This window comes from Akebia trifoliata, chromosome 3, assembly GCF_017979445.1.
Source record: "Akebia trifoliata isolate Shusen 1 chromosome 3, ASM1797944v1, whole genome shotgun sequence".
NCBI lineage: Eukaryota > Viridiplantae > Streptophyta > Magnoliopsida > Ranunculales > Lardizabalaceae > Akebia > Akebia trifoliata.
In genome coordinates, this window is record NC_141377.1 from 7257840 (window position 1) to 7329928 (window position 72089).

The following is a 72089-nucleotide window of genomic DNA, read 5'->3' on the forward strand; positions in this document are numbered from 1 at the left end:
AAACCAAGGGGTGAGAGAAAATTTTGAGATCTACTATTATAGCTCAATGGAAATTCTGGATATTCAAAATTTAACATCTTTTAAAAAAAAAAAAAAAAATGCAAAACAGAATTTTCACAACTTGACCTTTAGTCACTCTAAAATCTATGACTTAAAATTTCCTCCCTAAGATCCTCAACCTCATAAATAATTAAACCCATTTGTAAAACACACATATTATATCTTGTAAAAGAATCGTTTGTTTTAAAAATCTAGAAAAATAATAAATAAAACAAATATTAAATTTGGAGTTGTTAGGACCTGTGTATTATATAATTTAAGGTTTCATATGGTGTAGATCTCAAGGAGAGCCTGTAATACTTTAGAATAAAAATCTTGTTAATTAATTTTAAAATATGACACTAATTCCAAAGATTAAATAAATTTATTTATAATTATTGACCTAGGTCATACCGGGTATTTGTCAAAATCTGGAATTGCAATATATGATAAAAATATGTTTATCAAAAACATGAAAAATATGTACCAAAATGAAACAGCTCATTAGTAATCTTTTAAGTGAACTTGCCTCATTGCAATTTTTTCACCTACCCCATCCTAGGTGAATGTTCATTATAGAATTTTATTTATTAGTGATTTTTAGAAAATGATTTTATTGTTACATGAGAATAATGCATAAATATAATTGATTTCATTTTTACTTTGATTTTAAATATTGTCCTTCCTCATCATCCTTAGATCCAAACCATGAAATGGTCTTCATAATAGGAAGATCAATAATTTTATATTCTAATCTAGCAAACTTCTTTCAGTATTACCCCAGTGACATCCTACCTAGATAAAAGGGAAAACTAGTTAATGGACCTCGCAGAGGAATTCTTTCTAAATAGTCCCAAAGTTTTCAGCGGTTACTTGGTAGGACATTTAATAAAATTTTCTTTCTAAATAGTCCATGCACCTCATTTCTCACAATTGAATGCCCTAACCGTTCAAACTCATCGTATTTATTCAAAAATTAGATTTTTACACCTCAATTGAGCTTCAGAGATTCCTTTTCGTCAGAAAGGATTTAAGACGGAAGAAAAAATTATTTTCAAGGGTTTTTTCAAATTTTTTGAAGATATACATAAAAAACTAGGGGTTTTTTTCACTTTTTTCTTAGTTTCTGAAAGAAAATCGATGTATAATAGTTCTTTTGGGTTAAAATCATTTAAAGAACTCGTTATCTCAAGTTTTTAGTCAAGCTTTTCATGGATTTTAGTTGAAAAACTCAAAAATTGAAAATGGTTGGGTTTTACTAGTGTTGAGTTCACACCTTTTTATTTAATAAATCGGTGAATTAGACAATAATTAAAAAGGTGTCGAGTTCGACAATAAAAAAAAAATAATAAATAAATAAATAAAGGGAATTTGACACTAAATGAAAAAACGTCAAGTTCGACAATAAAAATTATGAACTCTATGAGGGACCATTAAGAAAGAAAACGTTTACTAAATGTCATGTTAAGCTAACACCCAAAACTTAGGGACTATTTAGAACAAAACTCTTCTACAAGGGTCCTTAAAGTAATTTTCCCTAGGTAAAACCATTGAATCATGAGGCACCATCAAATAAAACAATTTGAAACTGGTTGCTTCAATGCCCTCCCATGTCAACTATTCTTTGGATTCACTAAGAATTTCATTGTTTAAGCTAGAGTTTTAAAATTCATCTAGTTAACTAAAATGTTTCCAAGTGGACTTAACTTGAATGAATTTTGAGGTGAATAGGCCCCCAAAATTAAATGGAATCAAGTCATTAACTCAACTCCACAAAATATTTAATCAACTCGTCTACTTTCTTCATGAGCTCGAAAATACATCTAGACATGTCAAAAAAGTTAATTATTTGGGTACAAGACTTTTGTACAAAATAAAATATGAAAATTTTTATTCATTTTAAAATGTCTTTATTTGACTCATCCAATACAACTCCTAGTTTTTATTCATTGCATCGGATCTTGGTTTTGAATGTCACAAAATGATCAAATCAAAAAGTTTGTTTTTTTTCATTACGGGGCAGAAAAGAGAAAGTGGCGTTGGCCAAAAACAGCATTCATTTAGCATCACTATTTTTTTTGTTTTTGTTTTTTTTTTCCCCCAGCGGGCTGCTTATTCAACCACCCTAACATGTGCTCAACAATTAAATATTTAGTTGCATGCATACCGAATTTCATAATTATTTACTTTTACCAAAGCAGTTATATATATATATATACATGTGGGGGGGAGCAAATGGCCACCTGAACTTTTCAAATATTGTAAATAGCTCTGTATAGTGGATGCCCCTCAATTCTTTAAATGTTTTAGAGATTACCTTCCAAGAGTAGTTGGGATACAGCTATGTTCCAAACTGATCACATGCTCCTCTTGTAAAAGAGTTGTTATTTGTTTTAATTATCTAAAAAATAATAAATAAAACAAATATGAAATTTGGAGTTCATATTTAATAAAATATTTGAAAATGCGTCGATCAGATGACTTTTAATTTAAAAAAATCAGTGATAATTATAGTAATTAAAAAAGCGTCGAGTTCGACAATAAAAATTATGAACTCGATAGTACAAGGGACCATTAAGAAAGAAAATATTTACTAAATGTCATGTCAAGCTAACACCCAAAATTTATAGACTATTTAAAAAGAAACTCTTCTGCTAGGGGCCTTAAAGTAATTTTCCCTAGGTAAAACCATTGAATCATGAGGCACCATCAAATTAAAAAATTTGAAACCAGTTGCTTCAGTGCCCTCCCATGTCAAATATTCTTTAGATTCACTGACAATTTCATTGTTTAAGCTAGAGTTTTAAAATTCATCGAGTTAACTAAATGTTTCCAAGTGGACTTAAACGAATTTTGAGGTGAATAGACCCCCAAAATTAAATGGAATCAAGTCATTAACTCAACTCTAAAAAATATTTAATCAACTTGTCTGCATTTTTCATGAGCTAAAAAATGCATCTAGACATATCAAAAAAGTTAATTATTTGGGTACAAGACTTTTATACAGAATAAAAAATTAAAAAATTTATTCATTTTAAAATATTTTTATTTGACTTATCCAAGACAACTCTTTAATCATTATTTTTTTTTTTGAGAAATGCTAAATGAACGTCGTTTTTGGCCAATGCCCCAGAGGCCCTATGACATGTTGGCTCACAACCCAACAAAAAATAGAAAGAGCTTCTCTCGCTTGCATGTTGCCCACATATTTATTTTTGTAGATTTCAAAACTTAAAAAGGGTCGTTGGGCCCATATTGATTATAACATTGACAATCCAACAACACAACCTCTTAGATTTCATGAAAGTATTCATAGTAAAAACAGAAGAAATTAAAAAAATATTGTTTTTCGAGCTTGATCCAACGTGTTCAAAATGGACGGCCAAACACCCATATTTAAAAATAAAATTCAACAATGAAAAATAACTATTTAAAAGAAGAAAAAAAAAAATCAAAGTTCGTATAATTTTGTCCCCTACAACTCCGTTGCATCGGATCATGTTTTTAATAATGCTTTACTTTTACCAAAGCAGTTATATATATATATATATATATATATAGGGAAATGTTCGGCACCCTACGCTTTACCCTACACTTTACCCTACTTGTTTTGTCCTACATAGGTAAGAAGTTTTGGAACGGGCTGATTTTTGGTGGGGATTATCTCTATGGTTAGAAGATCCTCCTCACCAAAAATCAGCCCATTCCGAAATTTGTAGCCCGATGTTTAGTGTACAAGTTGAAAATTTGTGAACCGTCCATTTTTCGTAAATCATTTTTGATGGGGTTAGAAGTTTTGGAATGAACTGATTTTTGGTGAGGATGATCTCTATATTTTTGGTGAGGATGATCTCCTCACCATAGAGATCAATTTCACCAAAAATCAGCCCATTCCAAAATTTCTAACCCATGTAAGACAAAACATGTAGGGTAAAGCATAGGGTAAAGTGTAGGGTGCTAAACGAGACCCATATATATATATATGGGTCCTGTTCCCCACCCTAAGCTTTACCCTATACTTTAACAAACATGTTTTGTCCTACATGGGTTAGACGTTTTGGAATGGGCTGATTTTTTGTGGGGATGATTTCTATGGTGAGGAGATCATCCTCACCAAAAATCAGCTCATTCCAAAACTTCTAACCCCATCAAAAATGGTTTACAAAAATAGGACGGTCCATGATTTTTCAACTTGTAAACATGGGGCTAAAAATTTCGGAATGGGCTGATTTTTAGTGATGATGATCTTCTAATCATAAATATCATCCTCACCAAAAATCAGCCCATTCCAAAACTTCTAACCCATGTAGGACAAAACACGTTTGTTAAAGTGTAGGGTAAAGCTTAGGGTGGGGAACGGGACCCTATATAGATATATATAATTATGGGGTGGAGTGGGGGCAAATGGCCAACCTGAACTTTTCAAATATTATAAATGCTCATGTACAGTGGTTGCCCATCAATTCTTTAAATATTTTAGAGATTACCTTGGAAGAATAATTGGGATACAGCTCTCTTCCAAACTGATCACATGCTCCTCTTGATCTCAATCTTCTCTAATAAATTACTAACAAATGGCAATAATGCCATTTTTTTAATTTGTAATCAAAACCATCATCTTTTCACAAAAATTAATCTTCAAACTCTTCAATCCTTATGATATGTATATTATTCTTCAATTTCTCCAACCACAAAGCAAACTTATGGAAACTACTTAAATGCCTTTGATCAAACTACCTCTCAATCATCTAGTATTCACATTAGAAATGACATCTATCTGTTAGAACTATGTTAGATTTCTTCAAAATAATATAATAATAAATAAATGGTGCGACATACACTAATAGTTATAGAAAGTAACTAATTTAAATAATATGGTTCACTTGGACCCATAGTTTGGGTCAGGCTGTACAATAAGAAATTTAGGGGGAAAAGACAAATATTCACTCAATATTAACTTCAAATGGGCATAATTTCAATTGATTATTATAATAACAATTGAAAAAATTAATTAATGACAATATCTACTACAATGTCTATAGTAAGCATCTCAATGATTTCTATAGAACAGACACTTACATTCATCAAGAAAGAATTTGATTTACTTTCCTTATTTTTTGAGACAAAGAACTAAAGTCGATCACATAGCAATATTTCTGAGTGTTTATATGCCATGGTTTTGAAACTTATAGGAGCCCATGACAATTTGGTGGATTACAAGAAATTCATTGTGTATCACCAGTGAAATTGATTCGCTCAAGATCCAAAATGAATCACCTAATGATACTTTGAAAATCTTGGTCAAGTTTATGAAAATTTAGCCAAGTCATCCGGTTTTAATTATTTTTGAAACAAAATAATCTATTCTTAATAATTAAATATTTGTAATATATATAAAATATGATTTTTTTTTATTTAGCATCTATTAATTCACCTTAATAGAAAATTAATAATTGTGGGTGAAAATTTTACAACACCCCACCTAAAAGTAGGATATGTGTCTTGACAGGATAGTCAAAATATAATCTACCTTGGAGATCACAAATACTGATCAAAATATGAATCAAGAACCGTAAGCCAATTTCCCTCTTATTAAACTAATGTATGAAGTCTGACTCAGAGAAATTAAAGTTAGTTTCCCTATGATATGTGAAGGTTTCAAATATATTTCGAGTTTTAATTTTATTTGACTTGGTAAGTTAAGATGGAAGGGCAATTTCAGCAAATTTCCAATTAATTGTATTTTGTAATTTCATCTAAAATGGTTTGCTTCCCAAATTTAATTTACTTGTGCAGGCATCAAGATTACTAACAAAAAAAAAAAAAAAGTTCATAATAGCCATAAGCATTGGGTTCCTTTGGCTAAAGTCAATATACCTAAAGTACCCTTATAGGGTATTTTGATCATTGTATATTATAAAAAAGAGAGACTCTAAGGCCGCACCAAATTTTTCTAAGAGCACCCCAATGATATGATGTTAATGAAGATTAGCACACATCTTTAGGTGTTTTTAGTAAAAGTTGGTGTGGCAATATAATTTCTTTATAAAGAAAACAAATTCTTGTAAAAGTCAATTACAAATTCTAATTGGTCGATGAACCTTCCTTTCCATTCAACGAATCTTATAAAAAAATTACGTTTATTTTAAATATCTAAAAATATTATATATATATATATTAAATTTAAAGTTGTTATGTCCTCTATGTATTATATAATAAGGTTGCTTATGGTATGGATCTCAAGGAATCTGGAGCAATTTAAAAGAAAAAACATTTTTAACTAATTTTAAAATATATAAAACTAATCATTTAAATATTAAATAAATCTTATTTATATATTTGAAAGAAATTAAACAAAAGCACACACACACACACACACATAGCATGGTTTCCCTCACTTAATAACATCCATTGTAGCATAGTTCCTACTCGGATATATGGCTAAGAGACAAACAAACTACCAATATTTCGCATCACCCAATTATACATTACAAATATTCAAATATGTTTTGTACCCTTTTAGACCAAACAAGGGAAAGCTATAGGAACTATGATGAACACAAATAAAAAGAAATTTAAAATAAAAATAAAAAATACATGACACTTTGCACAACATGCGAGCCTGGACATACTTGAAATAGAATGGACTGAATGAACTGATCTTAAAGTAATAAAGCCTCATAAAGCATCGATATTCTCCAACATGTATGCTAGGACTCTGTCTATTAAAAAAGCATGCACACGGCACAACCTGCAGAAGGATCCATGGGACTAGATAACTAATTAATCAAAATAAACGATCGTCATAATTAAGGAAAAAAAAGAAGAAATTTATTCAACCAATACTGTAAAATTAAAAATTAAAACTATAAAACAAAAAATGTACTTACATGACATGTTGTTCAAACAAGTTCTGGAATTTCACAATCTTCACTGATTGTATGAGTAACATCTACATTTTGTTCCACTGGCTCGATACGCTGAGTGTCTTTGGCAAGATCAGCAGTTATAAAGCTAGTAATGCCAGTTCCATCTGGAAATGACCAATGAATTTTATGCTCTAACGGTTCAAGTTTGCAAAGGAATTTCAAGACAAATCCTGCTCTTTCTTCACGTTCTATAATGGGACCCTCGAGAACATATTTGAATATGGCAAGTGGGAGTTGAGGGAGGAAAAAGTGCAATATGTCCACAAATATGTGTTCCATGTGAACATATAACTCGTTGATTGACGTGTATGTTCTCTGAGGCTCCTGTCCGATGACAAACTCATAGAAGATGTCTATAACGTCGGTTGGATTTAGATATTTATCAATGAAACACCAAGTTTCACCAGATGTCACTTTTAATTCTTTAATAATCCCAAGTGCACAACGTATGTCCAATTGAAGTTGCAATCGACAACCTCCATCCATAGATTTCTTAAACGATGGTGAATAACATTTTTTAACCGTGGGTTTGATGAATCTCGTATGAAACCAATGGCATGCATTGTCCCTGTTCATCCACAATTCTCTTGCCGTTGCACATCTGCTCTTGCAATCCGTGTCTTTGGCATTCACTTTCTCATCAATGAAACAAATGATTTCGAAGGCTTCATCTAAGCTTTGAACTAGAGAAGAAACAAGGGTACACTACGTCATATTGCGGGATAAACGACTGTCTTGAACAGTCGTTTTTGACAAAAACGACTGCCCTTGCAGTCGTTTGCGCAGTCGTTTTAAAAGGAGTCGCGATTAAAATGCGACTGCTGAAGAAAGTCGGTAAAAACGACGGCTTTTGACCGTTAAAAAGACCGTCGAAAAAAACGACGGCTTTAGCCCGTTAAAATGACCGTCGAAAAAAACGACGGCTTTTGCTCGTCATAACATATAATTTGGAACGGCTTACAACCGTTCCAAATCTAAAAGCACTACCAAAAAAAAATATACATTAGACATCGATTGAAATCCGATGTCTATAAGACTGATGTCCTAAGTCTGAGACTTTGGACATCGGTTACAAACCGATATCTAAACTTTTGAAGAAAGAAAGAGATGCCCATACGGATGGGATTTGACAAAAAATGTGGAAGCAATATTTTAGATCACGGATAAAACTTACCAAAGTAGCATCATTAGTAGAACATATATCACCACTTCTTGTTCTCTTGCTTCCATTGGGTCGAGCTTTGTGACTGACACACACGGTTAACACCACAGATGTTATTCTCCATTAATCCACTTGAGTGTGCTTAGAAGATCTCTTCTCCTCAAAGTCTCCTTGCTTCAACACACCCAAGATCTTTTCCTTGAAATCAGACCTGTCCCCTCCTGCATCACCATCCTCCACCTCCATCTCCTCATCATCTCTTCCATCCTCAATCTCCATACTCGGGTCCTCATTGGTATCAGCCAAAGCAGTTATGTCCACGGCCATCTCTATCTCCTCCGATGATCCATTCTGAGAAAGTTGCAATGCTTGTAGTCTTTTATTCTTCCGATGATCCATTCTAGGATATGCTTTCCAACCACATCTACTGATATAAATCTTGCAGAATTGGCAAACCTGTAGAGGCTCATTTTCATCAGTGAAGCCAAGCATCTCATTCACCAAGATCTGACATTCTACAGGACCACCAAAAGCTAAGCACTTCTCCACAACATTAGAAGCAAACTTCTGCTGGCTCATTTGAACTATCTGCCCAGTTAATTTCTTGGTTATGGAAGAGCGTTCGTGTGGCTTGTCATGCTCTATTACATGCTGTTACCAATACAAGCAATAAATCAATTGAAAGAACATGTGAACTATATTATTTTAAGCACACGAAGCTGCAAAGTCAACAGTTTACAAGTATAGATGGTGTGGGGAAGGGCTTAGACCCATAGCTCAGTTGGTTTGCCACATTGCAAAGCAACTTTGAGGTCGTGGGTTCAAGTCCAGCTTACCCATCCCAAAATATATATATATATATATATATATATATATATATATATATATATATATATATATATATGGAGGGGAGAATGAATGAGATCAGTGATATTGTGAGCAGAACTGCTGCATTCTAGAAGGTTGGGGAGCATACAGATCAACTGTATGTGCATGTGTTTCTTCTAGTCTGAAAACGTGATTGAAGCACCCAATAGACTAATTGGTATTATGATATCTTTGCTTTTGTCTTAATTTTTGTTATACCACTGTTTTCCATCTAATTTCATAGTGTGACTCAGGTTTATGTTCCAATAGTCGCTGCAGTCATGCGTGTTGCATTTATTATCACGTACAAAGTTTAAAATATTCTCTTGAGGCGATGTCTTGGGCAGGAAAAAACAAGACTTTAATTCCCACAGATGTTATTCTCAACTTAAAAAGCTTCTGAAAACATAACAAACCTGAACAACATAATTCCCATACTGGTCTTGTGCCAACAGGCAAACAGATTGCAATATCTCATCCATCATGATACGCTGGGTGTTTTGGTCATGGCAATGCTCCAGTACTCTCTGTGACATTAAATTAATACTATTTCAGCATCAAAGGTAGGTTAATCTATATACAAAGAAATGAGAATCGAAGATAGGCAAATCACTTCTAACCTGTATGACACAACAGCCATATGGATGGGTGGATAACGTCACTACTTGGTCGCAGATATGTAAGATCATTATCCAAAACCTCAATTTTGACGTCGCCAAAACCTCAATATGACATAGTGCTCGTGGAACTTTAAATAAGAAGGAAACTTTACACATGCTGTGATAAATAAATATAATGAAGAGTCCATGGACTCTTTTTTGAGGGTTTTATCATTTAGGTGGGGCTGGTTTGTTAGGATGAAAGAAATACATAACTGTTCCGGTAGTAGAACATCAATTAAACTCGGCTGCAAGATGGATCGATCAAGATAAGAGGAAGAACAATGGTCTCGAGATGCTTACGGAGGAACATTCAGCAACGAAATGGAGAGCTTGACAGGCACATAAAGCACCCCATTGAGATTCAAGAACCTCATCTAGGAGACATATATTTACAGATGGAAAGCAGACATATTAATACAGAAGCCAACATGGTTACTAATGTGGAGCTCACAAACATGTTAATATATTCACAAACACTTTGTGAATGTGGAAAGTGTACTGGCATTGGCCGTTACCATCCTGAGAACAAGTCTTCCATTTAATCTATATAAGCTTTGTAAAGTCAAAAGTAAGAGGTGGGAGTAGGGAAAAAAAATATCACCTAGAAACAGAGATTAAGAGCATCATCTCCTTGTGAATTCCTGAGGCTCGAGAATCCACAAAGTCCCCAGTTGTTGATGAATTGGACCATGATTCATATGGACAATAAGTTTGAGAAGCCTACAAAGCAATCATTCCCACAACTTAGAAGAAGTTCTGGCTGAAGAAGATTGCAGTGAAGCCCCACAAGTTTTGTTGTTCGAGGGCATATCCACCCTGCAAAAAGCATAGGAGAATAATAGAACCCAATTCAGTATAAATACTTGTATTTTATAATAATAACTGTGCTATAATAATAAAATAAAGTGCCAAGTAAACAAAAAAAAAAAAAAGAGATTACTCACAAGTACAAATAATAAAATGGTTCAACTTCAAGAAAACCCCAACAAATTGGTTTGCTCTGTTCCCAAGCCCTATCATCACTGTGTTGCAGCAAGAGATAAATATTTGTACATTAAGGATATTCATCACCTACAAATAAAAAACCACGACACAAAAATGGAAAATATTCATATCTCATCAATTCGATCTCTATTTATTTCAAATCCCTTGGAAATGAAATTATACAATTGGAAATTGTTGCAGGTGTTAGTACTCTGTTATGAAGGAAGTAAGAGCATCGTAATAGAAGAAGTGGGAATCTGATTAACCTAAGATATCTAAAATTGTGGTTTCTTAAGTTAGAGAAGCTTCCAGAGAGTATAGGCAATCTTCGAAACCTCCAAAATTTGGATATAGATTGTTATTCGCTCAAAAAAGTACCAAGTGGAATTCGGAATCTATTACAATTAAGGCACCTTAAAATAAACAGATACAATTATGGGGAGGAATGAACCTTAGCCCTTATAGGGATAGGGCAATTGACAAACCTCCAGACCTTGAGTGGTTTATACGTCGGTGATGGCATTGCCAGTGAGTTAAGTAACTTTACCCAAATCAGAGAGCTTTGAATTCTTCAGTTAACGGAAGAAGATGCAAGTGAGTTATATGCTTCTATAATGAAGATGACTGGACTTCTCTCCTTATCTCTATCAGCATCAGCTTCGAACAACTATTGTTTCAGCCAAGAAGAGTTGCTACCTTCTTTTGAACCATTCTCGCCTCCGCCTCTCCTTCAAAAGCTTTGTCTAGTAGGGTGCTTACAGGAAATGCCTGATTGCTTCAGCTCCATGAAAAACCTCACTCGATTAGTTTTAAGCTATTCTAATCTATTGGAGACCCAGTTTCTGTCCTTGAGTCTCTTCCTAACTTGTAATTTCAACAGCTTGGCCTTAATCATTGCCACCATCTCCACTTTTTACTTTCAATGGGAAACTATAACCAAATATGCAACCAGATTTGGATTTAGTCAATAAAAAGAAGGATAAATATTACATAAGAATAATGTAATTGCCATCATCACTTATCATGGGTTAAGAACGCTAAGGATAGTGAAAGAAATAGTAATAAAAATAAGCAATACAATTGCTTGTTGTAATGAAAGGGGACTTTCGACCAACATTTAGAACACCCAGAGGAGCCCTAGCCTGCCATAAATATTACACATAAGAATGTAAGATTGTCCCAAATGAAAAGGAATGTCTGTGGGACTAGCATTTCCACATAATCCGTATAAAATTTAACTTGAGACTCAAGACAAGCACATAAATAAATACTACTAAAAATGTGTCAAACTAAATAAGGAACCAAAGTACAGATATATTCTAACATCAACGACTGCAAACTACTAACAATATTGAACCAAGCAAGATAAATCTTAGGTCAGAAAATACAGTGTAAATCAAAACAAAAGCATTCTCCCGGAAGTTGATTGTATCTTTCCTGACACCCATGCACCATTTGATAGTTGACACCAAACCTAAAGTTTCTGAAACAAAACATTTCAGCTCTATGAATCATGTACTTGACGATCACCTTATGGCAGGGGCAGCTTTACAGTGAGGGCACTTGCCCCACAAGAATTTTTAAAAACTATAACAATCAATACAAGTTACAAGATGAAAATAAACAACGTTCCTACAATAAGAACCTGCACCATGTATAAATGCCATGTGGCACATTCAGGCCAACCGGTACCATGGATAAATGCCTCAGCTCTCAGTGGGCCTACACAAAATCAGTCCGATTGGTGATTTCAAGATGTTGATTCGAATACCCAAAACGCATGGTCAAATCAAATGACTGAAGACCACCTACGAGAATGATAAAATTCAAGGGCTAGAAATCACCATTCAGGCCATTGTTTGCTGTCTAGGGTCACCAAAGGGTAAGTCCAATATCCACTAGTAAGTTGGGCACAAAAGAGTGTTTGCCATGGCATTAAGGGATGCAAGTGTCAAACTTATGACACGGACATTCATATAAAAGTTGAACTCCCAATCATGTCCGACTAGTTGAGAATCTCATCTACTCACCATTTTGTTGAGAGAGTTAGGCCCCCAATTGTCTAGTGCTGGCTTCCATTGAATTACTACAGTAATCTTCCCCTTTTCTCCACACGATATGTAACTCGTCAAGAATTTTCTTCAAATTCTTCTTTATTTCCTTCTTTTTCTTTTATTTTTTCTTTTTTTTTTCCCTTTTTTTTTTTTTTTTGCTAAGCTACACGCTATCCATTTTCAATTTACAATCATTTCTCTATTTCTTGTGTTGCCTGCAAAAATAAAGAAAGATACTTAACAATCTCACACACCATACAACCACTAACAAGATATAAATAAACCAGAACAAAAAGGTGAAATAAAGAAACATTAAATGCTACAGGTAAACACAACACCAATGTGGAGATAAAGTGCATGCTTAACACCTTTAGGGCTTTGGATTCATGCCTGGGTCTATACATAGGAAAGCTGCATGAAAATTATTTAAATTTAGCTATATTCTCCACCAATTGGGGTGGAACAGAGGGTATAAGAATGCCATCTGAACCAAGCCCAAAAAAGTGGAAAATGAGCCCCAAGCTCCCAACAAATCATTCCACTGGCAATCCTGCAGAAATAAAAAGAATGTATATACAGATGAGAGATTTAAATTTAGATTACTGAAAATATGTTTAAGAAAGTTACACGAACCAATGTTGTCAGAATCAAATCGGATTTTAAAGTCACAAGGAGTATGATTCAGATCAAATTGGAATTCAAATAAACGAAGCATACGATCCACAAAGTTTTTTCTCTATAAGTTAAACAAATGTGAACCAAGCCTAATTAAATTACTCCTGAATCAATCATATAATGACAAGGTTTTGAATAAATACTCAAATATTAACAAAACAATATACCTTGCAGCCTCTATAAGGACAATATATGAACAAAAGATGTATTCTCGAGAAAATCAAAATCATGTATCAACATGTAAGCAGTCTAAATAGGAAGGGGGGAAAGAACTATTAGCATAACCCTTGCCATCAACGGCATCACTTCAGTCTCAAATTAAACAAGCTTTGATTTCTCATCAACAATCTAAATTATAAACTTTTGAGTTTGCATGGATGGACATGCATGTATTGTCCTTACACCTCTGTGTTAGACTGTTAGGTTATCCAAAAAAACAGAATACACTAATTTTTTTATTTTGTATTATTTAGGGTCAAGAAAAACAAAAACGAATTGAACACTTCAATGTTATTAAATCCTAAGATTGTGTGAATAGAACACTTCAATATGAAGTATGAATTTCTATTAAAATTGTGTGACTAGAACACAAAAAACAATTGGCCCACTTTAGTGAATTGTATGAATTAAAATTGTAGGATTTTTTTTACTTTTTAGATTATAGTATTTAGGTTCTAAGAAAAACAAAAATGAATTTTATTCAGACCATCAAAAATGAATTGTATGTTTGGGTCAAGTTAATCTCCATTTTGAATAGAACACTTGATATCTAAAATGATCTTTACCTTAATTATCTTCGAACATCAAATTTTGATGCAAGGTGAATCTAAGATTGTCTCCCATCACTATGCAAAGGGGGGGAACCAGATACCGAGGAAATTGGAAGATGCCTCTTGACAAATGGATGGTCCAAGAGCTTAGAAGCAGAGGGCCGATCGTTTGGGTTAACTTGTAAGCATTGGTGGATGAAGTCCCGTGCATCACTTGAAAGGGTATTAGGGACTGGTGGTGGGATACCCCTGCCAATCCTAAATAATGATGGCATCTGTCATACAAGAGAAATCTTAAGAGAAAAAACTACTAAAGCTTGAAACCAATACCACATACTTGGGATAAAAACCCCTTCACATTTAAACCTACAAAAAATAAAAAATAAAAATAAAAAGAGGTTGGAAACAATATCCAAAGTGGGTGCATGCAAAATTTGTATGGAAGATTGAAAGGGTGAAATATTTGCCTAAATATTATCAGATATGTGGCACTTGAAGAATTTGGCACTCTTGACACTTGAAGTTCTGAATCATCAGATTGCCAAATAGTGCAAGGGCAGAGATAAAGCAAGTTAAAAAAAATAAACTTAGAAAAGACCAATTGCGTACACATTCCAAAGGAGTGTAAGGAAGTCGACGAGTTAACATCTCTAAGATAGTGCAACCAAGGCTCCATATATCTGCTGCAAGCCCATAGCCATGGCTCTTCTGATTAATAACTTGAGGAACAGATTTGATAATTAGAGAGACAGCTATATCATCCTCATCTGGACAGATTCCATTACAATGAGGTATCTTTATTGGCTGATATTTAACACCATGCTTTGAGATACAGATATATGTTCGATTGACCTGACACAATTGCCAGCACTTGATGCATAATGTAACACTATCATAAAGACAATGCAAACCTCAGGGGCCATCCAGAATGCAGTGCCTTTGCAAGATTTCACATCGTTTAGTTTGGTTGCCTGAGAAGGTGCAAACCAGCAATGTAAGATAAAGAAGTTTACAAATAAGAAACATGGAAGAGATAGCAAGCTGAGAAGAAAGAAACCTTTGCCAATCCAAAATCTGCAAGTTTTACAGATCCATTTGCATCCACCAATATATTAGCACATTTGATATCCCTTGAAAATGAGAAGCAAAAAAGAAGATTACTTAGAGAAAAAAGAATAAAGTTTTTAATGATGTTCCTATATCATCAAACACTGGAAAACTGGCAACACACTTATACATCCAAGTCATCATATGTAAACAATCCTGAATGCTAAAAAAAAGTTCATGATTTAGATGCAAGCGAATGAAAGAAAATATTTATCGAATGCAATCCATTTGATTGGCCTAGGTAAAAAAAAAATTGTTTAGCGTTGCAAATGCGTAAGCCTGTTTATAGTGAGATCAGTAACTCAAAAGGTGCAGACAGATCACAAACCCAAGATCTGTTTCTCAACAACTAGGCCGTCACCTACCCAAACAAGTAGGTTTATTCTTAAATGTCTAGTATTGCCATCTCAAGTCAATGTAGGATACCAGGACATGAATCCGAGTAAAAGTTACATGAATGAAAACTAATGGTTCCTTGAACTATATCCAACCTTTCCACAAGGAAAAGCCTAGGTAGAGAAGACCATATTTCCTTAGGTAGTCGTAATCATATAGAGCAAGAAATATTGCATAAAATCAAATCCGACGGAAATGAACCTGAACCAATCACAATAACTAACTCTATATCACATAAAACTAGGTAAATCCTCATACGCTAGCAATTCAAATCATTCAAAAAAAATTATAAGAATAAACTATATGACATAAAAAAAATTTCTCCAATATTTTCGTTTTTTGTTTAGGAGTTAAATCTGTGGACATAAACAAGAAACAATAGAAGGTGACAGTAGTTGGGTATGTTGAGGCAAACAAGGTCTTGAAGAAGGTTAAATCAACAAGACACAACAGTATTTGCTCTAACAAGGAAGAAAACATTTAAAACCCTAAATTAATTATGGAAAATCTGATATTCAATCAAAAACTTTAACATACCTGAAGATTCGATCACAAACCAAGCAAAGGGAAAGAGATCGAACAAAGCCCTAAAGCTTTCGATCAAACGCCGATCGATTTCTTTCAAAAAAAAAAAATCCGATCAATTTACTTTCCAAAATGAAAAAGACTCTGATCGATTCTCAGAGAGAGAGAGTCGAGTGTGAGCGAGAGAGAGATATGCTAGATCGAAATCGAGACAGAGTCGACTAAGAGAGAGAGATAAATTTGAGAAAAGCGACGGATTCAAGAGAAAGCGCGAAGACAAACAAAGTCGAGAGAGAAGAGCAGTAGAGTGAGAGTGAGAGGAGAGACAGAGACAAGTAGAGAGAGAGAAGAGCAGTAGAGTGAGCGTGAGAGCAGTCGAGCGGGAGAGATATAGAGGAGAGCAGTCGAGTGAGAGAAGAGAGAAGAAGTTCGACAGAGATCGAGCTTCTGTAAACGAAGGTCTCGAAACAATTTTTCTTAAGAGTGACTATTGGCACCCCAATTTTTACTTATTAACGTCAGTTTCGTTGAAACGACGGTTAAACGACAGCTAAAAACTGTCGCAAAAAACGACAGCCTTTAGCAGTCGTTTTTAGCGCAATTTTGGCGTCGCAAAAACCCCAATATGACGTAGTGGTATCTGGTAGAGCAACGATAGCAACTCTTGCAATGATTACCAATAAAAGACAAGAGAATTTGTTCTCATGTGAACTGGACATCGTATTGGTAGTTGACTCTTCAGATGGAGTAGTTTGGGAAAGCAATTGGATTAGATGAGTGGGATAATCCTTTTCATGTTTCTCCATCAATCTCTTTATCTCTTTTTCACCGTTTCTTTGTATCCACTCTTGCACATCCATATGGATTATTTCATTGTTTCTTTGTTTACCAAAACAAACTTTGGAGATTGCCATCAAACACGCCATTAACACCAAAGATAAGAGATAAGCCAAGACAAACAATGCCGTGTTCAATATGAATAATATCCACAGGCCATTCGTTGCGATCGTTTGTAAGATAAACATGAGGCTCATTCTAAAGATTTTGAAGAATGCTAGACTGCGGAGCTTTATCAAAGACGATGAAACCCAGGAAGAAGGGAAGAAGTAAACATCAGAAAATTTTATTTCTTCATAGATTTTGAATCTAAACCACCATCTCAATACACTTGCTATACTTCCTATTAAGACAGTGAAAATTTGAGTTGAAACCACCATCCACATTGACCATTTATAAGCAGAAACTCCACATTGAAACTCTACCTCCTTAAGAACAAGTGATCGAAATGCGGCTTGCGAGAGAACAAGTGTGCAAAGTGTGGACAACATGCCCATACTGAACACGAAAAGTTCATTGCCGATTACAATCTCAGCATCTTTTTTATAGTGGGATACATAAAACAATTTCAATCTATGTACCATATTCTTACTCTCTGAATTTAGAGGGTCACACTTTTTAAGTTGATCATCAGTGTCAGAATATGAGGAAATATCGAGAGGGTGATTAAATTTGAACATGACCCACAACACTCCGAGCAATAATAGCATGCAGGACATAATTATGACATGTTCTACAAGGAATGAGAAGATCACACCAGTGACAATCTGTATACAAACATTGATAATCACAGTTACTACGAAAATGCTCACGGAGATGATATTAGATAAGCGTTCAGAATCACTCTGAGTTAGGAGTGAAGATGAGAAAAAACTCATCGAAATGCATATTAAGACAGTGCCAGTAAGTTTGGACAGTTGATCTTGAGCAGAAGGCATTGAACTAGTGAGATCTACAGGAAGCTTTGTAGCTATGGCGAGAAGAGTGAGTGTAACTGAGTTGAGTGAGAAGAATCGACAAGGAATCCATGGCTTCCTATTATGCAACCCATTTAATAGATCACAAATCATAAACAGAAAACATACCGAAGTGGCGGCCGCTGTATATAAGCCAATCAAAGGAATTGGTGAAGAATACATTTTTTCATCAGATGTTGCATTGAAACATGAATGGATCGCCATTTTCCCTTCTTTGATGGATCAAACAAGCAAGCCTTCTTCTTCTCCTCAAATTTCAATAACATATACACCTAAGCATTCAATGTTTTTTTCTCCCTTTTCCCACTTCAGTTTCTAACTTGAGGAAAATTTCTTATTTTACCCCTACTTTTTAAAGGATGGATTGAAAATTCTTCATAGTCCACGCTTGTTGACAAAGAATTTAAGCTACCCTTTTAGGGTATTTTGGTCTATGGTCATCGTATGTTAGAAAAAATTCTGGCAAACTATCCTAATTGGCGGACGAACTTTCCTCTCCATTCAATTATTATCTTGTAAAAGAGTTTTCGTTTGTTTTAATCATCTAAGAAAATAATAAATAAAACATATATTAAATTCAGAGTTGTTATGACGTTTATGTATTATATAACTTAAGGTTTCATATGGTGTAGATCTCAAGGAGGGCTTGTAATACTGTAGAATAAAAAATCTTGTTAATTAATTTTAAGATATGACACTAATTCCAAAGATTAAATAAATTATATTTATAATTATTGGACTAGGTCATACGATATATGATAAAAATATGTTATCAAAAACATGAAAAAGATGTTTAGTAATCTTTTAAGCTTACTTGCCTCATTGCATTTTTTTCACCTACCCCATCCTTGGTGAATGGTCGTTAAAAGAATTAGATTTATTAGTGATTTCTAGAAAACGATTTAATTATTACCTGAGAATGATGCGTAAATATAATTGATTTAATTTTTTTTACTTTGATTTTAATTATTGTCCTTACTCATCATCCTTAGATCTAAACCATTAAATGGTTTTCATACGAGGAATATCAATAATTTTGATATTTTAATCTAGCAACCTCCTTTCATTATCACCCCATTGACATCCTCCCTAGATAAAAGGGAAAATTAGTTAAAGGACCCTCACAAAGGGAATTCTTTTTAAATAATCCCTAAGTTTTTAGCAGTTGCTTGGCATGATATTTAATAAACTTTTTCTTTCTCATCTCCCACATTTCTCATAATTGAATGCCCTAACCATTCAAACGCATCATATTCATCCAAAAATTGGATTTTGACACCTCAATTGAAGACTCTATTTCGTCAGAATGGATTTTCTAACTTGAGGACAATTTTCTATTTTACCCCTACTTTTTAAGGATGACTAGAAAATTCTGCCAAAACATCCTAATTGGCGGACGAACTTTCCCCTCCATTGAATAAATAAAACAAATATTAAATTTTGAGTTGTTATGACCTTTGTGTATTATATGATTTAAGGTTTCTAATGGTGTAGATCTCAAAGAGAGCCTGTAATACTTTAGCATAAAAAATCTTGTTAATTAATTAAGCCAACTTGCCTCATTGCAATTTCACCTACCCCATTCTGGGTGAATGTTCGTTAAAAGAATTAGATTTATTAGTGATTTCTAGAAAAAGATTTGATTGTTACATGAGAATGATGCATAAGTATAGTTGATTTAATTTTTTACTTTGATTTTAATTATTGTCCTTACTCGTCATCCTTAGATCCAAATCGTTAAATGGTCTTCATATGAGGAAGATAAATATTTTGATATTCTAATCTAGCAAACCTCCTTTCATTATTACCCCACTGACGTCCTACCTTAGATGAAAGGGAAAACTAGTTAAAGGACTCTCGGAGAGGGAATTCATTCTAAATAGTCCCTAAGTTTGCATGATTACTTGGCAGGACATTTAATAAAATTTTCTTTCTAAATGGTTCATGCACCTCATTTCTCATATTTCTCACGATTGAATGCCTTAACCGTTCAAACTCATCGTATTCATCAAAAATTGGATTTTTACACCTCAATCAAGTTTCGGAGATTCTATTTCGTCAGAAAGGATTTAAGAAAGAAGAAAAAAACTATTTTCAAGGGTTTTTTCAAATTTTTTGAAGATGTACGTAAAAAACTTGGGGTTTTTTTGACTTTTTTCTTAGTTTTTGAATGAAAATCGATATATAATGGTTCTTTTGGATTGAAATCATTTAAACAAGTCGTTATCTCAAGTTTTTAGTCAATCTTTTCATGTATTTTAGTCGAAAAAACTTAAAAATTGAAATTGGGAGGGTTTTACCTGTGTTGAGTTCACCACTTTTTATTTAATAAAATTGGTGAACTAGACAGTAATTAAAAAAGCGTCGAGTTCGACAATAAAAATTATGAACTCGATAGTATGAGGGACCATTAAGAAGGAAAATATTTACTAAATGTCATGTCAAGCTAACACCCAAAACTTATGGACCATTTAGAAAGAAACTCTTCCGCAAGGGTCCTTATAGTAATTTTCCCTAGGTAAAACCATTGAATCATGAGGCACCATCAAATTAAAAAATTTGAAAATGGTTGGTTCAGTGCCCTCCCATGTCAAATATTCTTTGGATTCACTAACAATTTCATTGTTTAAGTTAGAGTTTTAAAATTCATCGGGTTAACTAAAATGTTTCCAAGTGGACTTAAATGAATTTTGAGGTGAATAGGCCCCAAAAATTAAATTGAATCAAGTCATTTACTCAACTCCACAAAATATTTAATCAACTTGTCTACTTTCTTCATGAGCTCAAAAATGCATCTAGACATGTCAAAAAAGTTATTTCTTTGGGTACAAGCTTTTGTATAGAATAAAAAATTAAAAATTTATTCATTTAAAAATGTTTTTATTTGACTCATCCAAGACAACTTGTTAATCAATTTTTTTTGTTGTTTTTTATTTTATTCTATTTTATTATTATTTTTTTTTTTTGAGAAATGCTAAATGAACGTCGTTTTTGACTAACGCCCCAGAGGCCCTATGACATGTCGGTTCACAAACCAACAAACATTTGCCATGTGTCGCAATGACATCAGCAATAGAGAGAGCTTCTCTCTGTTGCACGTTGCCCACATATTTATTTCAAACCTTAAAAAGGGTCGTTGGGCCCACATTGACAATCCAACAACACAGTCTTTTAGATTTCATGAAAATATTCATAGTAAGAAAATAAGAAATTAAAAAAATATTGTTTTTCAAACTTGATCCAACGTGTTTAAAATGGATGGCCAAGCACCCATATTTAAAAATAAAATTCAACGGTAAAAAATAACTATTTAAAAGAAGAAAAAAAAAATGAAAGTTCATATGATTTTGTCCCCTACAACTCCATTGCATCGGATCATGATTTTGAATGTCACAAGGTGATCAAATCAGAAACTTAGTTTTTTTTCACTACGGGCAGAAAAGAAAAAGGGATATTGACCAAAAACAGCATTGATTTAGCATCACTATTTTTTTTTTTTTTCTCTGGCGGGCTGCTCAATCGACCACTCAAGCATGTGTGCAACAATTAAATATTTAGTCGCATGCATATTGAATTTCTTAATGCTTTACTTTTACCAAAGCAGTTATATATATATATATATATGGGGGCGGTTCAAGGGCCATATGAGAAAACATATGAAAAAACTTTCGTTTTTCAAAATAAGAGTTAGAGGTTTTGGATTGAGCTGATTTTTTGCAAGGATGGTCACTATGATGAAAAGATCATCCTCACAAAAAATCAGCTCAATCAGAAACTTCTAAATCCATCAAAAGTGATTTACAAATTAGTGATAAAAATTGGTAAAAAAACGGTCCACATTCTAAATCACATTTAATGGGATTAGAAGTTTCAGATTGGGCTGATTTTTTTTTTTTTTTTGGATGATCTTCCCATCATAGAGATCATCCTCACAAAAAATCAGCTCAATCCAAAATTTCTAACCCATATTTTAAATTTTGGATTGAATTTCTTAATGCTTTACTTTTACCAAAGCAGTTATATATATATATATATATGGGGGCGGTTCAAGGGCCATATGAGAAAACATATGAAAAAACTTTCGTTTTTCAAAATAAGAGTTAGAGGTTTTGGATTGAGCTGATTTTTTGCAAGGATGGTCACTATGATGAAAAGATCATCCTCACAAAAAATCAGCTCAATCAGAAACTTCTAAATCCATCAAAAGTGATTTACAAATTAGTGATAAAAATTGGTAAAAAATCAACGGTCCACATTCTAAATCACATTTAATGGGATTAGAAGTTTCAGATTGGGCTGATTTTTTTTTTTTTTTTTGGATGATCTTCCCATCATAGAGATCATCCTCACAAAAAATCAGCTCAATCCAAAATTTCTAACCCATATTTTAAAATTTTATTAAAAACGAAAGTTTTTACATATGTTTTCTCATATGGCCCTTGAACCTGACCCCATATATACATATATATATATATATATATATAATATATATATATATATATATATATATATATATATATATATATATATGGGGTGGAGTGGGGGCAAATGGCCAAATATTTAAATATTTAAATATTTTAGAAATTACCTTCCAAGAATAGTTGGTATACAGCTATGTTCCAAACTGATCACATGCTTCTCTTGATCTCAATCTTCTCTAATAAATTACTAACAAATGGCAATAATGCCATTTTTTTAATTTGTAACCAAAACCACGATCTTTTCACAAAAATTAATCATCTTCAAACTCTTCAATCCTTATGATATGTATATTATTTTTCAATTTCTCCAACCACAAAACAAACTTATGGAAACTACTTAAATGCCTTTGATCAAACTACCCCTCAATCATCTAGTATTTACATTAGAAATAACATCTATTTGTTGAACTATGTTAGATTTCTTCAAATAATATAATAATAAATAAATGGTGCCACATACACTAATAGTTATAGAAAGTAACTAATTTAAATAATATGGTTCACTTGGACCCATAGTTTGGGTCAGGCTGTACAATAAGAAATTTAGGGGGGAAAAGACAAATATTCACTCAATATTAACTTCAAATGGGCATAATTTCAATTGATTATTATAATAACAATTGAAAAAATTAATTAATGACAATATCTACTACATTGTCTATAATAAGCATCTCAATGATTTCTATAGAACAAACACTTACATTCATCAAGAAAGAATTTGGTTTACTTTCCTTATTTTTTGAGGCAAAGAACTAAAGTGGATCACATAGCAATATTTCCTGAGAGTTCATATGCCATGATTTTGAAACTTATAGGAGCCCATGACAATTTGGTGGATTACAAGAAATTCATCGTGTATTACTGGTGAAATTGACTCACTCAAGATCCAAAATGATTCACCTAATGATATTTTGAAAATCTTGGTCAAGTTTATGAAAATTTAGCCAAGTCATCCCGTTTTAATTATTTTTGAAATAAAATAATCTATTTTTAATAATTAAATATTTATGATATATATATATATAAAATATGATTTTAATCTTGGTCAAGTTTATGAAAATTTAGCCAAGTCATCCCGTTTTAATTATTTTTGAAATAAAATAATCTATTTTTAATAATTAAATATTTATGATACATATAAAATATGATTTTTTTATTTATTTAGCATCTATTAATTTACCTTAGTAGAAAATTAATAATTGTGGGTGAAAATTTTTAAACACCCCACCCAAAAGTAGGATATGTGTCTTGACAGGATAGTCAAAATATAATCTACCTTAGAGATCACAAATACTTGATCCAAATATGAATCAAGAACCGTAAGCCAATTTACCTCTTATCAAACTAATGTACAAAGTCTCACTGAGAAAAATTAAAGTCAGTTTCCCTATGATATGTAAAGGTTTTAAATATATGGAAGGGCAATTTCAGCAAATTTCCAATTAAGCGTATTTTGTAATTTCATCTAAAATGGTTTGCTTCCCAAATTTAATTTATTTGTGCAGGAGTTCCTTTGGATAAATTTAATATACCCAAAGTACCCTTATAGGGTATTTTGATCATTGTATATTATAAAAAGAGAGAATCTATGGCCGCACCAAATTTTTCTAAGAGCACCCCAATGATATGATATTAATGAAGATTAGCACACAACTTTAGGTGCTTTTAGTAAAAGTTGGTGTGGCAATAGAATTTCTCTATAAAGAAAACAAAGTCTTGTAAAAGTCAATTACACATTCTAATTGGTCGAGGAACCTTCCTTTCCATTCAACGAATCTTATAAAAAACTTACGTTTACTTTAAATATCAAAAAATATTTAAAATATTTAATATATATATATATATATATATATATATATATATATATATATATGGAAATGTTCAGCACCCATCCATTTACCCAACAATTTGCCTAATATGTTTTGTCCTACATGGGTTAGAAGTTTTGGAATGGGCTGATTTTTGGTGAGGATGATCTCTACGGTCAGAAGATCATCTAACCCCATGTTTACAAGTTGAAAAATCGTGGACCGTCCATTTTTTGTAAACCATTTGTGATGGGGTTATAAATTTTGAAATGGGCTGATTTTTTATGATGATGATCTCCTCACTATAGAGATCATCCTCACCAAAAATCAGCCTATTCTAAAACTTCTAACCCATGTAGGACAAAACATGTTGGGCAAATTGTTGGGTAAATGGTTAGGTGTCGAACGGGACCCATATATATATGGGAGCGGTTCAGTGGCCCTAAAGTTTGCAAAACATGGGTTAGAAGATTTGGAAGGGGCTAATTTTTTGTTACAATGATATGTATGATGAGGAGATCATCCTCACCAAAAATCAGCCTATTCCAAAACTTCTTACCCCATCAAAAGTGATTTACAAAAATTGGACGGTCCATGATTCTTCAATTTGTAAACTAGGGTTAGAAATTTCAAAATGAGCTGATTTTTGGAAAGGATGATCTCTTCACCGTAGAGATCATCCTCACAAAAAAATCAGGTCATTCCAAAGCTTCTAACCCATGTTTTGAAAAATGTTTGGCACAATGTTTAGCAAATTTTAGGGCCGCTGAACCGCTCCCTATATATATATATATATATATATATATATATATATATATATATATATATATATATATATAATTTAAAGTTGTTATGTCCTCTGTATATTATATAATTTAAGGTTGCCTATGGTATGGATCTCAAGGAATCTGGAGTAATTTAAAAGAAAAAAATATTTTTAACTAATTTTAAAATATATAAAACTAATCATTTAAATATTAAATAAATCTTATTTATATATTTGAAAGAAATTAAACAAACCCACACACATATAGCATGGTTTCTCTCACTTAATAACATCCATCGTAGCATAGTTCCTACTCGGATATATGGCTTCCCCCCCGGAACCCCAATAATCAATGGGGAAACCCCACACATTACCAATTAAATAGGTCGTTAATGGATCATCAAAAGATTTGGTTTGAATCCACGACAATCTCTATATATAAGAATAGAAGACATAACCCAACAGTTTCTTGACAATGAAAACAATGATTTCTTGGGGAAAAATCAGGTGATATGATCGTAGAATAATGGGCATGCTATAGCAGAAAAGCTTGTTTAATTTATCAAATAACAATAAATATAGGATTCAGCTTTAGAAATTGTAAGGTACTAGAAGTCATGTGAAGGGAAAAACCAGCCAAAATGGGATAATTGATTCCACTGCATTATATCTAAAATCTGACATTATTTTTGTGAGACAAGACTGACTTAAAGCATCTTCAATTGAATTCTCATGACAAACTTCTTGTTCATTGGATGATCTAACTTCATTTCAACGAAACATAAATGACAGTTTCATATCGAATTATTACATATCTTTTCTTATCAATAGCTTGAGAACTAGTCATATTCAGTTGTGATACACTTTTCATTTGGATAAGCAAGGCAGTTTCATTAACCAACAGAAGGGAAAAATTAGGCAGAAGTGGGAGCTAAAACAATGGTTGAGAAAACTAACAACTTAGCAACCCAAGGAAAAGAGGAAAAACTAAAAAACAAAACCATCATGTTGGTGCAAACACCGAAAATACAATGAAGCTCATACTCTTATCACATGAAATAATATATTCACATCTAAAGGTGAAATTTTTCGAAGAAGTTTCTAAGAATACCCCTTTGAACTCTTCTTAAAGTGGACATCACAAAAGGGAATCTATTCCTACTTCCTTCCCTTCGAAAGCTCTAGTATTCTTCATTCCTTCTATATGAAAGAGACCTATTACTTGGCTTTGAAAGATTTCCTATTTAAATCGAACTCCACCTAAGTTGATGCAAGACCATGAAGATAATCCCTAGGATAATGAATCTAAGACCAGACATAAAGCCTTCCTCTAATCCAGGGTTTCAATTAGATGCTCAATACATATTTCTAAGCTCAATTTCAATGCAAAAATAACCAAAGATGTAGTGCTGATTTGTTGGGCAGCAAGTTAACAAGGTTTTGAGAAGTTTTAGGTTAGAAAAACGGAAGACAGTTAGGTTTCGGGTTGTGGGTTAGGTGTTGGACAGCAAGTAGGGCTTGGAAAAACAAGGTTTAAAGGGGTTTAGGTCCTGTAAAAAAATCAATAATTTGATGTAAATAACATAAAAGTATTTAAATACTAAAAAAATCCCTAAATCAAAGAGATCAAAATATCTAAATTATCCTGTGTTGCGGAAAGAAAGGAATAGCAGGATTTTCGAGGACAATGAGTACTCTTTTCAGGATGTCACCTACTCTGTGTTGGGATTCTTGTTCTTTTGGGAAAAAGTTTTCAAGGAGTTTAAGTGTTTTTTGATGAATTAATTTGTAATTTGGGCCGTGTTTGGTACAAAGAAAATCATTTGCAAATGCGAATGATTTGTTGGAATCTAATTTACAGATGCTTGGTTACATTCTGAAAATTATTTGCATGAACCTCTTAAACTCTTCACAAATTTCAGCAAATAGTTTGCAGCCCAAAAAGTGCTGAAAAATCATTTGCGGTATAAGGCTTTTGCATTTGCAAATGATTTGCATGGTACAAAGCAGGCAGGGACGGACTTAGAGTGGGGGCTATTGCCCCCACAAGAGTTTTCAAATTCTATGGATTAATGTGCCATTACGACAGATTTTAGCAGTGGATAAAGAAATTTATCACTATTGCCCCCAACAAATTTTTTTTTCCCAATCTTAGTTGCCCCCACAATTATTTTTTTCACTCTTAATTGTCCCCACAATTTTTTTTCTAGCGCCCACCCCCCCCCCCCCCCGGCCCAAACACATGAGCAAAATCCTTGCTCTGGCCCTGCAAGTTGGGCCTTTGAGTCTAATTAATTTTTGTTTTCTTTTTCTTGTATCTCTGTGGGTAGGTCACCTCGACCTCCTTTTTTTTTTAATACTTAAAAAAACAACCTAAAACTACCCTTAACGTAAAGATAAAAGATTACAAAAATCCCTAATTTTCATAATTTTATCTCCCTTAGATTTTTGACCTATATAAGCTTTTAATAAAAAGATATAATAAAGTTACCAAACTACCTCACCACCCCCCCCCCCCCCCCCCCCCCCCCCCCCCCAAAAAAAAAAAAAAAAAAAAAAAAACTATACTAAAACCCAAATATAAGATTAAAAAAAAAAAAAAAGTAACTAAAACCTTTAAGTAAAACATAAAATAAAAATCTTAAGTTGAAATTTGTATGGCACACTTTAATGCTATGATATCCTCGTCGGTAATGGTTGTTGCCTTTATTTGTATACATAGGAGGTTCTGTTTTTACAAGAACGCACCTTTTGTCTCTTTCTTTCAGTTTTTTTTTATTCTTCTGGTATTTCTGGCTTGTGGATATGGCTACATATCTTATACTCTTGAGATCACGTGTGTGATCTACGTGATTGTCAATTTTTGGTTTTTGACGTGCTGAACTCCATCAGATACATAATCAACCAAATCAAAAGGAAAAAAAAAAAAATCAACTGTTGCGTTATTGTTGTTGAAATCTTCTATCAAACTCATGCATGTACGCGAAGTTATGTGTTTTTCCAATTTTGAATCTTTATATGGATCTTTTATTCTTATGCCTTCTATTGGTGTTCTACAATCTAGCTTGATGGATGGTAAATTTTATTAAGTTGAAATTCAACTAATACAAATGTCAATGCTTAGGCTAATATGGGTAAAATTAGCCGAATTGCCCCAAGTTAAAATTGACAAAATGATGGACTGTATGGATGTCCCATACATAATTTATTCTATGCTAAGATGTTTGAGGAAGTTTTGGGTGCAATTGTGATGTATCATCAAGATTCAAAATTTATTTATCACAAAATTCTTGCTGCCCGTTTTTTTTTTTTTGGTTATGGTGTTCTTCATGGTGTATGAACTCCCATTCTAAGCACTTGTTATAGAACATTGGGCCCTCAATCTTTGGAATGCCCTTTTCAGTAATGGTAATCATAAATGTATATTCGGGAAATCCATGTGTTGGTTGTTTTCCCTTGAATGATAATTCCACATGGTTTTATCCTTCCAGCTATTTGAAAGCGCCCTCGATCTGCGGGGTGTGCGGATCCGCTTTTGACTTTTGAGGTTTGGGAGTCGTCACCTAGTTAGTACGATCTACGAACCGAATATTGACTCTAAAAGGCAAATAAACTAATCTACGAAAGAGAAATACAGGTCCGGGGATCACGTTACGGAGTTGGAAGGTGTTAGGCACCAACCCCGCCCGGCAAGTGCCGGTCTCTACTTTTTCCCAAAAATCGGTTACATTGCAAAATAGACAAAAAATAACAAATAATTATATAAAAAAAAATATAAAAGAAAGTTACCTTGCCGATTACAACGATTCCCTCAGCACCAGCGAAGAGTATCTACATATGTATTTCCTTGCTATTCGTCCATCACCGGATTTGATTTCTGATCTCCAAGTTGAAGTATCTTCTTCTTAGATCTGTGAGTTTTCTGATTTTTCTTATAGATTTGAAGATGTTTTAGAAGGGTTTTTGGGTGTTTTTTTAGCTAAAGTTGAGATATGGATGTTAGGTAAGGAGTTAGGCTTCAAAATTAGGGTTTCGGGAACGTTGGGGAGGCTTCTTGACCTACTTTTCCTAAGATTTCTGATTTGATACGAAAATAGGGTGTGAGGATCCCTATTTATAGATTTCTTTAAGGGTTTGTTTAGATAGAATTAGTGTTTAATTAGAATTCTTTTATTTAGAGTTGTATTTTAATTAGAATTATTTTAGGTAGAGTTATATTTTAGTTAGAATTCTATTAAATAGAGTTATTATTTAATTAGAACTCTATTAGGGTTTTGACTTTTGGTCTTATTTGATTGACTTTAAGATTTTGACTTTAGTCTTACTTAATTGACTTTTAATATCTTGACTTTAGTCTTACTTGATTGATTTTAATTTTGACTTTAGTCTTACTTGATTGACTTTAATACCTTGAATTTAGTCTTGCTTGATTGACTTTAATTTTTTTGGAGAATTCCCCTCTATTATATCTTTAATTCTTTGGACCCCCAAATGGAGGGGTCCTTTAAGAAATATCTTGGCAACCCTCAATAATTTTGCCTGAGAGCCTGATTGATCGATCTTTTTAGTTTAAATTTTTAAATTAATTTTATTAATGTTTCACTTTAATTATTTAATATTTTATTTATTAATTTCGAAAATTTTAATTATGAAAATTGTGAAATTATCGTTTTGCCCTTGGAGGGGACTTTTCGCGTTTCAAGTCGGTTTTTGATGTTCTAGAATGTTTTAGAATTGATTTTCGTAAGGAATTCAATGGAAATATTGGTTTGTGTCATTTATGAAATTTTTTGTGTGAAATGGTCGTGAACTTTATGAGGGGCATTTTTGTAATTTTATCAAATTTTGTTAAAATTGAAGAAATAATTTATTTGATTTCGATTTGTTGTTTTATGTATTTGAAAAGATTTTCCTAAGCGTAACGTAGGCTCTAGGGATATTTTAAGATTAGGGGTATTTTGGTAATTTGATCATTTTTTAGTGATTTTTATCGTAAAACTTCTTTTTATCTGCAAGATGATGATTTCTATGTTTCTGGGGTCATATTTTCTTAGCGTAGCGTGGTTTTTAAGATTTTGTCTGTTCGAGATACCTCATTCGGTTCTGAAACACATCTGGTGACAAAATAAAGCATTGGAATAAACATCCATCATTGGGAATCGTTGCGATCAGGTTGACGAGTTGATTAATCAGGTGAGTGCAAAAATGGGGTGTCTACAGATGCCCATCTTTGGTAGAGGGTTGAAGCAAACTAGATAACAAAATCTATTTTGGTAGATAGTGCGATATCCGAATGCCAAAGCTAGTGACAGTTCATTTTGCAGCCTGATTTAGCAATTCGTCGGGGCGTTCGGATCCTTGAGCGTAAACCTCTCCCCAAAAAAGGTTGTCAGGTCATCGAGCGAGAACTCTCACTAACAATGTCAAATCCTTGAATTTTAAAGAATTCTCCTCGACTAATGCAAAAGTGCATGTGTGTGCAATGGTGTAATGCTTACTGAGTAAAAATGTGTCAGGTCCTAGAGTTCTTCTCTCGCTAACAATAATGATTCAAAATTGAGATGTGCTTATACAACGAAAGCAATCATGGCAAGGTTGAATAATGAGGCAATTGGAGTCATAACATTGTAGGAACTTCGCTAAATCCTATTTGAAATTCTTTTTTAAAGTTCGAAAAAATTTGAGTCTCGTTTATTGGACTCGAACTTATTGTAGCCACGCTTCTTGGACTAAAGAATTTAAACAATCCTGTTAATTCAATATGATTCAAACAAAGCTGGAGTCTCGTTTCTTGGACTTTGGCTAAAGTTTACAGGAACTTAAACAATCCCATTAAAATTGGAGTCTCATTTCTCGGACTCGAATTAAGGTTAATAGCTACTTCAAAAAACCTATTCATTCTATGATTAAAAAAGTAGGAGTCTCGTTTCTTGGACTCGAACCTAGGTTTGTAGGCACTTCAAAAAAATAACCTATTCATTCTATGATTCAAAAAGTAGGAGTCTCGTTTCTCAGACTCGCACTTAGGTTTGTAGGCACTTCAAAAAGCCTACTTATTCTATGATTCAAAAAGTTGGAGTCTCGTTTCTCGGACTCGAACTTAGATTTATAGGCACTTCAAAAAGCCTATTCATTATATGATTCAAAAAGTTGGAGTCTCGTTTCTCAAACTCAAACTTAGGTTTGTAGGCACTTCAAAATGTCTATTCATTCTATGATTCAAAAAGTTAGAGTCTCGTTTCTCGGACTCGAACTTAGGTTTATAGGCACTTCAAAAAGCCCACTCATTCTATGATTCAAAAAGTTGGAGTCTCGTTTCTCGGACTCGAACTTACTATGTCACGTTTCTCGGACTTAGATTTATAGGAATTTAAACAATCCTATTAATTCATTCTATGATTCAAAAATCGAGCTCAAAGTTTGAAAGATCGGGCCTTTATTGGCTTATCATGCATCTGGATTCATAATTATCATTGGGCTTCGCCGGACTTTTAAGCTTTTGTAAGATTTTCTTTTTATCATGTGATTAAGAACAAAAACTTTAGAATTAAAATGACCTTAAAAAATGCCCCTAGTTTCAAGGTTGACTTTAACTGGGACTTGACTACGAGACTGATGGAATGGATTACGCTTGAAAAATATGGACTCTTATGTATGACAGATAGAAGAACTGACATTCTTTTAAATTTAAGACTCTTAAGGTTATCATATGTGCAATAAGGGATTGATCATTTTCATTCAAATTTCTTTTGAAAAATGCTTCAGCTGGACTTAAAAAAAAATCTTGATAAATATTAGAATAGAAAATCTTTCTCTTCAAAGTGGTTGATGGTTCTACATCTTCCATTAGCGAACGCTTGAACAAGTAAACATACTCTTAAAGATCCTATAATGTTCAAGATGACTTCTGATTTTTTTGACTTCAACATTGTCTTCGTCGGATGTGAGCTCTTGACTGAAAAATGAATATTGTGGCTTGAATGGTTCTGCATTTTCTAGTTTCTACATAAGCTTTCTTCTGACTTTTTCTTCTTGTTGGGACATTTCCTCCCATTTGATGATGTCCTAATTTTTGCCTAGATCGTCTTTTCAGGTTTTCAATCTAGCGGGTTTTGTTTTTCTTTTTCTGATGATGCCTTGATTTTTTCCTAGGACGCCTTTTCAGGCTTTCAACCTAGCAGGCTTTCTTTTTTTATGGTTATGCCCTAAATTTTGCCTAAGTCGCCTTTTTGGGTTTTCGACTTAGTAAGTTTCTCTTTTTTTCTTGATGATCTTAAATAACTAACTCGACAACTTCTTGTTTCCCTACACCTTAACCGAATCAATTAGCATTCAGGATGACTTAATAGGTGGGCTTAAGATATGGTTTAGAAAGAAAAGATATAAGGCTCAACTTCCCAAAATACCCCTAATTTGATATTCTCTATTTTCTATCAATTATTTTGATTTTTTCTAAATGCCCCTAGTTTGGCATTCTTTTTTTATCAATTCTTTTGATTCTTTTCTTTTGAACCTTTCAATAGGGGATTTTCCTTTTAGATGACACTTTTCTTAAGAGAATACACTTATTCTTTGCGTGACCGGGCCTGAAGTAACTTCTCAAGTTGCCTACGTACCCCAAATATTTATTTTTCTTTTGGGATCAGGTCAAAACGTAGTTCATACTAACATTCCCTCCCAAGGTAGGTCGGTGTGATTTAGAAAGAAGAGGCTATTTATTTTTATTTTTTTAAAAGGCTATGAGGGGCTAAAGAAAGTTTTTTTTTTTGGTAAGACAAGGAAATGGTTCGATCAAAGGAGGCCTCCTTTGATGAATGCTGCTCGACTGGGTCAAAGTTTCAGGAATTTGATATTTGGATTGTTCTGTCGAGTAAAATCTTCTTTTGAGAATGAATATTCTTCAGTCTTCTTTTGTGAAATCGAGTATGATTGAGTTTTCTGACTATTCAACTCTTCTAAAACTTCGAGAAAATCTTTTATTCTCTTATGAATAAAACTCTCCTCTTTTGAGTGAGAAACATGGTAGATCCACTTGTAAGTCTTAGCGTCTTTGTCTATGTTTTCAGCTATATCATTTTTGAGTAATAATCTTTGACTTTGAAATCACTCTTGACTTTATATCTTGATCAATATTTTTATACGATCCATCCATATATCCTTATGAGATCATGCAAGAAACATTGTTGAATTTCTCAAGTAAGTTTACTATTCTCTCATGTTCTCCTATGGATAATGTATCACCAATTTGTACTTCTTGAATGTACTCTTTAATTCCAATATTTATCAAATTTGATTAGTGAGCTTTGAGTCATTTCTCATGTTAGATTTTATGTTCACATCATTATTGCACACAGGATAATCAAAAGCTTCTTTATCTATTAGAATAAAAAAGAACATAGACTGACATACCTGACTAAAGCCTAAAATTAACAATGACTAACTGAATTCAAAGACTGACGTAACTGAAGCTAAAAAAAATTAAGAAGACTTAAAAGACGACATCATTCTGAATGGAGGGACACAATTCTAGAGTCTATACTACTTCGGTTATCTTCGATGGATGACTTGAACTTGCTTGCTTTTACTATCTTTTCATATTCCAATTCAAGCCTGTCATATGCAGGACAACCCGTTACTTCAATATTTTATCTGCTCTTCAGTTCTGTCATTGCCTTAGGATAGTTGAGCTCATTCTGGCATGGAGCGATTGCACTATTAAGATCAATTGGGTGAATGAAGGAAACTGGGTCAATTGATTCGGGTTTGGATAGGGATATTAGATTCAAAGTAGGGGGATGTTGATTTTGAAAGGTAGGTAAATGATTAGTTTTAACATTGAGTGCGGTAGGAGCGGGTATGGTGATCTTTCCTTGTTCAATCAAGTCTTAGATAACATGTCGGAGAGTAATACACCTGTCAAGAACATGACTAGGCATCTAATGGAATTCACAGAATTGCCCATTATCTATGTTTAAAGGAAGAGGATTAGGCAAAGGTTTAGGTTGTAAAGGCGTCAGCAATACCCTTTTCATCAATTTTTGATAAGCAACACTAAAGGACATTTCAAGATTGGCAAACTGTCTCCTAGGCTTAGCTTGTGAAGGTTGAGTAGCTTGAGAAGATAGTGCGAAGGAGGTGTTGGCCACTTGTAAGGAATTGACATTAGGTTTGAAATGTTTGGGTTTTGACTCAGATGAGTTACCAAAAAGTCCCGAAGAGTAGGCACCCTCAACTTGATTTCCAGCCTCAAGGAGGAAAAAGTGGGAAGGTACTGAGGTATCAAGTACTTGGCATAATTTGGAGTTAGATTCCTGAGGATAATTTTGACTTGTTCTTTCTCTTGAGGTCGGTCCAACAATTAAGCGACTTTAGCTCTCCATCGAGCAATGAACTCAGTGAAAGTTTCCCCGGGTTTAGTAGTTTCTAGGTCTCTTCTTGTGAGTTCAATATCCGTGTTGAATGAATATCGACTAATAAACTCTTTCATCAATTCACACCACGCTCTTACCTGAGATGAGTCCAATGACATTAACGACCTGTAAGGTTTCTTTGAAAAAGTTGAGTCATCTGTTCTTCACTCAGACCCTGAGATTGCATTATGCCGAGATATACTTTTAAGTGAGTCATAGGGCATCCAATACTGTCAAATTTCTCCATATCTGGCATTGTGAACTTCTCTGGCAGACGGACCGTGGGAAACAAGGTCATTGCCCCTAATCCAAGAGTAAGATCGTCGGGGTCTTTAATATTCTTCAAAGCAGTTTCAACCTGAGTTATTCGATGAGCTAGGACAGGGTTGACGTGTAACTGATCATCTTCTTGGTTTTCAACGAGGTCAAACACATCCTGAGATTCTATAGCTTTATCTTTTACCTTTTCAATTTTCAGGGATTCAATTTGTGTTTGGACAAAAGCAATAATCTATGCTTGAAAAGATTCTAAAATCTAACGGAGCACAGCTTCATCCATGGTACTCGTTTCTTCTCGTGGCAAAGACTGACTACTTGGCAATGGTACTCTAGAAAGACGACTTTTTTCACTGACCCAAAGTGGTACAGATGGAGGTTTAGAATGTTTGGGACCAATTATCACCTGATTGGAAGTAAACCAAGGTTAACCATTGACTCTAAAGGTTTGACTCTTAACCACATGATTAAAGTTTCGATATAGAATAGCCCAAGTCCGGTGGAAAATATTGAATCCAAATGCACTATAAGTATATAGTGACCAAGAAAGTGAGAAAGATTAGACGCGGGTCTACCCCTGATTAGGATTGAACCTTTGATTAGACAAATTAATTTGATCATAAGATCGAATCTTTCTATACAAAGTGGTCTGGATCTTTAAAAGTGAAACGAATTAGTCCAATTGATTTGGTATTGATCAGTTTGATTCATTTGTCAATTGGGCCAACTGGTTTAAGTGGTTCAACTTAATCGGTACATTTCACCGATTGGATTGGACCGATATTGCAGGTTTTGTTTAATCAATCTGAATCAGTTCACCTACTTACCTGTTGGTTGGATTAAATTGAGCAACCCGGGAACACCCATAGTCAGTTCAGGTTGTGACCTATAGGAAAGCTTCTAGACTCTAAGTTTAGTACGTGCAATGCAATTTATCTGGCCACCCTTGCTCAACCACACCTATATACCTCTCGATACGTGGTGACTTGGTTTGATATACCGTATAGGTGATAATCTAAAACCTCAACTCACTTCTCTGAAGTGAAAAACAGTCAGTTTGATCCCCAGTTGAGAGGTGGCGCACAATGCTGAGCAAGGACCCACTTAAATACCTCTTGTCTAGAATAGACGTAGTCTATCCCCCTCGTACAGTAGGGTACAACGGGGCAAGATCTCGCTTAGGCACCGATTTTGACCAAGAAGTGCAATTGATATACTTAGATTATCTTTTATATACCTATAGGTACGAGTCAAGAGTTGTAGCTTTCATAAACGATTTGGCATCTCACGAAGGGACCGACCACGTACTAGTACTACGTTGATAATCGGGACATGTGACTATGTGGCTCACAATAGGTCAAAGGCTCAGGTCGCTCCAGCCTGGGTGCATCAATATACCTCTCAGAATCACCTGATCAGACGGTATTGATGTCCCATTTTGATATACCCTAAGGTACGTGACTGGAGTTGTGATTTTCATGAATGACGTCACATCTCCGAAGAGACCGGGCCACGCACTAGTGCCACGTTGGCTATATAAGATGTGTAAGTGTACAAAACAGTAAACGTGCATATGGTGTGTGCAAAGTAGGGTGGGGTGTGCCCGGGGCATTTTTTCAAATAAATAGGCTCGTGGGCCTGATCAAACCATACAAGCAAGAACAGATATTGATCATGAAATACAAAAAATATCCATATCATTCAATTCAAGATAAAAGCATGCACATCTCATGTGTATATCAATTTAGATCATGGCATTTCAGATAATCAATCAACAAAGGCAACCCCGCTTTTGACTTTTAAGGTTTGGGAGTCGCCACCTAGTTATTACGGTCTAGGAACCGAATATTGACTCTAAAAGGCAAATAAACTAATCTACGAAAGAAAAATACGGGTCCAGGGATCACGTTACGGGGTTGGAAGGTGTTAGGCACCAATCCCGCCCGGCAAGTGCCGGTCTCTACTTTTTCCCAAAAATCGGTTACATTGCAAAATAGACAAAAAATAACAAATAATTATATAAAAAAAAATATAAAGAAAGTTACCTTGCCGATTATAACGATTCCCTCAGCACCAGCGAAGAGTATCTACGTATGTATTTCCTTGCTATTTGCCTATCACCGGATTTGATTTCTGATCTCCAAGTTGAGGTATCTTCTTCTTAGATCTGTGAGTTTTCTGATTTTTCTTATGGATTTGAAGATGTTTTAAAAGGGTTTTGGGGTGTTTTTTTAACTAAAGTTAAGGTATGGATGTTAGGTAAGGAGTTAGGACTTCAAAATTAGGGTTTTGGAAAGGTTGGGGAGGCTTCTTGACCTACTTTTCCTAGGGTTTCTGATTTGATACGAAAATATGGTGTGAGGACCCCTATTTATAGATTTCTTTAAGGGTTTGTTTAGATAGAATTAGTGTTTAATTAGAATTCTTTTAGTTAGAGTTGTATTTTAGTTAGAATTATTTTAGGTAGATTTATATTTTAGTTAGAATTCTATTAAATAGAGTTATTATTTAATTAGAACTCTATTAGAGTTTTGACTTTTTGTCTTATTTGATTGACTTTAAGATTTTGACTTTAGTCTTACTTGATTGACTTTTAATATCTTGCCTTTAGTCTTACTTGATTGACTTTAATTTTGACTTTAGTCTTACTTGATTGACTTTAATACCTTGAATTTAGTCTTGCTTGATTGACTTTAATTTTTTTGGAGAATCCCCCTCTATTATATCTTTAATTCTTTGGACCCCCAAATGGAGGGGTCCTTGAAGAAATATCTTGGCAACCCTCAATAATTTTGCCTGAGAGCCTGATTAATCGATTTTTTTAGTTTAAAATTTTAAATTAATTTTATTAATGTTTCACTTTAATTATTTAATATTTTATTTATTAATTTCAAAATTTTTAATTATGAAAATTGTGAAATTACCGTTTTGCCCTCGGAGAGGACTTTTCGCGTTTCAAGTCGGTTTTTGATGTTCTAGAATGTTTTAGAATTGATTTTCGTAAGAAATTCAATGGAAATATTGGTTTGTGTCATTTATGAAATTTTTTGTGTGAAATGGTCTTGAACTTTATGAGGGGCATTTTCGTAATTTTGTCAAATTTTGTTAAAATTGACGAAATAATTTATTTGGTTTCGATTTGTTGTTTTATGTGTTTGAAAGGATTTTTCTAAGCGTAACGTAGGCTCTAGGGATATTTTAAGATTAGGAGTATTTTGGTAATTTAGTCATTTTTTAGTATTTTTATCGTAAAGCTTCTTTTTATCTGCAAGATGATGATTTCTATGTTTCTGGGATCGTATTTTCCTAGCGTAGCGTGGTTTATAAGATTTTGTCAGTTCGAGATATCTCATTCGGATTTCTGAAACACATCTGGTGACAAAATAAAGCATTGGAATAAACATCCATCATTGGGAATCGTTGCGATCAGGTTGACGAGTTGATTAATCAGGTGAGTGCAAAAATGGGGTGTCTACACTATTGGACTCATCTACATAAGATCACCAATACAGAATATCTCAAGGCAATAGAAGAATCTCTCAAGGAATCACTTAATCGCATTCAAACACATAAGGTAAGGCCTACATTTTATATTGTTGGTTTCTTTGCATTACAAATTTGATGATTCTGCTTTTCCCGCATACGTTTTTCTATCATTCTACACCCCAAACATTTTAGATCAATAACTTATAATTTAAAATTACAGAACGTAACTATCATTTTAGTCATGCGTAACTATCATTTATAGGTCTAGTAATTGACCTGAAAGGATGATGTCATACACTGATACCATCTACTTCAACTTGACAGGAAAATTTTGGTAAGCAGCAACTTATGTCACTAGAATGCACGAATCAGGTAACAATTGTTCTATTGTTGTAAATTTCTCTAAATTGGTTTATGGGTGTAGAAATGGGAAAGTTCTCACGTAAATTAGTTTGATCTTGTGGTTTCATAATGGGATGCATTTACCCTTGGCAGTGGGAGGAGAGCAGCATCCTCAACACCTAGCATGGATTCCTAGTAATGACACAGAACATATGATGCTACCTGAGGACCTAAACTTACTGCCTCAGAGGTGAGTGTGCTACTTAAATTCAAGCTTTTGTATTCAATACTCCAAAACTTGCAGTTTGAAATTTTGAATTTTATCAAATTGTTGAATAAGTTAAATTATCAAGCACAACCATGTATAATTAGGGCAAAAATAAAGCAAATTGAAGTTTTTCATATTTTTTGAGTTATCAATCCAAAATCCTTTAATTGTGTGCATGGTTCCTATGCAAATGCATCATAGATACGTAGACCTCTAAAGCCTCTTTTTTTTTTCGTTAAGCAACTGAGTTAGTAGGTGAAGGTGGGTTTTGAACCAGGTTGTGGTATCAACAATCACACACTTCAACAAACTTAGCAAGTTGGCACCTTCACGTAGACCTCTAAAACCCATTTTTAAAGAAAATACCGAAAAGAAAAAAAAAAGTCTTTTAAAAATTTCATTATTACCTTTCAATAGAAAAAAATGTTCTTGATCCACTTTATCAATTGATTGGAGTGACAAATATCCAACAACCAGTCAAAGTAGATTGGTCATTTTTTTATTTACAATGCTAGAAAAATCACATCATTTATAGGGGGACATAAATTCGAGAATCGAAATATTTCGAGCAATTATTGCACTATATTAATGCATATGCAATATTTCAGTCAAAATTTGTTGTACAGTGAAACACAAATACAAATGAGCAGTGGTTTCATGAAATAGTTTGTCAAATACATATGGAAAGAAAGCTTAAGTGATATTTCCTGTCAAATTCCTTTGGAAATGGAAATATTTCTGAAATTTGTGGAAATCTAATAAAATGCCGATGACCTTACCTATCATATGCGCCTAATCCATGATTTTAATGGAGGCCATTGTACTGTTGTGATACCAGATTTCACCAATCTCTGTTGTCGTATGTGTAAGTGGTTGCTGTTATTTACACCGTTTTTTAAAAATTTTATAATGTTTTTATAGTTTTTTAATAATAATATGTTATCACTTATCCAACGTAAAATCATCCTTAGCATTATCTTCATGAACCATTTTTGCTATTCAATTTTATTTTGAGCCATATCTTTAGTCAAGGCATCTGTGTTCAAATCTTTTCTTACTACCTCCATCCATGTGATTTTTGAGCTTATCTCCCTTTTTAGAGCTTTCAACATGCACCAAATATCTTAAACAAATTTATCTTATCTTCTATTTAAACTATTCATAGCAATAAGTACCACTTCATTTTGTACTTAGTGCTGAATTTGTCTATCCTAGTCTTAGACACTAAATATAGTAATAATGTTAGGCCCTTACAAGTTACAACTGTTAAAATGGTGAAGGATGGTTAAATTATAGGTCAGTTGACCCCCTTTTTATGTTATTTTTAGAGAGCTGCTATTAGCACCCCAACTTTTACTTATTGGGGTGCCAATAGAAGTTCTATCTCTTTTTTTTTTTTTTTTTGGCTAGATTTCTATTTTTTGGGTTTAAGATTTTATATGAGATTGATCATAATTGTAAACAACTACTGAAATTGTTTGAATTAGTCTTATAATGTTATGTACAACTGCGATAATAATTTAAGCCAAACCTTTGTAATGTTTGAATGGTCTATTGTAATCTTTAATTCAGGCGTGAGAAATAATTTAAGAAATTCGGGTGTAATAAGTAAAAGTTGGGGTGCCAATAACAGCTCTCTATTTTTAATCTTTACTTGTGTCTGCCTTGTGTTTATGCAGAGATATTGAGTGCTCCACCGATGCTTCCCTGCCAAGCTATTCTAGTTACTTTGGCACGGGTAAACAAGCAGAAATAGATACCTCAGGACACGAAAGTGGTTCCTTGAACAAGTTGAGCAGAACTGCATGCTTGAGGCTACAATTAAGTGGCCAATACCCGTATTTGCCAAATAGTTTCAGTATGCAGAATGATAGGAAATTTAAGCCCGAGGGCCAGATGAATGTACAAGAACACGGTGTGGATTATCAAGTTAGCAACAACTTTGAACCGCCCTTACCACAATTCGATACCAGACATCATAGTTGGGCATCTACATTTGGATCTTGTGTTGTTGCCATGTTCAATGAGCACTCATTTCCCCAGGTAAGAGTCAGCGCCATATTATATGTTTTTAACTATATTTAATAAGACTTCATTTACTATGTTTTTGGATAGTGTTTTTATGTATTAATGAAAGTACAAGAGAATATTTACAAGGGAGTCGAGATGACCGACCTAACAAGAAAATACAAACTAACTCAAGCACAAAGATTCCCACCTAAATACAAACTCTTCGGAGAACACACCTTTAAAGTCTATATATATATATATATAAAATAATAGTAAATTCCAAAGATTCTGAATTTTTCAAAGCTTTTGCTCTTGAATGGGTACCTTTTTTAATTATAGGTCATTATGTACTGTATGCATACCTCACAATGAATTGATTTGAACTGTTTAATTTTTGGGCCATCTCTTAGGTAAGCAATAACCCAAAATCCAAATAATAGTAAATTTCACCACCTGAGTAGTGGAGCAATGATTCAACGATCTGGGTGTTCTCCCCAGGGTTGTGAGATCAAGTCTCCCCACCCTAAGACTTTACCCAATACACCTCTTTGTGGTAAAATCCAAAGATTGTTTTTCTTTAAACATTTTGCTGAGTTTTGCTGTTGAATGGTAAGGCTTCTAACCATATGAACTACGGGTTACCATATCTAACAGTCCAGATTAATGGATAGACACAAAACATACAACAGATCAATCAGACAATTTTATGACTAGCACCGTTAAAAAGCAAATATGTTGACTTCGTCCTCTGTTTTTTTTTTTTTTTGACTGGCTTAGTCTCATAATGTTTCTTGCAGCAACCCAACTGAGTTTCACAAGTGATGCCTCCGAGTCATCTATTGACACGGTTGAGATGCAAAATCTAAAAATCAATGTGGATTAACCAGTTGATGATCTCCTCCACACAAATATCATAGGATGTCGTGTGAGATTTTAGTGCTATAGCACGATTATTACCTTAACCATGGATTGACTACAAAGATGGAAGAGCATCGATTTCTATCAATTCAGTCCACCATATTTGTAATATTGAAACATCTGTATAGTATGGTATAAATCATATTTGATAATGTCTTCTTGTTTGTTTTTGTTAGTTCCTTGAAAAATTACTTTGTAACAGAGAAGAAAGTCTCGATGTTCAGTTCTTAGTAACCTGAGCTGTAAATTAAGATAAAAAAAAGTGATCATAGTAATTCAAATATATATTTTCTCATTCTTTCCAAATATGTTTACTTCGTTTTTTTCTGGTGAGATTGCTATGTAACAGGAAAGGCCAGAGGTTCTATTCTCTTTATTATAAGCAATAGGCCAATGTTTCTTCTCTTTTTCAACATCTCCTTAAAAATATTCTATTGGCACACTATCTTTTACATACAACACACCAATCCTTTTTGGACTTTAACGATAGACCGATGTGTTATAAGTAAATGTTAGTATGTTAATAGAAGCTCTTAAAAAAGGATTTTCCTTTTCTAAAATTTTTGCATAGTTTCGAAAGTGGGGAAGTTGGTTCTGATTCGGGTTGGACCAAATGAGTGGTGTTACCCTGTTTTTATTATAAAGTTGATTTGGTTCAAATAGCTTCGGTTTTTTCGAAGAATCACTAATTTTCAATAAGTTGATTTGGGTGCACTCCCCAAAGTTGTGAGATTTATTTTCTGTCCCAAAATTATATGGAAAGTCAATTTGTGGTGGGTGGGCGTAACCAAAAGGGGTGGGAAACCTTACATTATAAGAAAAGAAATTTAACTTAATATCTAAAATTCAAAAAGTAGAGGAGATGCTATTGAAATTTTGATAGAATTATAAAATTTATAAATTTATTAAATTGAAAATAATTATTTTTATAATTTTTTAATATAAATTTATTATATATATATATTTATTTATTTAGTGTACTTATATATTTATTAAGTTATTTTGCTCATTTTTTGTGCATTATGAGTGCATTATCAACATTAAGGGTATTTTGATCATTTTACTAGAATCCAGCAATAAAGAGTTGTCAAACGAACATCAATTTCTGGCTTATGTGCTTCTGTAACGAACAAGCTTCTGTTGGGTGTGGCTTTTCAAGTTTTAGGCTTCTACTTCTTTCAAAAGCTGACTTCTGGAGCTGGAGCTGGCTTTTGTAAATAACAGACCCTGAGTGCCTATACTTTAGGTGGCTACTCCTCAAATTACAAATAGGGCACGTCCTTCAATTGCTCCATCCACAAAACAAATTTATGAAAATTACTTTAATGCCCTCAATCAAACTACCCCTCAATTATCTAGTTTCCAAGATCTGAGTAGGCTTAACATCGTAGGTCACATCTTCTTTAACCTTTATTTCCTGTCATTCAATGACATGTGTTGGATCCCGGACATATTTTCGAAACTTCAACACATGGAACACATCATGAACTCTAGATAATTGTGGTGGCAATGCTAAATTATAAGCAAATTCCCCAATCCTCCTAATAACTTCGAAGGGTCCAATAAATTTCCAGGCTAGCTTCCCTTGTTTACCAAAACGTATCACACCTTTGTGTGGATTCACTCTTAAAAATACATGGTCACCAACTTGGAACTCTAAGGGTCTCCATCGTATGTCAGCATAATTCTTTTGATGGCTTTGTGCAGCAACCAAGCGATCCTGAATCAATTTAACCTTCTCAGTAGTTTCTAGGATCATTTTTGGTCCAAGGAGAGTCCGCTCCCCAACCTCTGCCCAACAAATAAGGGATCTACAAGGCCTCCCGTATAATGCTTCATATGGAGCCATTCCAATACTCGACTGGAAACTATTATTATATGAGAACTCGGCTAGCAATAAGTGATCACTCCAATAGCCCTTGAAATCTAGAACACAAGCCCTTAACATTTCTTCTAAAATTTGAATAATCCTCTCAGATTGACCATCCAATTGAATATGAAAAGTAGTACTGAACCTTAACTAGGTCCCCAATGCATTCTGTAAACTTTGCCAAAATTGATACGTAAATCGAGAATCCATATCTGACACAATTGACAAAGGTACTCCATGCAATTTAACAATTTCCTTAATATAAAGTTTACTTAGCATATTCAAGGAATTTGTCATCTTTATCGCAAGGAAATGTGTCGATTTGGTCAATTTATCAACAATTACTCAAATAACATTTTTACCTTGTTGAGTTCTAGGTAATCTTGACACAAAGTCCATATTTATATGATCTCACTTCCATTCAGCTACCAGCAATGGTTGCAACAATCCTGTAGGCCTCTGATGCTCTACCTTCACTTGTTGACATGTGAGGCACCTTGACGCATACCTTGCCACGTCCTTTTTCAATCCTTTCCACCAAAATTGACGTCTTAGGTCACAATACATTTTGTTGCTTCCAAGATGAATGGTATATCTAGATCAATGAGCCTCATTGAGAATGCCTCTTTTCAATTGAACACTACTTGGTATACACAGCTTCCCTAGGTACCTTAGACCACCAAATGTACCGAATGACCATCCATTTATATTCTTCCCATCTTCTATCTGAGCTCGAATTTCTTTCAATACATGGTCATTCCTCGGTGCTTCAATTAATATATGGATAAGGGTTGGTTGGGCTACCAAATTATAAACATAAGTTTGAGATTCTATCTTCCAACACGGAGATCATAGTCTTCGATTACATCAAGCATCTTCTTCCTATGCAAGTTTAAACCCTCTGATAGTTCCTGAGATTTTTTGCTTAAGGCATCCACTACGACATTCGCCTTACCAGGGTGATAGTGGAGACTAAAGTCGTAGTCTTTTAAAAATTCCATCCACCGCCTTTGTCTCAAGTTCAATTCCTTCTAGGTGAGAATATACTTCAAACTTTTGTGATCTGAATAAACTTCAAATCTCTCTCTCTACAAGTAATGTCGTCAAATCTTCAAGGCAAAAACAATCACTGCAAATTCTAAATCATGCGTAGGATAATTTCGTTCATAGTTCTTCAATTGACAAGACGCGTAGGCAGCCACTCAACCTTGTTGTATCAAGACACATCCTAAACTTCTTAGAGACGCATCACTATAGATAGTATACCCTTCTCCACTTGTTGGGATAACCAATACAAGTGCTAAGGTCAATCTTTTATTAAATTCTTGAAAAGACTTCTCACTCTTTCTTCCATTCAAACTTCACTCCCTTCTTGGTCAACTGAGTCATCAGTGCTGCTAGAAGAGAGAAACCCTCAATAAATTGTCGGTATTACCTAGCTAGACCCAAAAAGCTACGGATGTCAAAAGTACTCTTCGATCTTTCCCAATTCAAAACTGCCTCAACTTTAGTTGGATCTATCAAAATCCCATCTCCAAAAATTACATGCCCTAAGAATCAGATTTCAGATAACCAAAAGTCACATTTACTTCGTTTCGCATAAAGTTTGTCCTCTCTCAAAATTTGTAAGGCAATCCTAAGATGTAAATCGTGCTCCTCCTAACTTTTTGAATAAATTAAAATGTCGTCCACAAATACTACAATGAAATGATCTAGGTGTTCCTTAAATACCCAGTTTATCAAGTTCATAGAGGTGGCTGGTGCATTCGTCAGCCCAAACGACATCACCAAGAATTCATAATGACCGTAGCAAGTACGAAATGTTGTTTTTGCGATATCTTCGTCCTTCACCCTCAATTGGTGATATCCTGATCGCAAGTCAATCTTCGAGAAGTATTTAGATCCCTTCAACTGATCAAATAAATCGTTTATCGAAGATAAAGGATATCTATTCTTAACTGTCACCTTGTTCAATTATCGATAATCTATGCAAAGCCTCAATGTATTATCCTTCTTCACAAAAAGTACTGGTGCACCCCAAGGAGAGGCGCTAGGACGAATAAAGCCCCTATCTTGTAGGTCTTGAAGTTGCTCTGTCAACTCTAGAAGTTTGATTGGTGCCATATGATAAGGGGCAATAGACATAGGCATTATGCCGGGATAGACATCAATCGCAAAATCTTCGTCTCTTCTTGGAGGTAACTCAGGCAACTTATCCGGAAAGACATCCAAAAAATCTTGAACAACGGCTACCGGTTCGAATAGTTACTCATTGCCCTCTTCACCTACTACACAAGCTAGCAAATTCAAATATCCTCCAACCTTCGACTGACAAGTCTGTCGGTCAAATAAGGGTGTGGGTAGGGGAATGCTCTTTTCACCAACAAAATTGAACATCGAACTGTTAAGACTGCGAAATGAGATTTTCATCTTAAAGCAATTTACGGTAGCGTGATAAGCTACCAAACAATCCATACCTAGCATAGCATCATACTCTGACATCCCCAAATGAATTAAGTCAACCACTAATTCTTTATCTGCATTGCGAATCACACATGATTGACACACTTGATTGGTCTCTGCACTATTTCTCATCGGAGTGGCAACACATAAGAAAACTCTCAATGATTCTGAATCCAAACCCAAAGTAGATGAAAATGATGTGGCAATAAAGGAATGTGATGAACCAATGTCGAGTAAGATTCTCACCCAATAATTATATATAAGAAATGTACCTTCCACCATATCATTGGTAGCTCTAGCATCCGGCTGAACTATAGTAAATGCCCGGTCTTGAGTTCTAAACCTTTGATTTCCACCATAATGTGGTCGTTGTTGGTTCTGTTGTTGTGGCTACTGGTATTATTGTGGACGAGGAAATTGTGATTGTTGCTGCCACATAGGACACTGTTGCTATTGACGAGGTGGGTATTGAGGAATTCGTTGCATTCCCCCTTGAAGACAATCTCACTGAAGAGACCAGGTTGGCCACACTTATATCAAGCTTTATGCCCCTGGACTGGTTGCATCTGTGGAGCACCTCCTAGAGGGCACTCTCGATGGAAATGTCCCACTTGGCCACACCCAGAACAAATCTTTTGTCCTCGAGACAATTGATATTGCGGAATTGTCTTCTGCCTTTTTCTAGGTTGAATTCAATGTTGACTATACCTTGAAGTTTTACCTTGATCCTTCCACAGACTGTCTCAAATCCTCTTAATATCTTGTAGTACACCTTCTACCGATTAAACGATTTCTACCATTTCAGTGTAGGTGTCAACCCTTGTACATGCTAACTTCTCCTGAACGGCCGATCGAAGCCCTCGATGGAATTTCTTCAACTATTGCTCTTTGGTAGCAACTAAGTGTGGTGCAAAACGTGATAGCTCAGAAAATTTGGCCTCATACCGACCAACTAATAATGTCCCTTAAATTAGATCCATAAATTCTCTTATCTGCTGGTCTCTGGCCCCCTCTGGGAAGTATTTCTCAAAGAATACCTCTTCAAATTGAGCCCAAGTCATCAGATTTACATCTATAGCACTCTTAATCGAATCTTACCAATAATCTGCATCACCCTCCAACATAAATGCTGCTAATGGTACTCAATGATCATTTGTAGTTGCTAGTAGGTCCACAATCTTTTTAATATGCTTGAGCCATTTTTCAGCTTCAATCGGATCAGGCTCTCCTTGAAATACTAGTAGATTTTGCCCTTTGAACTCCTTTATCGTCGCCATTCTAGCACTTCCTTTGTTCCTAACTAGAAGCTCTCTAGCTTGATGTCTCACCGTTGGTACTTACAAGCACGGTGAATTGTCATTGCTTGTTGTCTATGAGTAGGAGAAATCCTAATTGCACCCCCTCTAAGTTGAGCCATAATCTGTGTAAAGATAATTTATTTAGGACCTCAATATAAATAATATTAGTAATAACAATTCCTTTTAAAGTTAGGTACATCAAGGTTCTCTATGTCATTGATTTGGATCGTTCGCAATATTTTCTTGATCTTAAGGATCTACTAATTGATGCTCTGATGCCACTTTGTCATTGATTTGGATACTCATATTTTAGCTTTTCTTTTAAAAAAAAAACACAAAACAAAATTTTCACAGCTTGACCTTTGGTCACTCTAAAATCAATGACTTAAAATGTATATTTCGAATTACCCAATTATGTTGGGCTTATAGCATGGATCTCAAGGAATTAAAAGAAAAAAACATTTTTAACTAATTTTAAAATATTAAATTTATTTATATATTTGAAAGAAATTAAACAAACACACACACACATAGCATGGTTCCTCTCACTTAATAACATCGACCGTAGCATAGTGCCTAATCGGATCTATGGCTAAGAGACAAACAAATTGCCAATATTTCGCATCACCCAATTATGTACATTACAAATATTCAAATATGTTTCCCAATTTTGTTTCCTTTTAGACCAAACAAGAGAAAGCTATAGGAACTATGATGAACACAAATAAAATGAAATTTAAAATAAAAATAAAATTATAAAATACATGACACTTTGCACAACATGTGAGCCTCGACATACTTGAAATAGAATGGAGTGAACGAACTGATCTCAAAGTAATAAAGCATCTATGTTCTCCAACATGTATGCTAGGACTATGTCTATTAAAAAAACATGCACATGCCACAACCTGTAGAAGGATCCATGGGACCAAATAACTAATTAATCAAAATAAATTATCATCATAATAAAGGAAAAAAAGAAGAAATTTGTTCAACCAATACCATAAAAATAAAAATTAAAACAAAAAAACAAAAAATGTACTTACATTACATGTTGTTCAAACAAGCTCTTGAATTTCACAATCTTCAATCATTGTATGCGTTACATCTACATTTTGTTCCTTGGTTCGATACGCTGAGTATCTATTGCAAGATCAACGGTTATAAAGCTAGTAATGTCAGTTCAATCCGGAAATGACCAATGAATTTTATGCTCTAACGGTTCAACTTTGCAAAGGAATTTCAAGACAAATCTTGCTCTTTCTTCACGTTCTATAATGGGACCCTCGAGAACATGTTTGAATATGGCAAGTGGGAGTTGAGGGAGGAAAAAGTGCAAAATGTCCACAAATATATGTTCCATGTGAACATATAACTCGTTGATTGATGTGTATGTTCTCTGTGGCTCTTGTTCGATGATAAACTCATAGAAGATGTCTATTACTTCTCCTGGATGTAGATCTTTATCAATGTAAAGCCAAGTTTCATCAGATTTCACTTTTAATTCTTTAATAATCCCAAGTGCACAATGCATGTCCAATTGAAGTTGCGATCGAGAACCTCCATCCATAGATTTCTTAAACGACGGCGAATAACATTTTTTAACCGTGGGTTTAATGAATCTTGTATGAAACCAATGGCATGCATTGTCCCTATTCATCCACAATTCTTTTGCTGTTGCACATCTCCTCTTGCAATTCTTGTCTTTGGCATTCACTTTCTCGTCAATGAAACAAATGATTTCAAAGGCTTCATCTAAGCTTTGAACTAGAGAAGTAATAAGGGTATCTGGAAGAGCAACGATAGCAACTCTTGCCATGATTACCAATAAAAGACAAGAGAATTTGTTCTCATGTGATGAACTGGACATTGTATTGGTAGTTGACTCTTCAGATGGAGTAGTTTGGGAAAGCAATTGGATTAGATGAGTAAAAGAATCCTTTTCATGTTTCTCCATCCATCTCTTTATCTCTTTTTCAGCGTTTCCTTGTAACCACTCTTGCACATCCACATGGACTATTTCATTGTTTCTTTGTTTACCAAAACGGACTTTAGAGATTGCCATCAAACACACCATTAACACAAAAGATAAGATATAAGCCAAGACAGACGATACAATATCCAATGTGATCAATATCCACAGGCCATTCGTTGCGATCGTTTGTAAGATAAACATGAGGCTCATTCTAGAGATTCTGAAGAATGCCCGACTACAGAGCTTTATCAAAGACGATGAAACCCAGGAAGAAGGGAAGAAGTACATATCAGAAAATTTTATTTCTTCATATATTTTGAATCCAAACCACCATCTCAATACACTTGCTATACTTCCTATTAGGATAGTGAAAATTTGAGTTGAAACCACCATCCACATTGACCATTTATAAGCAGAAATTCCACATTGAAACTCCACCTCCTTAAGAACAAGTGATCGAAATGCGGCTTGTGAGAGAACCAGTGTGCAAAGTATGGAAAACATGCCCATACCGATCCAAATTTGGTCATTGTAGATTACAATCTCAGCATCATTTTTATAGTGGGATACATAAAACAATTTCAATCTATGTACCATATTCTTACTTTCTAAATTTAAAGGATCACTCTTTTTAAGTTGATCATCAGTGTTCGAATATGAGGAAATATCAAGAGGGTGATTAATTTTGAACAAGGACCACAACGCTCCGAGCAATACTAACATGCAGGACAAAATTATGACATGTTCTACAAGGAATGAGAAGATCACACCAGTGACAATTTGTATACAAACATTGACAATCACAGTTACAATGAAAATGCTCAAGGAAATGATATTGGATAAGCATTCAGAATCACTCTGAGTTAGGAGTGAAGATGAGAAAAAACTCATAGAAATGCATATTAAGACAGTGCCAGTAAGTTTGGATAGTTGATCTTGAGTAGAAGGCATTGAACTAGTTAGATCTACAGGAAGCTTTGTAGCTATGGCGAGAAGAGTGAGTGTAAGTGAGTTGAGTGAGAAGAATCGACAAGGAATCCATGGCTTCCTACAATGCAACCCATTTAATAGATGACAAATCATAAACAGAAAACATACCGAAGTGGTTGCCGCTGTATATAAGCCAATCAAAGGAATTGGTGAAGAATACATGTTTTCATCAAATGTTGCATTGAAACATGAATGGATCGTCATTTTCCCTTCTTTGATGGATCAAACAAGCAAGCCTTCTTCTTCTCCTAAAATTTCAATAACATATAGACCTGAGCATTCAATGTTTTATTCTCCCTTTTCCCACTTCAGTTTCTAACTTGAGGACAATTTTCTATTTTACCCCTACTTTTTAAAGATGACTAGAAAATTCTGGCAAAACATCCTAATTGGCGGACGAACTTTCCTCTCCATTGAATAAATAAAACATATATTAAATTTTGAGTTGTTATGACCTTTGTGTATTATATGATTTAAGGTTTCTTATGGTGTAGATCTCAAGGAGAGCCTGTAATACTTTAGAATAAAAAATCTTGTTAATTAATTAAGCCAACTTGCCTCATTGCAATTTCACCTACCCCATTCTTGATGAATGTCCTTAAAAGAATTAGATTTATTAGTGATTTGTAGAAAATGATTTGATTGTTAAATGAGAATAATACATAAGTATAGTTGATTTAATTTTTTTACTTTGATTTTAATTATTGTCCTTATTCATCATCCTTAGATCCAAACCGTTAAATGGTCTTCATATGAGGAGCATAAATATTTTGATATTCTAAGCTATCAACCTCCTTTCATTATTACCCTACTGACGTCCTACCTAGATGAAAGGGAAAACTAGTTAAGGGACCCTCGGAGAGGGAATACTTTCTTAATAGTCCCTAAGTTTTCCACGATTACTTGGCAAGACATTTAATAAATTTTTCTTTCTAAATGGTCCATGCACCTCATTTCTCATATTTCTCATGATTCAATGTCCTAACCGTTCAAATTCATCGTATTCATCAAAAATTGGATTTTTACACCTCAATCGAGTTTTGGAGATTCTATTTTGTCAGAAAGGATTTAAGAAAGAAAAAAAACTATTTTCAAGGGTTTTTTCAAATTTTTTAAAGATATATGTAAAAAACTTGGGGTTTTTATCACTTTTTTCTTAGTTTTTGAATGAAAATCGATGTATAACGGTTCTTTTGGGTTGAAATCATTTAAACAAGTCGTTATCTCAAGTTTTTAGTCAATCTTTTCATGTATTTTAGTCGAAAAAACTCAAAAATTGAAATTGGGAGGGTTTTACCAGTGTTGAGTTCACCACTTTTTATTTAATAAAATTGGTAAACTAGACAGTAATTAAAAAAACGTCAAGTTCGACAATAAAAATTATGAACTTGATAGTACGAGGGACCATTAAGAAGGAAAATATTTACTAAATGTCATGTCAAGCTTACACCCAAAACTTATGGACTATTTAGAAGGAAACTCTTCAGCAAGGGTCCTTATAGTAATTTTCCCTAGGTAAAACCATTGAATCATGAGACACCATCAAATTAAAAAATTTGAAAATGGTTGCTTCATGGCCCTCCCATGTCAAATATTCTTTGGATTCACTAACAATTTCATTGTTTAAGCTAGAGTTTTAAAATTCATCGAGTTAACTAAAATGTTTCCAAGTGGACTTGACTTAAATGAATTTTGAGGTGAATAGACCCCAAAAATTAAATGGAATCAAGTCATTAACTCAACTCCACAAAATATTTAATCAACTTGTCTACTTTCTTCAGGAGCTCAAAAATGTATCTAGACATGTCAAAAAAGTTATTTATTTGGGTACAAGACTTTTGTACAAAATAAAATATTAAAAAATTTATTTATTTTAAAATGTTTTTATTTGACTCATCCAAGACAACTCGTTAATCAATTTTGTTTGTTTGTTTGTTATTTATTTTTTTTTTTTTAGAAATGCTAAATGAATGTCATTTTTGACCAACGCCCCAGAGGCCCTATGACATGTTGGCTCACAACCTAACAAACATTTGCCATGTGGCGCAATGACATCAGCAATAGAGAGAGGTTCTCTCTCTTGCACGTTGCCCATATATTTATTTTTGTAGATTTCAAAATTTAAAAAGGATCATTGGGCCAACATTGATTATCATATTGACAATCCAACAATACAGTCTTTTAGATTTCATGAAAATATTCATAGTAAGAAAAGAAGAAATTAAAAAAATATTATTTTTCGAGCTTGATCCAAAGTGTTTAAAATGGATGGCCAAGTACTCATATTTAAAAATAAAATTCAACGGTGAGAAATAGCTATTTAAAAGAAGAAAAAGAAAAATGAAAGTTCATATAATTTTGTCCCTTACAACTCCATTACATCGGATCATGTTTTTGAATGCCACAAGGTGATCAAAGCAGAAAATTTGTTTTTTTTCACTACGGGCAGAAAAGAGAAAGGGACGTTGACCAAAAATAACGTTCATTTAGCATCAGTATTTTATTTTTTTTGTTTTTTTTGTTTTTGGGGGGGGCTCGGGCAGGCTGCTCAATCAACCACTCAAGCATGTGCTCAACAATTAAATATTTAGTCGCATGCATATTGAATTTCATAATGCATTACTTTCACCAAAGCAGTTATATATATATATATAGGGAAATGTTCAGCAACAAACATTTTGGCAAAACATTTTTCAAAATATGGGTTACAGGTTTTGGAATGGGCTGATTTTTGGTAAGGATGATCTCTACAGGGAATAGATCATCATCACCAAAAATCAGCCCATTCCAAAACTTCTAACCCATCAAAAATGGTTTACAAAAAATAGACGGTCCACGATTTTTCAACCTGTAAACATGGGGTTAGAAGTTTTGGAATGGGCTGATTTTTGGTGAGGATGATCTCTACGGTGAGGAGATCATCCTCATCAAAAATCAGCCCATTGCAAAACTTCTAGCCCCAGTTTACAAGTTGAAAAATCGTGGACCGTCCATTTTTTGTAAATCATTTTTGATGGGGTTAGAAGTTTTGGAATGGGCTGATTTTTGGTGATGATGATCCCCTCACCGTAGAGATCATCCTCACCAAAAATCAGCCCATTCCAAAACCTCTAACCCAGGTTTTGAAAAATGTTTTGCCAAAATGTTTGTCAAAATGTTTGTTGCTGAACATTTCCCATATATATATATATATATATACGTGGTGGAGTGGGGGCAAATGGCCAACCTGAATTTTTCAAATATTGTAAAAAACAAATATGCTAAAGCACAAGGAATTATTGAATTTTTTTGTTATTGAGAATTCTCATAGATGATGTAACTTGTCACAATTCTAGATGATTTTAATAAAAAGGGGAAAAAAAATGTTAAGGGGTCAACAAGGAATTATGCCAAAGCACAGGGGGTCAAAGTGTAATTTACCCTAATTTATATAAGAAGAAACGTAGAAGAATCATCTTATATTGAAGCAGGAAAAATTCTCACTTGACAGGCCCAATGATAATGGATGGAATGGGTCGGTCGGGCGGGTCGGACCAAATAAAAATTCACTTATATAGAACACGGACAGGCACATTACTGTTAGGGCCTTTTTATTGGACCGCCTCCAAAGTGTCTTATTGCAGAATAAAATTAGTTAAGAATTTTGAATTGATCTCAACCGCTAATCCCAAATCTCTCACTAACTCAAACGCATTAAGTTTCTGCTCTGCCTAAGGAGGCCAACTCAATTTCGGTACACCAAACCATAAACTTTCCAAAATTGAGTTCCAACCGCAATGTGAAACAAATCCTCCAATCGCCTTGTGGGCCAGGATTGACACTTGTGGGGCCCAACCACACATTAAATCTCTCCCCTCCGTTCGCTTCAAGAACCCATTAGGAAGAACTTCCTCGAGATTTGTGTAATCACTTGGGGCATCAAACTTGGATGTTGGTGGACGATGTAGTGACCACAAGAACCTATACCCACTTCGCTCGAGCCCAATTGCGATCTCTTGCACCTGTAGTTTATCGAAAGATCCGTTACTCCCGAAACATAAGAAGATCACAGATGATGTTGGCTGATCATCAAGCCATTTTGTGATTTTCTCAAAGTGGACCCGATTAGACTCTAATTGGGTCTGTCCCCCATGATCGAGCAACGGTCCGACGGGATGAACCGGTGGGTTTGAACTGTTTCAAAGGAGTTAATTTTGTGAGTTTCCAACTCGACAAATGAATTTACGATAATACCCTTAGTCTCTCTAAACTTTCTAGCACTATTGAGGACCCAATCGTTCCCCGCTCCCTTTCTCTTCCAAATAGCATTTGGTATAGACATCATATTAAAAAAATTATAATTGGAAAGAAAGAATATAAAATTTATCTTAAAAGACTTCATTTTTAATGAACATTTGGACCCCTTTAAGAGCCATCTAACAACCTTGTAAAAGTCTTCCTCAAGTTAGCGTAAATTTCGGATTGGCTTTCCACACAATGGATTTTGAGCCTAAAGTCTTAAAACACAATTACGAGGATGTTTCCATCCTGCATTTATATATATAAATAATATATATACACGTTGAGTACAATTTTTATTATAAAATAATTGGTAAAATTATAAATTTCTTTAGAAGATTTGAATTTGAATTGAGGTGTGAACCCTTCAGAGCCAAATAATACTCCATTAAAATATATTTGGAATCCCATCACGCACGACTTAGTCTAAAACCCAATTTCGAGGTGATTCCATTGAACAATATTTTTGTATGTATATCAAAGTATTGAATTTCTTTTCTTACTTTCAACGCATTAGTTTAAATCCATTGAACAAATATTTTTCCATGATGCTTCAATGTATTCAAACTTAAGTATTTTGGGTTGATCACTTACCCATTATTTTGGCCTTCAATTCTTTAAATATTTTAGAGATTACCTTCCAAGAATAGATGGGATACAGCTATGTTCCAAACTCCCCAATCTTCTCTAATAAATTACTAACAAATGACAATAATGCCATTTTTTTAATTTGTAACCAAAACCAAGATCTTTTCACAAAAATTAATCATCGTCAAACTCTTCAATCTTTATGATATGTATATTATTTTTCAATTTCTCCAATCACAAAACAAACTTATGGAAACTACTTAAATATGGGTCCCGTTCAGCAACAAACATTTTTCAAAACATGGGTTAGAGGTTTTGGAATGGGCTGATTTTGGTGAGGATGATCTCCTCACCATAGAGATCATCCTCACCAAAAATCAGCCCTTTCCAAAACCTCTAACCCATGTTTTGAAAAATGTTTTGCCAAAATGTTTGTTGCTGAACATTTCCCATATATATATATGGGTCCTGTTCAACAACAAACATTTTGGCAAAATATTTTTCAAAACATGGGTTAGAGGTTTTGGAATGAGCTGATTTTTGGTGGGGATTATCTCTACGATGAAGAGATCATCATCACCAAAAACCAGCCCATTCCAAAACTTTTAACCCCATAAAAAATGGTTTACAAAAAATGGACGGTTCACAATTTTTCAACTTGTAAGGAGATCATCCTCACCAAAAATCAGCCCATTCCAAAACCTCTAACCCATTTTTTGCAAAAATGTTTTGCCGACGTAGAGATCATCCTCACCAAAATCAGCCCATTCCAAAACCTCTAACCCATGTTTTGAAAAATGTTTGTTGCTGAACGGGACCCATATATATATGGGGTTGGGTTCCGTAGACACATAAAGCTACTCATAAAGTTACAACGTTTTTGTCTTATATGGTTAAAAATATTCGAAATGGGCTGATTTTTTGTGAGGATGATCTCTATGGTGAGAGGATCATCTTTGCAAAAAATCATCCCATCCCAAAACTTCTAACCCCATCAAAAATGGTTTACAAAAATTTGACGGTCTAAAATTTTTCAACTTGTAAACATGGGGCTAGAAGTTTCATAATGGGCTGAATTTTGGCAAGAATAATCTCCTCACGATAGAGATTATCCTCACAAAAAATCAGTCCATTCCAAACATTTTTGCCCATATAAGACAAAACATGTTGTAGCTTTATGAGTATCTTTATGTGTGTACGGATCCTAATCCATATACACATGTGTGAGGGTGGAGGAGGGGCAAATGGGCACCTGAACTTTTCAAATATTGTAAATACTATATATATATATAGGGTCCCGTTCAGCACCCTAAGCTTTACCACACCCTTTAACAAATGTGTTTTGTCTTAAATGGGCTGATTTTTGGTAAGGATGATCTCTATGGTGAGGAGATCATCCTCACCAAAAATCAGCTCATTCCAAAACTTCTAACCCCATCAAAAATGGTTTACAAAAAATGGACGGTCCACGATTTTTCAACATGTAAACATGGGGCTAAACATTTCGGAATAGGCTGATTTTTGGGGAGGATGATCTTCTAATCATAGAGATCATCCTCACCAAAAATCAGCCCATTCCAAAACTTTTAACCCATCTAGGACAAAAAACGTTTGTTAAAGTGTGTGGTAAAACTTAGGGTGCTGAACATTTCCCATATATATATATAGGGAAATGTTCAGCGCAAAACATTTTGACAAACATTTTGGCAAACATTTTGGCGCCGTCCGATTTAACGTACATGAACGGATCAGATTCAATCTCTTCGATTTAACGTGTAATTTATCCATTTTCAATTAATTACAGCGCCGTCCTTATACTTTCCATTATTTAGTGTTACCTCCCTCTTCATTAAACTAAAAAAAAACAGAGAGTGAGACTCTCCATTCTCTCTCTCTCTCGAATGGACTCTCTCAAACCCTCTCTCTCTCTCTCTCTCTATCTCACTCACTCACTCACTCTCACTCTCTCTCTCTCTCTCTCTCACTCTCTCATTCTCTCTATCTGTCAGTTTGATGATCAGTGAATGAGCTTCAATTCCTTTGTAGATGCTCACAAGGATGATGGATGCACTAACAAAGGCCAAGGAAATAGAATTTAAGAGGCTAAAGAGAGAACTAGCAACGAGAGAAAAGGAAGTAACATTGTCTAAAATGGAGGAAAACAAACAGAAAAGGGCGTCGAAAGCGAGAGGGTTTGAGAGAGAGTGAGAGAGAAGGGCGTTGAGAGAGAGAGAGAGAGGTTTGAGAGAGAGTGAAAGAGAGAGAGAGAGAGAGAGAGAGAGAGAGAGAGAGAGGCGTTCTGTCGATAACGAGAAGGTTTGAGATAGAGAGAGAAAGTGAGAGAGAAGGGCATCGAGTGAAAGAGAAAACAGAGAGTTAAACTCTCTGAATTTTTTTTATTTTTTTTTATTTTAAAGAGAAAGGGATGGGGCACTAATTTTGGAAAACATTAAGGATGTCAGTGTAATTTTCGTATAACTTATAAGTTATACATTAAATCGAGTTTGAGCCGTCCGATCTCTCTATATCCGACAGTAGAAAAATGTTTGTCAAAATGTTTTGTGCCGAACGGGACCCATATATATATATATATATGGGAAATGTTCAGCAACAAACATTTTGACAAATATTTTGGCAAAACAATTTTCAAAATATGGGTTAGAGATTTTAGAATGGGCTGATTTTTGGTGATGATGATCTCTACGGTGAGGAGATCATCATCACCAAAACTCAGCCCATTCCAAAACTTCTAACCCCATCAAAAATAGTTTACAAAAAATTGGCGGTCCACGATTTTTCAAGTTGTAAACTGGGGCTAGAAGTTCTGGAATGGGCTGATTTTTGGTGAGGATGATCTCCTCACCGTAGAGATCATCCTCACCTAAAATCAGCCCATTCCAAAACCTCTAACCCATGTTTTGAAAAATGTTTGTTGCTGAACAGGACCTCTATATATATATATACAGATGTGCGGGGTGGAGAGGTGGCAAATGGCTACCCTAAACTTTTCAAATATTGTAAATACCCCTGTACAGTGGTTGCCCCTCAACTCTTTAAATATTTTAGAGATTACCTTCCAAGAATAGTTGGGATACAGCTATGTTTCAAACTAATCACATGCTCCGCTTGATCTCAATCTTCTCTAATAAATTACTAACAAATGACAATAATGCCATTTTTTTAATTTCTAATCAAAACCATGATCTTTTCACAAAAAATAATCATCTTCAAACTCTTCAATCCTTATGATATGTATATTATTTTTCAATTTCTCCAACCACAAAACAAACTTATGGAAACTACTTAAATGCCTTTGATCAAACTACCCCTCAATCATCTAGTATTTACATTAGAAATAACATCTATTTGTTGAACTATGTTATATTTCTTCAAAATAATATAATAAATAAATAAAGGGTGCCACATATACTAATAGTTATAGAAAGTAACTAATATAAATAATATGGTTCCCTTGGACCCATAGTTTGGGTTAGGCTTTACAATAAGAAATTTAAGTGGGAAAAAACAAATAGTCACTCAATATTAACTTCAAATGGGCATAATTTGAATTGATTATTATAAAAACAATTGAACAAATTATTTAGCATCTATTAATTCACCTTAATCGAAAATTAATAATTGTGGGTGAAAAGTTTTCAACATCCCACTTAAAAGTAGGATATGCGTCTTGACAGGATAGTCAAAATATAATCTACCTTAGCGATCCCAAATACTTTATCAAAATATGAAACAAGAACCGTAAGCCAATTTACCAGTGATATGTGAAGGTTTCAAATATATTTCGAGTTTTAATTTGATTTGACTTGGTAAGTAAAGATGGAAGGGCAATTTCTGCAAATTTCCAATTAAGTGTATTTTTAATTTCATCTAAAATGGTTTGCTTTCCAAATTTAATTTACTTGTGCAGGAGTTGCAGGCATCAAGATTACTAACAAAAAAATAAAAGTTCATAATAGCCATTAGCATTGGGTTCCTTTAGATAAACTCAATATACCCAAAGTACCCTTATAGGGTATTTTGGTCATTGTATATTATAAAAAGAGAGAATCTAAGGCTGCAACAAATTTTTCTAGGAGCACCCCAGTGTTATGAAATTAATGGAGATTATCTTTCGGTGCTTTTAGTAAAAGTTGGTGTGGCAATAGAATTTCTCTATAAAAAAAATTCTTGTAAAAATCAATTACACGTTCTAATTAATTAGAATCTTATATATTGGTCGGTGAACATTCCTTTCCATTCAACGAATCTTATAAAAAATTTACATTTATTATTAATATCTAAAAATATTAAATATCTATATATATATATATATATATATATATATATATATATATATATATATGTAGACATGAAATGTTCACAATGAACCTCAATACTACATTGTTTGGAGTCGCCACCATTCTTTTTTGGAAATGGGTGTGAATGGGCACCCGAATTGATCATTTTGAAAATCATTTTTTCCATGGCATTGTAGTGACTCTCATATGTTGGAAAGGGCAAGGTCTACCTAAGATCTAGGTAAGGAGGTCCGATTAGAGGATGGGGAAGGTGTTAGGCACCCTATCCTCTCCACCAAAGGTGGTTACCTTGCTTGGCCATTTTATTTTGTAAAAAATTCAAGAAAACAAATATTAAAATGCATGAGAATATATGGTAAGAGTGGTGCGTGCATTAAGTGGAATATTCCCTTAACAAAGGGTTTTTGATTTTTAACATGACATTAGGGGTATTCTATGGAAAAGAATGACCCATGTAGCCACATTAAATTTATGAATATGAATGTAGGTTTCAACTTTTAGAGAGACTCCATGATGGAGTTCCCTTAAGGCCACAACAATGATGCATGTATGTATGGCTAGAAACTTAGTGTTTCACCCCATCAAGAGGGTGACACATTTCTTCATCATTGCCATGCATAGGTGAGTGTGTGCATTGTGTACAATATGATGCATGAGATTGAGGTGAAAAGGGCTTCAACCCCCATCCTTTCGATCGAACCTTAGTCCAATCTACCGGGGATGGGAAAGGGTATACATTACATCCTAAGGCTTTCTAAAAATAAAATAAAGAGAGGGTTAGAAGAAGAGAATGCAAACTTTGAAATAAGTAAACTACATCTTAAACCCTACCTTGTCCCTTGATGGTGAACTTGGACCTTGAAGAGTAGGCTTGAGAGATGAATGAGATGGTTAAGGGTTGAGTTGAAGTTTAGAAGATGAGAGAATGAGTAGGAATTTTTGTAAAGTTTTAGGTTGAGAGATGGGGGCTTGAGAGCATGCCTTGCTCATAGGAAATGAGGGTATTTATAGAGTTTTTGGAGAACTTTTGGGGATAAAGTGGTCCAACCCTAAAGATAAAGAACATGGACATGAGATTTAGGTTATTTCTTTTTGGATTTTTCATTTGTATGAGGGTAAAGATGACATTTGTGAAAAAACCCTAAAAACATGCTTTGATCCTTGGTTTTTTGGTAAATAGAGGTGAGAGAACAAAGGTACTTTTGGGAGGATGAATGGGGGAGTGACATGTGTAAAGGTGGAGTGGTAGGTAAAAAGTAGATCTTGGTTTATTTGTAAATAACTCATAAAGTAAGGGTGGAAGTGTAGTTTTGAAATGGACCAATGGGAAAACAAAAGCACATTTGGGAGGGTGAATAGGAGATTGACATGTGTAAAGGTGAAGTGGTAGGTGAAAAGTAGACTTTGATTCATTTGTAAATAACTCATAAAGCAAGGGTAGAAGTATATTTTTGAAATGGACCAATGGGAGGACTCCATGTATGTACTTGAAGATTCCCACCTTTTGAGGGTATAATGGGAAGTTCCCTCACCTTTATGGATTATTACCAAAGACCAAACAACCTTTTTGGTTTGACTACACCTTTTGAGGAGGGCATTCTTGAGTTTACACAAAGATGAAGTTGACCCTCCAATTAGATGATGCTTTGGGTATTGGGGGCTTATGAGGTATCAACATGTGTCATCATATGAAAGGATGAGAGAATGGACTTGGAGTGGGCTTGGTGTTGGGCTTGGATTTGGGTTAGGATATGGACTTGGCTTTGGGTTAGGACATGGACTTAGATTAGGTTGGAGGATATGGCCTTGGGTTTGGGCTTAGGATGGACTTGGTTTTGGGTTAGGGCATGGACTTGGATTTGAAATACGAACTTGGGTTTGGACTTAGGATATGGGTGATGGACATAGGTTTAGGGACAAGGTATGGGCATGACATGAGATGCAAATAGTATGCACGTATGCATGAATATGATGCCAAGTGACAATGTGGGTCTATTGAGAAGTTTAAGTCTAACTCAAAATCAATTCGAGGAAATTTGGATTTTCCTAACGGGTTCGTGCGAATTGGGGTGTCTACAATATATATATTAAATTAAAAGTTGTTATGTCCTCTTTATATTATATAATTAAAGGTTCCCTATATGGTATAGATCTCAAGGAATCTAGAGTAATTTAAAAGAAAAAACATTTTTAACTAATTTTAAAATATATAAAACTAATCATTTAAATATTAAATAAATCTTATTTATATATTTGAAAGAAATTAAACAAACACACACACATAGCATGGTTTCTCTCACTTAATAACACCGTAGCATAGTGCCTAATGGGATATATGGTTAAGAGACAAACTACCAATATTTCGCATCACCCAATTATACATTACAAATATTCAAATATGTTTCCTAATTTTGTTCCCTTTCAGACTAAACAAGGGAAAGCTATACGAACTATGATGAACACAAATAAAAAGAAATTTAAAAAAAAAAAAAATACATGACACTTTGCACAACATGCGAGCTTGGACATACTTGAAATAGAATGGAGTGAACGAACTAATCTCAAAGTAATATAGCCTCATAAAGCATTTATTTTCTCCAACATGTATGCTAGGACTCTGTCTATTAAAAAAGCATGCACACGCCACAACCTGCAGAAGGATCCATGGGACTAAATAAGTAATTTATCAAAATAAACGATCGTCATAATTAAGGAAAAAAAGAAGAAATTTGTTCAACCAATACTGCAATATTAAAAATTAAAACAAAAAAACAAAAAATGTACTTACATGACATGTTGTTCAAACAAGTTCTGGAATTTCACAATCTTCACTCATTGTATGAGTAACATCTACATTTTGTTCCACTGTTTCGATACGCTGAGTGTCTATTGCAGGATCAGCGGTTATAAAGCTAGTAATGCCAGTTCCATCCGGAAATGACCAATGAATTAAATGCTCTAACGGTTCAACTTTGCAAAGGAATTCCAAGACAAATCTTGCTCTTTCTTCACGTTCTATAATAGGACCCTCGAGAATATGTTTGAATATGGCAAGTGGGAGTTGAGGGAGGAAAAAGTGCAATATGTCCACAAATATGTGTTCCATGTGAACATATAACTCGTTGATTGACGTGTATGTTCTCTGAGGCTCCTGTCCGATGATAAACTCATAGAAGATGTCTATAACTTTGCTTGGATCAAGATATTGATCAATGAAACACCAAGTTTCACCAGATGTCACTTTTAATTCTTTAATAATCCCAAGTGCACAACGTATGTCCAATTGAAATTGCAATCGAGAACCTCCATCCAAAGATTTCTTAATCGATGGTGAATAACATTTTTTAACCGTGGGTTTAATGAATCTCGTATGAAACCAATGGCATGCATTGTCCCTGTTCATCCACAATTCTTTTGCCGTTGCACATCTCCTCTTGCAATCCATGTCTTTGGCATTCACTTTCTCGTCAATGAAACAAATGATTTCGAAGGCTTCATCTAAGCTTTGAACTAGAGAAGAAATAAGGGTATCTGGTAGAGCAACGATAGCAACTCTTGTAATGATTACCAATAAAAGACAAGAGAATTTGTTCACATGTGAACTGGACATCGTATTGGTAGTTGAGTCTTCAGATGGAGTAGTTTTGGAAAGCAATTGGATTAGATGAGTGGGATAATCATTTTCATGTTTCTTCATCAATCTCTTTATCTCTTTTTCACAATTTCCTTGTATCCACTCTTGCATATCCATATGGACTATTTCATTGTTTCTTTGTTTACCAAAACAAACTTTAGGGATTGCCATCAAACACACCATTAACACCAAAGATAAGAGATAACTCAAGCAAAACAATGCCATGGTCAATATGTGTAATATCCACACGCCATTCGTTGCGATCATTTGAAAGATAAACATGAGGCTCATTCTAAAGATTTTAAAGAATGCTAAACTGCGGAGCTTTATCAAAGACGATGAAACCCAGGAAGAAGGGAAGAAGTAAACATCAGAAAATTTTATTTCTTCATAGATTTTGAATCTAAACCACCATCTCAATACACTTGCTATACTTCCTATTAGGATAGTGAAAATTTGAGTTGAAACCACCGTCCACATTGACCATTTATAAGCAGAAATTCCACATTGAAACTCCACCTCCTTAAGAACAAGTGATCGAAATACGGCTTGTGAGAGAACGAGTGTGCAAAGTGTGGACAACATGCCCGTACTGAACACATAAATTTCATTGTCGATTAGAATCTCGGCATCTTTTTTATAGTGGGATACATAAAACAATTTCAATCTATGTACCATATTCTTACTCTCTGAATTTAAAGGGTCACTCTTTTTAAGTTGATCATCAGTGTTAGAATATGAGGACATATCAAGAAAGTGATTTATTTTGAACGAGGACCACAACACTCCGAGTAATAATAGCATGCAGGACATAATTATGACATGTTCTACAAGGAATGAGAAGATTACACCTGTGAAAATCTGTATACAAACATTGACAATCACAGTTACTACGAAAATGCTCAAGGAGATGATATTGGAAAAGCATTCAGAATCACTCTGAGTTAGAAGTGAAGATGAGAAAAAACTCATAGAAATGCATATTAAGACAGTGCCAGTAAGTTTGGATAGTTGATCTTGAGCAGAAGGCATTGAACTAGTGAGATCTACAGGAAGCTTTGTAGCTATGGCGAGAAGAGTGAGTGTAAGTGAGTTGAGTGAGAAGAATCGACAAGGAATCCATGGCTTCCTATTATGTAACCCATTTAATAGATCACAAATCATAAACAGAAAACATACCGAAGTGGCTGCCGCTGTATATAAGCCAATCAAAGGAATTGGTGAAGCATACATGTTTTCATCAGATGTTGCATTGAAACATGAATGGATCGCCATTTTCCCTTCTTTGATGGATCAAACAAGCAAGCCTTCTTCTTCTCCTCAAATTTCAATAATATATAGACCTAAGCATTCAATGTTTTAATCTCCCTTTTCCCACTTCAGTTTCTAACTTGAGGCCAATTTCCTATTTTTTAAGGACGATTAGAAAATTCTGGCAAAACATCCTCGAACTTTCCTCTCCATTGAATAAATAAAACAAATATTAAATTTTGAGTTGTTATGACCTTTGTGTATTATATGATTTAAGGTTTCTTATGGTGTAGATCTCAAGGAGAGCCTGTAATACTTAAGAATAAAAAATATTGTTAATTAATTAAGTCAATTTGCCTCATTGCAATTTCACCGACCCCATTCTTGGTGAATGTTCGTTAACTTGAGGACAATTTTCTATTTTACCCCTACTTTTTAAAGGATGACTAGAAATTTCTTGATAGTCCACGCTTGTTGACAGAATTTAAGCTACCCTTTTAGGGTATTTTGGTCTATGATCATCCTATGCTAGAAAATATTCTGGCAAAATATCCTAATTGGCGGATGAACTTTCCTCTCTATTCAGTTATTATCTTGTAAAAGAGTTGTTGTTTGTTTTAATTATCTATAAAAATAATAAATAAAACAAATATGAAATTTGGAGTTATTATGACCTCTTTGTATTATATAATTTAAGGTTTCATATGGTATAGGTCTCATGGAGAGCCTGTAATACTTTAGAATAAAAAATCTTGTTAATTAATTTTAAAATATGACACTAATTCCAAAGATTAAATAAATTTTATTTATAATTATTGGACTAAGTCATACGGGTATTTGTCAAAATTTGGAGGAAGCGCTACTCTTCGTGATGAACATGGAGAGCTTGTGGCAGCAAGTCACTAGGTTTTCGGAGAAGTGACAAATAATATAGCTGAAATCCGTGCATTGGTGGCTACATTGGAGACTTTTGATTTAATTAATAAAAAAATCATTATTGAAATGGACTCAGCTATCATAGTGACGGGTCTTGCAAGTCAGGTCGTCTCTTGGAGACTAGACCAATGGGTGAATAAGGTTCGGACAATGCTATCTAAAATTGAAGTTAGAGTAACTCATGTTTGGAGAGAGGCAAATGATATTGCAGACGCCTTTGCTGTTGCAGCAGTTCATAGTCAACAATCATTGTTGTTCATGCGAGTAATTGAGTTACCTCCAAATGTAAAAAAGGCTTACATAGGAGATAAGCTTGATCTGCCTTAATTCCGAGTTGTAAAACGTTAGGGTCTGCCCTATGTACAAATTTTTACATATAAAATATATCACCTTGCTTTCTTAGCAAAAACAAAAAATGTTTGTCAAAACATGAAAAAAATGTACCAACATGAAAGACCTCATTGCAATTTCACCTACCCCATCCTTGGTGAATGATCGTTAAAAGAATTAGATTTATTAGTGATTTCTAGAAAATGATTTGATTGTTGCCTGAGAATAATGGATTTAATTTTTGTTGGAAAAATCTGCATTTTTTTATCCAGATTTTTGTGATCAAGTAGGGATATTCGAGCTACGATACAAGTGGGTCCCATTAATTTTTTGAGGATGGACCACTTGGAAACTTATTCATCTCATTGAAGAGAATAGTTTCATGTTTTAAGTTGTCAAAAATCCATTATGGGTGAATGACAAATCAGCTCCAAAGAACACCTATTAGCCATGGTTTGTTGTCTGTGGTTTATAAGATTATTGAGTTTATAAGAGAAACTCTTTAGTCCCACATCGGATAGGAATAAGAAAATTGTCTAGTTCTTATATAGAACTTCTTATATCACTTAAGTGTATATGAGAGAGAGACTTGGATAAGCCCACGCACGCGCACAATGCGTATGCGGGCACACGAGGCGCGCATAGGAGGGGTGCAAATTTCGTCAATTTGACTTCACGTGGGTGACACATGCACCTGTCCTTTTCCTAAGAGACACCTTGTCTCTTAAATTTCTATAAATAGGTCATCTCGACCTCAATTTTATTCACTCAAAAATTTTCTCTTCTTCTTCTTTGCTGTTTAAACGTGCAAGCATTCTGTTTTCCTTTTGCATTCTTTAAGAGTATAAAGAGTAGCGTTCGGTTCGCTAGACGTGTAGATTGTAGTGCTGCCTCTACACGTGTGATCGTTGTATCCTGGGAGACAATTCTTTGTTCATTGATCCGTGTGCACCAAGTTGCGGGAACAAAATTGTCTTAAGGACATTGTGTTCAACACAAGCCTCGGTCAAACTTTTATTTTGTTCATTCTCGGGTATCTACCGCTTCAACAATTCAACAATTTTTACTTTGATTTTAATTATAGTCCTTACTCATCATCCTTAGATCCAAACCATTAAATGGTCTTCATATGAGGAAGATCAACAATTTTGATATTTTAATCAAGTGACCTCCTTGCATTATCACCCCATTGACATCCTCCCTAGATAGAAGGGAAAACTAGTTAAAGGACCCTCGCAAAGAGAATTCTTTCTAAATAGTCCCTAAGTTTTTAAGCAATTGCTTGGCAGGACATTTAATGAACTTTTTTCTTTCTAAATGGTCCTTGGACCTCATCTCCCACATTTCTCATGATTGAATGTCCTAACCGTTCAAGCTTATTGTATTCATTCAAAATTTTGATTTTTGACACCTCAATCGAAGACTCTATTTTGTCATAATGGATTTAAGAAAGAAGAAAAAGTCATTTTCAAGGATTTTTTTCAAACATTTTGAAGATGTATGTAAAAAACTAGGATTTTCTTCACATTTTTTCTTAGTTTTTAAATGAAAATCGATCTATAATGGTTCTATACTATTGTAACTATAAAGAGCAGTGTTTTAAAAATTGGACCAAACTGATGGTCTGATTGGGTTCCACCAAATTTTATAATAAATTTGGTTTGTCTAACAAACCCAACTGATCTTTTGAGTACAATTAAAATGTTCGTGAAAATTAAATGTTTGACATAATAAGCTAACATAAATTTATAGTTTAAATATATAAATATCTTCATGTCTTAAGATATTTTTTAACATGACACTCCTTACGTAAGGATCCCACTCTTGGACTTTGTGCTTCTTACACAATGGCTTGGAAGAGAGAACCCGTAATGAATCAAGTAGTGAATGAAGGGCTTAAATGTGACCAAACCGAACGGGAACTCTCTTCAAGCTTCTAAATTCAATGCAAGTGTGTGTGTGCGCTTATGGACCGCGTGGGCACTAGATTCGTGACAGGTGTATGCCTCTGATTAGGGGTCCGGAGTGCTGAAGTGGTTGTATGTAGGGGGACTTACTTCTTTATAGTTTTTTCACACTTGAAGAGAAAGTGTAGTATAGTCAATTAAGTGACACTAACATAGGCTTAACTGACGTTTCCTACTTCTATCAAGTATAGTGTAATCTTGTTCTGGTCTATGTTCGTAGGAACCACTTACGTTTTCAGAGTTGACAAAACAGAGGAGACATGTAGATGGTTCGCAATCAACCATTGTCAATGTGTATGTCTCGTTCATCTTCAACCTCTTATTTTTTATGGCAGTTACGTAGATGAAATGATAAGGTAAAAAGCTTAATCTGGAACTTCTTTGCATTTCTATCCTTCCTTTGGAAGCCTAGAAATCGATTGGGGGCAGGATTTTCACCAGGCCCCATGTGATTGCACATGGTAAATTGTAGAAAAAATGATTTTCCCTGAAAAATATTATGATTTTAGGTGTATAATTGCACATTGTGTTTCCCAAAACTAAAATCCAGCTCTCTTTTCGACATTTTCCTAGGAAGTGCAATCCAAGGGAAAAATTCGTTTTACCAAGACTACCTTCCTTGAGGAATACAAATTCTCTGCAATCACACAGACCCTGGAGGGCATCCCAAAGTTACCCTTTTCATTTAAAGGTAAAACAAACGATGTAAAAAGACACATAGGACTGACTTGGTTCTGACTCTAAAGATGAAATCACACACCATGTCGGTGACAATTGAAAGCAAAGATGAAGTGATGGTAAACAAGTTTGCTGCCATTGTACTTGACCATACCAATAAGTCACGAGCACAACATATTCTAATCTACCTACAAAATTCTACCATCTGATCCCAGAACAATAGTTTCTATGATAAGTTTTACGTCGTTAGGTGTATCTTAATGATATGTGAATATAGAGTTTACAGTACACTCAGTAAGAGCCGACATGGGCTCACTCTTACAACAAGTATGACGATCATTCTGTATTTCTTATTCAAGGAAACATCAGAAAAGATGTCACCATTGGATCATTGACGAGGATGGACGTGGAGGTCTCGCCAAGGATTACTTGCATCAGTTCTGGTCCTCTGAATCGGCATTGTTGTTATTGCCCCCATCTATGAGAGGGACAAAAAAATGGAACTGTCTTCAATTAATAGAACAAAGCACATGGCATTTAGGAATGGACTCATCAACTGCGCTCACCTTCACCATCATCTGGAGGAGCATAAGCTGATCTCCTGGATCTCGCTTGCTGGTGTGGTGTGGGCTAATTAAAAAACATAAAAGAGAAGAAAAGATAAAAGGCAATGTCAGTACAAAACCCTGTTAGAGGATCCATATATAGTTATTGTCAACAAACCAACTATTCCGAAAGACCAATCTGTTGAGACGAGAGAATTATGAATATAAGAGAGCCACGGGGTTTAATTGGGGTATGACACACCCGAGAGTGGAGGAAAATATACACTCAACAACCCCTCCACCACCCTCCATAAGGGTGGCAAGAATCGAACTTGTGAACTATACAAACCTAGTGCTCTGATACCATATTAACCAACCAACTATTCCAAAAGATCGATCTACTGGAAAGGGGGAGAACTATGAATATAAGAGGGTCATGGGGCTTGACACACCCGAGAGTGGAGGAAACTATACATTCAACACATATGTGTTGCATGGACATGGCGGCACAAAACTATGTGCATTTGTAATCTATAATATACTTTCCTCTTCTTTTGTTTTTCATGCATCCAGATACACATTCAACCAAACCATGTGCAATTGTAATCTATCTTTTTTGTTTTCATGCATCCAGAGACACATTCAACCAAGTAAGTTAGTGTCACATTTTACCTTAATGAATGATGCTTCTTTAATAAATGAGTTCTAAAAAACGACACGCGAAGAGAAGAGATTGACATAGGTTTTGGACTTTAGACTTCAGTTATGCTGTCATGACCATTTTTTATAGTTAATTAGGTAAATTGAACCAGTAAGGAGTGTCAACAAATGTGTTATTTGTAGATGCAACCTGAGCCTCCCCATCACTAGAGTCTTTGCAGCACAGGAAATATAATATGGTGGTGTAAGATATGACAACTCTTGAGGGTCCCAGTAGATGGAATCAATACCAAGAACACATGGATGTACATGTCTATGCATGTATCTATTTTGTCTGTAACTGGATTTTGTGTTATAATGCCATGGATAAGAGACTAAACAGTAATAGAAAGCAAGCCAGGTGTGTTTGTGGCAGAAATATGTTCTTATGTGCAAAGCTGACAGAAAATACCTACAATTTTGGCCGAAGTGCCTCAAGTGGTCCTTTGGGCTTCTGATCTAAAGGTGCTCCTTGTTGTTGTTGGCATCCAATTCAGTACACCAAGGCATTAGGCATTTAATTTGACATGGCACACACTCAAACCATGTTTGAAGCACACAACAAACAGTTAGTCATCATTACAAAGTGGAGCTTACATGAAACAAAAGACTAATACCTTTCCCAATGCCCAATCTGCAGAATCGAAGAAAGCACGTTCATGGTCCTGGAAATAATGAAATTTGTTTTTGGTGAACTACACTAATTGAAACTAACAAACCACATTTATTATTAAATTTAAGAACTAGGAAAAGAATTGTTACCTTGGATATCAACAGAGTCTTCTTGGGTAATATTCCTCTGTACTTCTTCTTGATCATTACCTCCTGTAGAACATAGTGACAAAGTCAGGATTCGGGAATAATTCGGAAATAGAATGCTTTGGAAAAATAAAAAAATAAAAAATATTTGTTTAAGTACAAAAATGTATTTCATATACTAAGTGATAAAACAACATTTCAAAACTACTAAAAAAAAAATAATCTGTAATTTTTTCAAAAAATTGTTAATTAAATCATGATTAATCGTGATTTTTTGAAAAATCAAATATTTTTTCAAAAACTTCATGAATTTTTGAAAAAAATTGTGATTTAATAGACAACATTTAAAATCATGATTTTTTGAAGAAGAAAAAAATCGCAGATTTTTGTCACTATGCTGTAGAAGACAAGGTAAATAATACTATTAGTTTTTGGAAACCATGTGCACTAACCAGTATCTATAACATGCATCACTTTATGGAGATCATTGCATGCATGATTACAAACCTCTCAGAACTACCATCAAAATGGAAAGAATGTAAATGTAAGACTAGCTACGTCTTCTTGGGGTGTGGCCATGGGATTGTCCTCTTGTTTATCGAAATACTCTGGGTCTTCCTAGGGAAAGTCTTTATCAAGCTCGTCTTTGATACAATCCTCTGCATGTTCTGGCTCCTTGACATCCTCGGGATTCATGAGCTATTATCCAGAGACAAATTTTCTGTTGGAGCTAAAATCTAAAACTGTCTAGCAATTTGAATAAATAAATCAAATAAAGTTTCTTGACAATGAAAACAATGATTGCTTGGGGAAAAACCAGCTAAAATGGGATAATTAATTCCACTGCATTACATCTAAAATCTGATATTATTTTTGTGAGACAAGACTGACTTAAAGCATCTTCAATTGAATTCTCATGACAAACTACTTGTTCATTGGATGATCTAACTTCATTTCAACGAAACATAAATGACAGTTGAGAAGCAAAATTGAAGATAAGTTAAAGATGAGGAGGTTTCCACAACAGATATCAAAGGTAATTAGTTCATAAACCTATTGAGGGCTATTTGGTTTACGGCAAAAGTATGGTACAGGAATAAATCAGGTACAATTTGGAAAAGTCATCTAATAGTTTGTTGAAAAATTCAGCAAAAATTGGAGAATGACAGAAATAGTTTGGGTATAATTCGAGCTTAGCACTCCATAAAATGTAAAATTTCGGCTATACATATCAATAAATGTATCCTATTACCTTTTATGTTAATCTTTATTCAATAAACCAAATAAGACACGCAAATAGATCAAATCAACAATTCAAGCAACCAAAATAAAATTAAAAACATCCATCACATGATATATATAAATTTAAAATTTCAGAATATAATTCTGATTTTCCTACTAACCAATACAAATAAAGTATAAAATAAAATAAGACAAATCTATTAATCAAGTTACCAAACTCTGAAATTAAGACATCCAAAATAGAAAAGGTCCATTATCTAGACCCAAATAATTTGTGAAAAATATTATCTTCACAATTACTTGTAGTAGCTTCATCTCTTTTTTTCGAACTCCTCTGGAGCACATCTACTTTTTTAAGAAACAGTCTAAAATGCTTAAGATTGTTTATTTTTGTCTTGCTTCTCAAGATCATCACAACTAATCTTCATTTTTAAGTTCATTCTTATGTAAATCAAATCTTCTAGAAAATCTAGTGTCAATTTACTTTTCTTATAATTTCAATCATATGTAGATAAACG

The 72089-nt window shown here is 34.3% G+C and overlaps 1 protein-coding gene and 1 long non-coding RNA gene across 4 annotated transcripts; both read right to left on the reverse strand.

Moving 5' to 3' along the window:
- Window positions 1-7948: 7948 nt before the first annotated feature.
- Window positions 7949-16803, reverse strand: LOC147405827 (uncharacterized). Of its 3 annotated transcripts, XM_086433680.1 has the most exons (11): window positions 16183-16803; window positions 15200-15272; window positions 15054-15113; window positions 14752-14825; window positions 14480-14508; window positions 14158-14400; window positions 12674-12912; window positions 10604-11573; window positions 9618-10475; window positions 9414-9524; window positions 7949-8781 (listed from the first exon to the last, which is right to left on the reverse strand). In XM_086433680.1, exons 9-11 carry the CDS (start codon window positions 9771-9773, stop codon window positions 8254-8256), a joined length of 795 nt encoding a protein of 264 aa, XP_086289806.1. In that variant the 5' UTR covers window positions 9774-10475; window positions 10604-11573; window positions 12674-12912; window positions 14158-14400; window positions 14480-14508; window positions 14752-14825; window positions 15054-15113; window positions 15200-15272; window positions 16183-16803; the 3' UTR covers window positions 7949-8253. The 3 variants fall into 3 exon arrangements, 2 of the variants coding, with proteins under 2 accessions (XP_086289806.1, XP_086289804.1); XM_086433678.1 differs by lacking the exons at window positions 14158-14400; window positions 14480-14508 and having other exon boundaries at window positions 14752-14861; XR_015176110.1 differs by lacking the exons at window positions 7949-8781; window positions 9414-9524; window positions 9618-10475; ... (3 more) ...; window positions 15200-15272; window positions 16183-16803 and adding an exon at window positions 12302-12365 and having other exon boundaries at window positions 12488-12912; window positions 14158-14417; window positions 14752-15039.
- A 51729-nt stretch (window positions 16804-68532) lies between these two features.
- On the reverse strand, window positions 68533-70051 carry LOC147405828 (uncharacterized). The gene is made up of 2 exons (XR_015176111.1): window positions 69983-70051; window positions 68533-68956 (listed from the first exon to the last, which is right to left on the reverse strand). It is a non-coding gene; the product is annotated as an uncharacterized LOC147405828 (long non-coding RNA).
- Window positions 70052-72089: the final 2038 nt, after the last annotated feature.

What these genes read in the sequence shown, in the direction of transcription:
- LOC147405827 (XM_086433680.1), bottom strand. Translation starts at nt 9,773, where the DNA reads ATGTGTAAAGTTTCCTTCTTATTTAAAGTTCCACGAGCACTATGTCAT. An exon ending in ATGGCTGTTGTGTCATACAG is followed by an intron (nt 9,525 to 9,617) that starts GTTAGAAGTGAT and finishes TTAATGTCACAG; the next exon opens with AGAGTACTGGAGCATTGCCA. An exon ending in ATGGGAATTATGTTGTTCAG is followed by an intron (nt 8,782 to 9,413) that starts GTTTGTTATGTT and finishes TATTGGTAACAG; the next exon opens with CATGTAATAGAGCATGACAA.